The sequence below is a fragment of the Nannobrachium achirus genome, assembly GCF_963921795.1.
Source record: "Nannobrachium achirus genome assembly, chromosome: 8".
In the NCBI taxonomy this organism is placed as follows: Eukaryota; Metazoa; Chordata; class Actinopteri; order Myctophiformes; family Myctophidae; genus Nannobrachium; species Nannobrachium achirus.
The window spans coordinates 67,982,225-68,054,313 of record NC_137817.1 but is presented as its reverse complement, the minus strand read 5'-3'; the positions used below and the strand labels follow the sequence as shown (position 1 = coordinate 68,054,313).

At 42.1% G+C, this 72,089-nt stretch overlaps 3 protein-coding genes and 1 long non-coding RNA gene across 4 annotated transcripts in view; 2 read left to right on the top strand and 2 right to left on the bottom strand.

The window, feature by feature from the left end:
• The window catches only part of LOC308290293 (uncharacterized protein), a gene marked incomplete at its 5' end in the record, with an annotated part of 12,023 nt that extends 6,678 nt beyond the window's left edge, over positions 1-5,345 (top strand). The window contains 2 exons of the mRNA XM_080732078.1: positions 916-1,046; positions 1,653-5,345. Of these exons, the coding sequence (XP_080588204.1) occupies positions 916-1,046; positions 1,653-1,970 (449 nt within the window). The 3' untranslated portion in view covers positions 1,971-5,345. The remainder of the gene's footprint in view (positions 1-915; positions 1,047-1,652) is intronic.
• A 30,196-nt stretch (positions 5,346-35,541) lies between these two features.
• LOC308290506 lies at positions 35,542-37,169 on the bottom strand. Its single transcript, XR_013962291.1, has 3 exons — positions 36,934-37,169; positions 36,739-36,812; positions 35,542-36,019 (listed from the first exon to the last, which is right to left on the bottom strand). It is a non-coding gene; the product is annotated as an uncharacterized lncRNA (long non-coding RNA).
• Positions 37,170-40,088: 2,919 nt separating this feature from the next.
• Positions 40,089-46,023, bottom strand: LOC308290292 (scavenger receptor cysteine-rich type 1 protein M130-like; the record flags this gene model as incomplete). Its single annotated transcript, XM_080732077.1, has 7 exons — positions 40,089-40,182; positions 40,431-40,534; positions 40,960-41,207; positions 44,363-44,668; positions 44,941-45,237; positions 45,348-45,653; positions 46,014-46,023. 7 exons carry the CDS (start codon positions 46,021-46,023, stop codon positions 40,089-40,091), a joined length of 1,365 nt encoding a protein of 454 aa, XP_080588203.1.
• A 20,912-nt stretch (positions 46,024-66,935) lies between these two features.
• LOC308290291 (T-box protein VegT-like) lies at positions 66,936-69,739 on the top strand (the record flags this gene model as incomplete). The annotated part of the gene is made up of 6 exons (XM_080732076.1): positions 66,936-66,978; positions 67,613-67,751; positions 67,873-67,975; positions 68,360-68,524; positions 68,645-68,948; positions 69,075-69,739. 6 exons carry the CDS (start codon positions 66,936-66,938, stop codon positions 69,737-69,739), a joined length of 1,419 nt encoding a protein of 472 aa, XP_080588202.1.
• Positions 69,740-72,089: the final 2,350 nt, after the last annotated feature.

Below are 72,089 nucleotides of genomic sequence, written 5' to 3'. Positions count from 1 at the left end.
GTTAATTTATTTCTTCTAGGGATGCCCCTTCTTAGTCAATTCACATTTTTCACTTCCCAGCCAAATTCACCCATTTTTGTGTCTTAAAAGGCAGGAAGAAACACAGGTGCAAGCAACATTGATTAGGGTTTCCAACTTCCAATCCATTTAGGTGATCCAGTGCCGGGGTCCTCGTTAATGTTCTGCTCGTACCTGTTACTACTTGCCTTTGAGACACAAAACGGGGCGAATTGGGTGGCAAGTGAAAAATGCTCATTAGTTGCCCGATTGGTCTGTAGGATTTTTAAAGGAGAATTATGCCCAATTTAATAATTCATGTTATTCCTATGGTCTGACAGTCCAAAAATATACCGGCTCTTTCGCAAATCCAAAAACTAGAGTGCTAAAAGTATTGGGAAAGATGGTACCTTACCTGGTAAGGTGGTTGGTTTTTCCTCAGCGGGATCACCACAGCCGAGAATGCGCTCAACACTACCGGAGTTTTTCTTTTTTCTGTGCCACCCCCCTCCCCCAAGACCGGCGTAGAAGCTTCTATTATGATCGATTTTATCTCCGCAAAGCGTCGACGCTCTAAATATGGTATTCGGGACAGCCCTAGTGGGTTGGTTGTATTGTCGATAGACCAATAACCTTCTTAGCCCATCAGAACTCAAAATACAGGTTAACATTACCTTTACACAAACCTTTACAGCCCTATAATTTCTGTAAATGATCAGGCAAAAAATGCTGTGGTAAAAAAAGAATCCTCTTCAAACCTGTATCTCAATATGAACAAAGCCAGTAGGGGGCCGTGCTGCATTACTGACATCAGTTTGTCATAATATTCAAGGAAATCTTGGTTTAGCTAGATTTAGACAAATGGTGTTATTAAAATGTAAGATATGTGCCATTATATAAATGTTATCTCTTTTCTAGGCTGCTGGGACAGTGATTTATGTTCCATCCTCCTCGTGCTCCACCTGATTCCGCCTACGGCCCAAGGCCGTAAGAGACCCGGCAAGGTGTCCGCTGCCGCAGCCGAAAAGCATGTTGTGGTGTTCAAGAAGGTTAGTATTTTAGCCTAGTAAAACAAATGTCAAACTGCGTTTTTGTTTTTTAAGGAAAACATTATTGCAAACCTTTCAACAACATCTTCCATACATAAAATGATTCTTGGGGAAAAATACATTTCTGCAAAAGTGGTTAAACTGACATATTCACACAGAATAAAGGCAGGCCCCGTAGGAGTTGAGTAAGTTGACAGTCTATTGATATATGGGAGATAGGGGTGTGCTTCTCTCCCTACTAAGACGATCCGATATGCATCTAGATACACGGGCTACGATACGATCCTGGGATGATACACTTTATCCAGAACGAGTTCAGTGATTGGATTTAAGTTGTGGACCGGTGATGTCATTCATACCCAAATGGCATCACTGGTCCACAACTGAACTCAAATCAACTCTCAATAACTGTCAAACTAAATGATTGGTTGCAAAACTGTTTTGGATAAGTGAGATCATGTGCAAAATAAATTGGCATGGTTTACGACATGCAAAGAACATTGATGCTTTGTTCCGCCAAAATCTTGCTAGGAATTTAGCCTAGTAGCTCTGATAAGACCATTTTACTTCTAGATTTTTAAATCTATAACATCCTTTTGTCCTCAGAGTGGAACAAGCATCCAAGAACATCTTGACGCCATCAGCACCACCACTCAACCCTATCTCCTTGCCGTTGGGCCGAAGAGGAACACCATCCATGACTACTTCATCATTCTGGACAAGCAGGCCATACCATGTGCATCTACCAGTGCGCTAGGTGCTTTCGATGAACTCTTCAAGGCACACTTCGTGTTTGGAACCTCTTACAATCAGGTGCTGTACAACATGTACACCTTCATGCAGACAACTGTATACGAGATAGATATTGGGAAAGTCAAGGAGGGCGCGCGTGCTGCAGAGATCAGAGCTAGAGTGCTACACTAGTGCATGCATAGGGACACACCATGGGGATGATTTGTTTTGTTTGCAAGGCCCATTTTTTGAATACCAACTTGCTTGTGAGGCATTTGAAATTAATTCATGGTTTCTGTCCTGGTAAAACACTCCGCCTAAAATGTGCTCAGGCAGGATGTTGTTATGCCTGTGGTACCTTTTCAGGTTTTAGGAAGCATTTGAACACAAAACATGCAGAGCAAATTGAGCATGAAGTAAATGTCAGACCAGATGATGTGGCTGATGACGATGTTGCAGACGATGCAACACATTTAGAAGAAACAGCCACTAGCTCTCAGGTTTTTTCAGTATCCGAGGATACTCTTGATATCTCTGCATCCAACAAGAGTACTCTTAATATGTGTGCATCTGCTATTGCGCACCTTCAGGTTGCAGGTGTCGGGCAGTCTACTGTAAATAGTTTTGTATCGTCTATGGAAGAAGTAGTACTAGAGATGCACAGTCAAGCCAAAGATGCAGCTTTGAAATGTTTGTCTTCACAGGACACAAGTACTAAAGCCAAAATAGAAGAATGTTTTGAGAAAATTGAAAACCCTTTCACTTCATTGAATTCTGAATCGAAACGCAATGCATATTTTCAGCAGAAATCGAGAATGGTTGAACCCGTGGAAAAAGTACTTGGTGTCAGGTTTGATAGTAGAAGAAATAAAACTACTGGAACTTATGATCAGAAAGTAGTAACTGACAAATTTGTCTATGTTCCTATTCTTGAAACATTGAAGTTTATTCTCAGTAATCCAAACACCAGTGATATGTTCAGGTGCAGTCACACCCCCAAGGATGGTGTTTATGTCGATTTGAAAGATGGGTCATATATGAATAGGCATCCTCTTTTTTCTACTGAAAATGATGCATTGCAGATCCAGATTTTCTTTGATGAACTGGAGACAGCTAATCCTCTTGGCTCTAAGAAAGGTATCCACAAGCTCGGTGCTATTTATTTTACATTGAGAAATTTCCCACCCAAGTTTAATTCATCTTTAGTCAACATACATTTGTGTGCACTTTTTCATTCCCAGGACATTAAAACCTATGGGTTTAACGCAATACTTGAGCCAATTGTCAATGACCTAAAAGTGCTTGAAACTAATGGGATTGAAGTTCCCATGTTTGAACGTCCTGTTCGTGGCAGCATTGTGCAAGTCACAGGAGATAATCTGGGAATACATGGATTATTTGGGTTTGTGGAATCATTCAGTGCTCGGAATTGCTGTCGTTTTTGTCTAATTGAAAAAGCGGATATTCAAATCTTATTCTGTGAAGATGACCAACGTGTGGTATTGCGCACAAAAGAAATGCATGAACAACATTGCCAGAGTATACAAGCAAACCCAACACTACCTCATGTCTACGGCGTGAAGCGTTCATGTTTATTGAACTCTCTGCAGTATTTCAACATCTCTGATAACTTTGCGGTCGATATAATGCATGACCTTTTAGAAGGCGTAGCACAGTTTGAGGTCAAACTCATACTGCAGTATGTGCAAGATAACTTTTTGACCAGCAAAGACCTGGCTGGTAGAATACAGGCCTTTAACTACGGTTACACTGAGAGGAGAAATCGCCCTCCTGCAATAAAGTTGATTGATGGAAGTAATGATTTGGGCCTCAATGCCATACAGTCCTGGTGTTTTTTGCGCAACATGCCATTGATATTTGGTGATCTAGTACAGAGAGACGATCAGTACTGGCATCTTTTAATGTTGCTTCTACAGATTGTCAATATTGTGTTTTCTCCTATTCTAACAGAGGGTATTACCATCTATCTGAAACACATTATTGTTGAGCATCATCGGCTTTTCAAGAACTTGTTTCCTGCTAGGAATCTCTTGCCTAAACATCATTTCATGGTTCATTATCCTCGATGCATAAGAAATATTGGACCAATTCTGCATGTGTGGTGTATGCGCTATGAGGCAAAACATAACTTTTTCAAGACCCAACTAAAGAGTTTCAAAAATATCACCATGACATTGGCCAAAAAGCACCAACGACACATGGCATTGCATTGGGGATCTTTTAGCCAAGACCGATTAGGTGTTGGTCCAGGAAAGACAGTGGGACTCAGTGAACTGAAAGAAGGTCCTAAGATCGCAGCCAAACTAAAAACTCCAATAACTACCAATGTTCTCTCAGTGAAGTGGGTAAAGCACCATGGTACTGAATATCGCCGTGACTTGATTGTATGTGTTGAGGTAGCCATTGACATCCCAGTGTTTTGTCAGATCAAGACTATTGTTGTGAAAGATGAACAAGTTGTTGTTATTGCTTCAGATGTAGAAACAATTTGTTTTGATGAGCATTACCATGCATTCAAAGTTGCATTCAAGCCAGGCGGGGTGCTTAAAGTGTTTGATGTCAAAGAGTTGTTCTACTTCAAACCATTTGATGTTCTCATGGCATATGGAGCAAGTGATTCCTTCCTTTATGTAGTGCCATATTGCCATCTAATGCAGCATTGAGCAGTGTTTGTGTGGAGCGGTGGTTTTACTGCATACGGCTGTTGCCCAGGGTAGGCGATTGATCCATCTGAGGAATGACACCTAGATCTATGACGGTGTAGCCTGATGTATTCTTTCTATGGTGTTGCATCTCATGGTGGTTATATCATTGATTTGATCTTAATCACCGCTCCACACAAACACTGCTCAATGCTGCAATTCAATAGAAAGGTGAAATATTAATCTCTAAAAAGATAACTGGTTTAATAATCCTGCTTTCCAGATCACCTAAAGGTCATTTGTTCCCTTGACAATTCATCTTGCCTTTTTGTTTTTGTTTTTGTTTTTATTTATTTGATACAAAAACCTTACCATGTAAGGTCTGTCTTATAACACTTCAGAGGATAATTAGATGTTCAAGGGCTGTTTCTTCAAAAACAGTTTGAATAATTCAAAATAATTTTTAGTTTAAAATTAGATATGAAGGGTTTTCTCACCCCCTCCCACATGCAGCCAGCCCTGTATTTTCATAATTGTTAATAATGCCAAAACAGTAATTTTAACATTTCACATATTGAGAATGAAGAGTGCAGGTCAACTGTTGAGTTGGCTGCAGTTCTCCCAGCAGTCAGAAAAGAGTACACCTTGAAAAAGGTTGTTCTATACGGAGTACAGCTCAAATGGCAACATCAGGATTATCCTCAAGTGTTAAGAGAGTCGAAGTCACTTTATTTCAAGTGTTAAGAGAGTCTAAGTCACTTTATTGCAAGTGTTAAAGAGACTCCAAGTCACTTTATTGTTCTTATACTGTTAATGTATCAGATCTGTGTGTGAAATCCATGTTCTGTGCAGGCAAGAGCAATTTTATTTTTCTATTGTTTATTTTTCTATTGTTATTTTTATGTCCAACCACATTGCACTTTAAATTTGAGTTTGGATGCTCAATAAATGAAGAGATGGACATAATTAATGGTTTTATTGTTTTTTTTCCCCACATTACATGCACATTTTATAGTATAGTAGATTTGATATACACTGACAAGAGTTAATTAAAAATCAACACTTAGTGTAAGGTGGTAATAACTCCCACTAGGAGTAAATCAAATGTTTTAAAGAGTTAATTTGTATTCACACTGGTGAGAGTAAGCTTTAAATTTACACTCAGTGTTAACCCATTTTAACATTGATGGAGAGTTAAACTAAGATTAACACTCAGTGTTAACTCCATTTAACATTGATGGAGAGTTATATTAAGATTAACTCTCAAGAGTAAAATATAATTAACACTATGGGTGTTAATTGCCTCATGGTGTCAAATTTTATTAACACTATTCAGTGTTGTGCAAGGTGTTGCAGTGTTAAATTTTGACTCTTTCCAGAGTTGAATTAACACTGAAAAATCAACACTATGTCAAGTGTTAATTTAACACTCTACCGTGTGGGACCATATGTTATCCGAGCCAGTGTTAAAATTAACTCTTTAAGTGTTGATTTAACACTGCGAATTTTACTGTGTAACCAACCAGAAACCACCACACCCCCCACCCTCCCCCCAACCCCCCAACCCTCCCCCCCCCCCATCCTGTCTCACTGTCTACCCCAGGGGAAACAACTGGACCAGATGTAGAATCCAGCCCTGTACCAGCCTGGAACGCAAGAACCATCGCGACAACAGCAGAGGTTCACCTCTCCGAAGCGGATTTCCCTAACCTCACTCCGAACAGAGAGACACCTAGGCTTCAACGTCCCAGACAGAGAAGAAAGAACCAAAACAGAGCACAGGAAACCCTGGACAACCTGGATGAAGAAGGGAGCATGGAAGAACTCCAGGATGGAAGACAAACCACCCCAGACAGCCCAACATCACCAGATGGGATTGACGAAGGAATAGAGGAACTAAACGCAACAACTCCGGCCACAGAGAGTCCCCAAGCAGAGGACACAGAGGAAGAAGAGGACAGCATTTCCTGCACAGCCTACAAACCACGCAAACATGAGGGCAAAAAGAAGAATTGGAGACTACACCCCAACAAACCGATAGTCATCATGGGTGACTCCAATCTAGCAACGATTCCCACCTACTCAGATTCCAACGTACAGATAGAATCATACCCGGGCATGAACCTGGAGTGGGCAATCACAGTGTTAGAGCACACCGAAGTTAACGAGGAAACAGAACGTCTCATTCTGAGTGTAGGCCTAACGAACATGGACCAGAAGAGTACTGTGACCAGTCAGAAAAACTTAGGACGACTGATCAAGATAGCCAAAACCAAATTCCCTAACGCAAACAGACAAGTAGCGCTAATAAACTTCTCTGAGGATCTAGAAGAAAACCAAAAATGGATCCTTACCAATCTGAATAAAGAAATTAAAAAAACCAACTGTCTCCCAATGTTGGACCCAACCAAATTTAAAACACAATGGGACAACGTACACTGGACGAGAAGGACAGCTACTAGTATAGTTGACCTTTGGATGGAGTCGTTAAACTAAGAGGCCCTGAACGCCACGAAGCACTAAGGGAAAAAGAAAAGACCCAAACAAATAGTATAATCAATTTATCGCATTATTTTAGACCTAACGAACACGAAAAAACCCTATTGGAAAAAGGGCTATCATTTGTACCCACAGTAGACATTTACCGTGAACAGATGAATAATCTGAGAAAGGACGTTTCCAAATATCACCGGAGGCTAAAACTAACAACACATTTTGGAAATACGGACCAAGAGGAAATCCCCAGATTCATGCCAGCATCTTACTGGGAACCAGCAGGGGAGCAACTCCCACAGGGCCTGAAGCTACTGATCCAGCAAGATTTGACGACGATCAGAAAAATGCCGGGTCATCTGAAGGAGAAGCCGAACCTCACTGCAGACCAGGTAAGAGCACTCAGATCCCTAACTAACAACCAAGATATAATAATCAAACCCGCTGATAAGGGGTCATCGATTGTGATATTGGACAGACAGCAATATATATTGGAAGGCATGAGACAATTGAAAAATGTGAACCACTACAGGGAACTAGCCAAACCGATATTTGAACAAACAGCTTTAGAAGCTGAAAAAATTATAAACACCTTAAGGCAGAAAAAATTCATAAACAGAAAACAGGAAAGATACCTGTTAGGAGTGGACAAACCCAAGGCTAGAACTATGTATCTTTTACCAAAAATACATAAAGATCCAGCCAGTTGGACAATTCCCTACGAAATTCCAACAGGGCGTCCGATTATCTCAGACTGCGGATCTGAGACTTATGGTACGGCTGAATTCATAGAATATCACCTTAACCCCTTATCCATAAGACACAAGAGCTATATTAAGGATTCCTATCATTTTGTGGAAATTATAAAGAACATTGTCATTCCAAAGAATGCAATATTATTTTCGATAGATATTGATAGTCTATACACAAATATTGACACAAACGCAGGGCTACAAGCCATCAGGGACATTTTCCGGAAATACCCGGACAGAAAGCGACCAGACAAAGAGCTTTTAGAATTATTGGAAATGAATTTAACAAAAAATGACTTCCAATTTAATGGCAGGACGTTCCTCCAGATCAGTGGAACAGCCATGGGCAAACGATTTGCCCCGTCACTGGCCAATATCTACATTGCATCCTGGGAGGAATCAGTAATGGAAAGATGTCCACTCAAACCATCACATTATTACAGATACCTGGATGACATATGGGGCACATGGGAATACACCATGGAGGAATTCCAGGATTTTATTACAATCCTAAACACACATCACAGAACAATAACAGTCAAATATGTCACAGACATGACACAAATTGATTTTTTGGACATCACTACATACAAGGGTAAATATTTTGACACAACAGGAAAACTTGACCTGAAAGTATTCTTCAAAGCTACGGACACACACGCTTTATTACATAAGAGCTCGTTCCACCCACCACACTGCTTTTCAGGAATCGTCAAGTCACAGCTACTGCGCTTTAAACGGATTTGTACCCAAAAAAAAGACTTTGAAACAGCATGTAAAATTCTTTTCAAAGCCCTAAGAGAACGAGGCTACACAAGAACTTACCTAAGAAAGGCCTACAGCACCTTTGAGGAGGTCAAGATCAGAGACCAGAGACCCCTTTTAGCCTTAGTAACAACTTATTCCAGCCAAAGCATATTGGCCAACAAACGCCTAAAAAGCAACTTTGAAAATAGGCAGAACAATCTACTACAGGATTACAAGATAATCTCTGCCTATCGCAAAAATAAAAATTTAAAGGACTACCTGGTCCGTAGTAACTTGAAACAAAGTAACAGGGCTACAAAACCAACTCCAAGTTATTTTAGCCCACAGAAACAAATTATAAATAGATCAAAAAGAAATGTAGTTGGAATTAAACAAATTATACCCTACAACACACAAAATGTGATATACCTTATCACTTGTGACATTTGCAAACTACAGTATATTGGAGAAACGGGAAACTCCATAGCGTGTAGGCTTAACCAGCATCGCTATAATATTAATAACCATAAAGAAACACATTTACTGATTGTAAAACACTATTTAACACATGGGATCCAAGCCCTTAAGGTGTGTGGTCTAGAACACAACAGAAATTGGACTGTTGGAGAGAGGAAATTCCAAGAACAGGAATGGATTAGAAGACTAGATACTAGATACCCAGGAGGGCTAAATCTATAAAAGTTAAACACTCTACCTACACAATCCCTAACACAAAGGCCCCCAATGCTTTTGTGATTAAACAACAATGAGCCTACTTGGCCTTTGTCATGCCTAGGAGCTGGTGTGAAACACACCCGAAACCAGTAATGGCCCATCCGGCTCCCTTTGTTATGCCTAAAACAAAAGACTGGGGGATGAACACAAACTCAAACCTTGAAATTTAAATAAACTTACAGCCTCGTCCTACAACAAAGGCCAATATCAAGGTAAGATTTACAGAAATTATACTGATCATGGCGTTTATCGTGCGCTTGCCCAGGCCTTACGGCCTGGGCATAAATATAACGATTACATTCACCACGGCTTCGTAACTCGCGCGGCGCTCCGCCGGCCGCGCGGCCCTGGCCCGCTCTTCGCGGGCACTCGCGCCTGCGGCGCTCGGGCGCGAAGAGCAGGACCAAGGACCGCTGGCCTTCGCGCCGCTTGCAATGTCGTGGACAATAACTGTGACATATATTGTTTTATAAAAACATAACCCTAGAAAGGTTAGTAAACATTTGGAAAAACTAAAAAGGACTAATTATAGACATGACATTGGACTCTTTCTTAGTTTTAAAGAATGGCGCGTGCATTCATTCTCTCGGGACTGTATACATGGAAGAAACCACAAACAGTGTTCTTTATGTGACAATCCCGATTGAAATCAAAACCCCTCCCTAACCTCAGTCAAATTATTCCTAGTTCCCCGAAGGAGGCGGTGCCTGCTCCACATTGTGCACAAAAACGAGCGCTCCTGTTCTCAATCTAACTGAATCTCAAACTAACTGTGACATATATCAGGCATGCAAACTTGTAGCTTTCCGGCGAAAATCGCTGTTTTGAATCCAAATTGATCGTTTGTGTGATTCGTTCAGATTCGATGTAAAAATATTTGGGGGGGTGTCGTGTCATCTAGGCTGCGTTGAGCAGCAGTGAGAAGAGGAGCGCTTTTTTCTCTTTTTGGCTCCGTCCGTTTTGTCTAGTGGTGATGGTGGATGGGGAATATGGTCGTTTTATTTTTGAACAAATCAAGCGCTCGCTTTCTCTTGCCTGTGACGTCAACACCCATGCTTGACTCTGTCCAGAGTCTTCTAATCAGAGAGTCCTGCCACTGCGGGGTCAGAAACAGCGCTGGTCACGTGGTTCATTGTCACTTTACACCTCATAGACTTCAATGCATTTTGTAAACTTCCGGTTCGCCGTTTGTCACTATACGCCAATAGATGTGTGCGTAGAAGACCTGGCCCCATGAAGTGAACGGGAGTGACGCAATTCTTCGTAGGTAGAAGGCTCTGACTCTGTCCAGTCTGCAGCCGTGCAGCGCTGAGGGGAGCGCTCAGCAGCCAGTCAGCACACAGCCACAGACGGAGCACATAGCAAAAAAACTTGGCTAGGTTGTCGTGATACTAGTGTGGTGTAGTTGTGGATTGGACTTTTTTAATTCGCTTGCATCGGGATGCGGTCGCTATTCTGCATAGATGCGCTGATGCGGTGACGTAGAACAGTATTTACCAGCAGACATTAAACTAAAATAAAGGGCGCTTTGCTAAGTTGCGTTCCAGCAATCTCACACCAGGAGGTTCTAGGGTCATGCAGTCTGACCCTAGAAGGTTTGATACTCATGAATAGGCACATTGGTGAATGGACAAAGATTAATTTAGCTAGCATGAAATGATAGATGGCCGAAGCTGATGCTTTAATTTAGCTAGGAGAAAAGCCTGATGGCTGTCGAAAGCTGATGCTTTTGTTTAGCTAGGAGAAATGCCCGATGGCTGACAAAGCTGATGCATTAATTTAGCTAGCATGATAGCTGAGGCCAAACTGGTCAAGAATCATCAATTTGGTGCACTTGGTGAAGAGTTTTTGATTTTTGGTATGGTGTTAGGTATGGGTATAAGGTTTTCATAAACCATCGCAAACAAGTTGGGCTCGCCCCCTAGTGGTCTGTTTGCAATGAATCAAATATTAGATACGTCAGTACATGGTGCAAACCCCAAATAATTGATGAAAGAGATTTTTCAATGGATTCTGTTACTATTGGGTATGATAAACAACATACTAAAAATTCAAGAAGAAATAACTACTGGAAAGGCACCATTTTCAAGATGGCGTCCACGATGGCTGCCGGGAGCTGAAAATGCCTATAAACTGGGTTTTAATGTGTAAAAATTCATAAAAAATCTGCACTTGGTGAAGAGTTTTTGATTTTTGGTATGGTGTTAGGTATGGGTATAAGGTTTTCAAAAACCATCGCAAACAATTTGGGCTCGCCCCCTAGTGGTCTGTTTGCAATGAATTCAACAGTAGATTTGTCAGTATATGGCTGAAACCCCAAATAATTGATAAAAGAGATTTTTCAATGGATTTTGTTACTATTGGGTATGATAAACAACATACTAAAAAATCAAGAAAAAATAACTACCGGAAAAGCACCATTTTCAAGATGGCGTCCACGATGGCTGCCGGGAGCTGAAAATGCCTATAAACTGGGTTTTAATGTGTAAAAATTCATAATAAATCTGCACTTGGTGAAGAGTTTTTGATTCCTATTATTCCTATTATTATTATGTTCATGTGAGATACATTGCAGGGCTGAATGATGAACTGTATTGAAGGGCTTGAGGACAGAAGCAGCAGCATTTTTATAATAACATGGTCATAGTCCAACACAAAACATGAAGCAATCATGAATCACACTTGACCTTACCTCTTCTCTCCTCCTCCTAGGTCTCTCACTCTTTCCTGTGTGTAAAGAGGAGGTCACCCCTGAACAGGAGGAGAGGAGCTCCAGTCTGGTCCAGGTGAAACCAGAACCTCTACAGATTAAAGAAGAACAGGAGGAGGAGCGACTTCAAAGACCAGTGGAGGCTGTTGGGTCAACGTTGACGTCACACAGACATGTTCAACAAATAGAAAATGCAGGTAGATCTGTCTGAAGAGTTCATTTGCAAAAACAGATAAAAGCCATTTTGGGAAAAAATGAGATGACTATTGTAAATAATGGTTAAGTTAGAGTTTTATTAGAATATAAAATCAATTTTGTTGTTAAGGCAGATATATCCCATTCTAAACGCCCTCAAAGATCAGGTTTTGTAGCAAAAACAGACAAATGACATAGCTCTTTGTTTGCAGAAACAGATAAATCCATTGGGCAGCGTGTTTAGACCACGTGATCCAAGATGGTGCCCCATTATGCATTATGTCTCAAACATTGTTCAGGGGTCTGCCATGAGGATAGTCAAACCAGGGGCCATGTGTGGCCCCCAGGGGCCATGTGTGGCCCCCTGTGGCCTCTGGGTGCCAGAGGCGCACTGTTGCCCCATTATGCACCAAACTTCTCTCAAAGACTATTCCAGGGGTCTGTCATGAAGATAGTCACACCAGGGGCCATGTGTGGCTCCCAGGGGCCAATTGTGGCCCCCAGGGGCCTCTGGGTGCCTTAGGCGCACCGTTGCCGCATTATGCATACTGTTGCCCCATTATGCACCAAAAGTGTCTCAAACACTGTTCAGGGGTCTGCCATGAGGAAAGTCACACCAGGGGCCATGTGTGGCTCCCAGGGGCCATGTGTGGCCCCCAGGAGCCTCTGGGTGCCATAGGCGCACTGTTTCCCCATTATGCGCACTGTTGCCCCATTATGCACCAAAAGTGTCTCAAACACTGTTCAGGGGTCTGCCATGAGGAATGTCACACCAGGGGCCATGTGTGGCTCCCAGGGGCCATGTGTGGCCCCCAGGGGCCTCTGGGTGCCATAGGCACACTGTTGCCCCATTATGCACCAAACTTGTCTCAAACACTGTTCCAGGGGTCTGCCATGAAGATAGTCACACCAGGGGCCATGTGTGGCTCCCAGGGGCCATGTGTGGCCCCCAGGGGCCTCTGGGTGCCATTGGCGCACTGTTTCCCATTATGCGCACTGTTGCCCCATTATGCACACTCTTGCCCCATTATGCACCAAAAGTGTCTCAAACACTGTTCAGGGGTCTGCCATGAGGAAAGTCACACCAGGGGCCATGTGTGGCTCCCAGGGGCCATGTGTGGCCCCCAGGGGCCTCTGGGTGCCATAGACGCACTGTTGCCCCATTATGCACCAACATTTTCTCAAACAATGTTCAGGGGTCTACCATGTGGCCCCATGTGGCGTGTGGCTCCCAGTGGCCCCTGATATGGTACACTGGGGCCCCTAATGTGGCCTGTGAGGTGGCCCCTGGTGTGACTATTGTCATGGTAGACCCATGAACAGTGGTTGTGCCAAGTTTGGTGCAGATTGGATCAAACGGTGCAGATCAGAGCAGCAGTGCGCCTTTGGCCCCTGGGGGCACCAGGGGCCACTGATATGGCACACTGGGGCCCCTGGTTTAGCCCTTTGTGTGACTATTGTCATGGCAGACCCTTAAACAGTGTTCATGCTAAGTTTGATGCAGATTGGAGCAATGGTGTGCCTTTGGCACCCCTGGGCCCCCGGGGGCCCCTGATATGGTACACTGGGGCCCCTGGTTTAGCCCTTTGTGTGACTATTGTCATGGCAGACCCTTAAACAGTGTTCATGCTACGTTTGATGCAGATTGGAGCAATGGTGTGCCTTTGGCACCCCGGGGCCCCCGGGGGCCCTTGATATGGTACACTGGGGCCCCTGATGTGGCCTGTGAAGTGGCCCCTGGTGTGACTATTGCCATGGTAGACCCCTGAACAGTGGTTGTGCCAAGTTTGGTGCAGATTGGATCAAACGGTGCACCTTTAGCACCCCAGGGGCCCCTGAGTTGTCCCCTATTGTGCCCCCTGGTGGCTATATGTGGCCCCTATAAAAGTACAGACTGCTTAAGTATGTTGTCAAAACTTTGTTTTTGCTCTCCTGTAAGAGTAATGTAATTCTGGAAATCCTTTTTGCGTCCTCGATATGGCCACATTCAATGGTGAAACATCAATTGTGGAGTTATCTGTTTTTGATAAAAAACGAGTGTTGGAGTTATCTGTTTTTGCCAAAAGACAAAGTTTAAATGAAGACAAAAACTATTTTCTAATAAAGTTACATTTTTTATGATACATCTATTTTGTTAAGTCATTTTTACTTAGTCAAATCCACCCAACTTCAGTTTGATTGATATTACTTTGAGTGCACAATAAAAAAACTGGATTTGTGAACATTTATAAAAACGGAGTTATCTGTTTTTGCAAATGAACTCTTCTGTAGAGCTGATATTACATGAGCCCTTCATTCAATTTAGCGGGTCGTTGTTTAGCTTTTTGCAATTGTTAACTTGTTTTATCTTTTGTCTAGAGTTTCCACACCTCCCTGCATGTAAAGAGGAGGTTACCCCTGAACAGGTTGAGAGGAGCTCCAGTCTGGTCCAGGTGAAACCAGAACCTCTACAGATTAAAGAGGAACAAGAGGAGGAGCTACTTCAAAGACCAGAGGAGGATGCTGGGTCAACGTTGAGATCACTAGCAGTGAAATGTGAAGATGATGACGATGAAAACAGAGACACAGAGCCTCTAGCCAGCATCTCAACTGAACACATGAAAACACAAGCTTGTATAAACTACTGGGTACCATCATCACAACCGGCTAGTGACGACCAGCTCCTCTCTTCAAATTGTTCTGAATCTGACATCACTGAAGACAGTGATGACTGGGAGGAGACCAGGGAAGACCAGCCCGCTTTAAACAAACTGAACTCTCATGAGACATAAAATATGGAAGAACGACGCTTGTCTTTGAGCAACGAGCTGTCCCGGGACTCGTCATCACGACAAACTCCACCCACGAGCAGTCAGACAGGAAATAAATGCTTTAGTTGTACAGAGTGTGACAGAGTCTTTGTTAAACTGAGTAGCCTGAAACGACACATGAGGGTTCATCCACGTAACCAATGCTTAGCTTGTACAGAGTGCAGTCAAGTCTTTAGTTACAGGAGAGACCTGAAAGAACACATGAGCTCTCATATAGGTGACAAATGCTTTACCGGTATGAGGGCAGGTGAAATGCAATATCTGAGGAAACACATGCATACACACACCGGTTCAAAAACCTTGACTAGTGCAGTCAATATCTATACTTGTAGTGAGTGTGGCAGAGTCTGTCGTGGAATGGGTTTTCTGAAGCGTCACATGAATACTCATGCAGGTTCAAAAACCTTGACTAGTGCAATTGATAGCTGTACTGAAAAAGGCTTTGCTTGTACCGAGTGTGGTAAAGATTGTATTCTGGTGAGTGACCTGAAACACCACATGGTTTACCATGCAAGTAAAAACTCCAGGTGTACAGAATGTGGCAAACCCTTTGGTCACATGTCAACATGTCAACTGAAAATACACATGGGGTTTCATAGAGGTGTAAAACCCTTTAATTGTTACAAGTGTAGACAAGTCTTTGATGACAGGAGACTCCTGAAAGAACACATGAGCTCTCATATAGGGGGAAAAACCTGTACTGAGTGTGACAGAGCCTTTACTAGTATGAGTGATCTGCAGCGACACATGATTTCTCACACAGGTTCAAAAAGCTTGACCAGTGCGGTTAATAGCTATACCTGTACCGAGTGTGGTGAAGGATTTGTTTATTTCATTCACATGAAAAAACACCTGGTTACTCATGCGGGTAAAAACTCCAGGTGTACAGAATGTGGCAAACCCTTTGGTTTATGTCTCAACTGAAAATCCTTGACTAGTGCAGTTAATAGCAAAGGCTTTGGTTTGGAACCAGAACCTCTACAGATTAAAGAGGAACAGGAGGAGGAGCTACTGCAAAGACCAGAGGAGGCTGATGGGTCAACGTTGACATCGCTAGCAGTGAAACGTGAAGATGATGACGATGGAAACAGAGAGACAGAGCCTCTAGCCAGCATCTCAACTGAACACAACTATGCCGCTAAAATGTGGCACGTCCAACCGAAACGTAGGTGTTTAGATCCTCTCCTTTAAAACCGCTCTGAAAAGTCACAGGTGGCTGCCACTATCCTTATCCTTGTCTGTCATTCAATGTATGAGTTTCTTGGGCTAAAACGGCCCCCACAAAACTGTGAAAAGTGATGACTCATCACTAAACTGTCGTTTTGTGGGGCCGTTTCTAGCCCAAGGAATGTTTTTCTGTGAAAAACAAATTCTTCTAATACATTCAGAACAATTAAAAAGACTAGTTAGATACCTCATGTCAAGATTTTTTCTTTTTTTTTTAGTCTTTTTTTTTTTTTTTTTTTTTTTGAAGGGGTGAAAACCGCTTCCAAGAAGTGCCTTTGTCCGTCTCGTGCGTCCCCATGTGAGGACTGGTCAAGCTTCACATGACAATTTGGCTCTCCAGATAAAACCATTCATCCATTCAAAATTCATAAAAATATAGAACTAAAGCACATCTTTTCTCATAGCTCTAGAACACAATAGAAATTCACCGCTTCACTTCGAACCGAGGTTTGATTTTTTTCCTTTATAGTATAGTGTATAGTAAGTGAATGAGACCCAAACTTACCCTAGCTGCCAAAGATTCTCCTAGGGGGGGCTAAAAAATGATTGACCCAGGGCCCTCGCGGGGGCATGTGCTTTAACCCTCGTAGGGTCTTCGGGTCACTTTGACCCGGTTTTCAATTTTCAACATCAAGAAAAAGTATGTTAACCCTCGTAGGATCCTCGTGTTTTAGTCACACCCAGGGCCTTCGGGTCACTTTGACCCGGCTCATATTAAACCATTCTAAAGTATTTAGAAATCCCCAAAAATCATATTAAACACAATTTGATTGTCATTATTAACTACTTTACTAACAATTCAATAAATATTTTGTATTATCCCTGCCAGGCCGGGATGGCCAAAGGTGAGGGATTATGTTTTCACTCCTCTGTCTGTGGACAGCTAATCTCAGGCAAATTGGACCAATTAGTGTGAAACTACACACATACACTCCCGGGAGGCCTAGGAAGAACCTCCTCCCCTAATTCTTCACATTTGCCTCTTATAGCGCCACCATCAGGCTGTTGTGTGAACAGCTAATCTCAGGCACCACTTCAGCATCAAACTTGGCACACATACGCCCAGGAGGCCTAGAAAGAAACTCCACTAGAAATCTTTTCCATCTGTCATTTATAGCACCACCATGAGACTGATCTTTGCAAAATATCTTGTTGGTATTACAATATAGACTTTGTCCAAATCTCACACCAATTGGTACATATTATCCCTATTGTCATTTGATCAAGAACTATATGTCAAATATTTCTTGTCCCATTCTGATTTGCACAAAGTGCTACAGGTGCTCTGATGGCACAGTGTCACTGCCACAGAGGTTGTGGATTTGAATCAATCGTGGGGCATCTATGCAAACACAATTGTTGTTCGAGGGAAGGGAAGCTGGGCGGAGAGGTTGATAATTGTACATGTATTCCTACAGCCAGGCTGGGCGGCAGCTGGTTTTGGGAGGGAGGAGTAGGACGAAGGGCGAAGGCCCTACGTCCACTCGGTGGGGGGTCCTCACTGTCAGGTGATTCGGTAGGATACAACAGCAGTGACAACATAGGGGAGGAATCAATTGGCATAAGGACTGGATTGGGGAGAAAAAGAGGGTAAACCATAATTGGCTACTCAAAATAAAATAAAATAAAAAAGAAATGCTACAAATCACGTCGGAATGCTGTGGAACTTGGAATTTGTAAAGTGGCATAGGGATGAAGTTCCCATTTGGTAGCAAAATGTGCCACTCCCGCAAAAATCGTAAGCATCTTTGGAATCGTGGCCAATCTGAATAGAAAATGTGACACATACTGTAGGCCATGACATTGATCAAATGACCAGAGAAAATCGGTATTGTAAATATCCCCCAAAACTTGTTTTGCTCAATTCTGCCTCATGGTGGCGCTATAACAGGACGATTTGGGGTTGAATATCTTCCTAGGCCTCCCGGGGGAGTACATGTAAAGTTTCACGCTGACTGGTCCAGCGGTGACTGAGATTAGCTGTTCACAGACAGAAGCAACGAAAACATAATCACTCACCTTTGGCCATCCCGGCCTGGCGGAGATAATATTGAATGAATTGTTATCAATGTAATTTGTAATGGTGAGCAAATTATGTACTCAAAAATCCATATGTCCAATGTTTTTTCAGAAAGAAATGGTCTAAATATTAGCCATTTAGCATACACTTTGAATGGCCGGGTCAAAGTGACCCGAAGACCCTGGGTGTTATATGTTGATACAGGGGGGTGTTGCAAATGCATGACATGTACCATTTTCATATCACATGTTTAGTACAGTAAATAAGCCAAGCAGAAGAAGTTTCATGGATAAAAACATATTTTAACCCTCGTAGGGTCTTCGGGTCACTTTGACCCGGTTTTCAATTTTCAACATCAAGAAAAAGTATGTTAAAATATGTTTTTATCCATGACAAATTCCAAGTTCCACAGCATTCCGACGTGATTTGTAGCATTTCTTTTTTATTTTATTTTATTTTGAGTAGCCAATTATGGTTTACCCTCTTTTTCTCCCCAATCCAGTCCTTATGCCAATTGATTCCTCCCCTATGTTGTCACTGCTGTTGTATCCTACCGAATCACCTGACAGTGAGGACCCCCCACCGAGTGGACGTAGGGCCTTCGCCCTTCGTCCTACTCCTCCCTCCCAAAACCAGCTGCCGCCCAGCCTGGCTGTAGGAATACATGTACAATTATCAACCTCTCCGCCCAGCTTCCCTTCCCTCGAACAACAATTGTGTTTGCATAGATGCCCCACGATTGATTCAAATCCACAACCTCTGTGGCAGTGACACTGTGCCATCAGAGCACCTGTAGCACTTTGTGCAAATCAGAATGGGACAAGAAATATTTGACATATAGTTCTTGATCAAATGACAATAGGGATAATATGTACCAATTGGTGTGAGATTTGGACAAAGTCTATATTGTAATACCAACAAGATATTTTGCAAAGATCAGTCTCATGGTGGTGCTATAAATGACAGATGGAAAAGATTTCTAGTGGAGTTTCTTTCTAGGCCTCCTGGGCGTATGTGTGCCAAGTTTGATGCTGAAGTGGTGCCTGAGATTAGCTGTTCACACAACAGCCTGATGGTGGCGCTATAAGAGGCAAATGTGAAGAATTAGGGGAGGAGGTTCTTCCTAGGCCTCCCGGGAGTGTATGTGTGTAGTTTCACACTAATTGGTCCAATTTGCCTGAGATTAGCTGTCCACAGACAGAGGAGTGAAAACATAATCCCTCACCTTTGGCCATCCCGGCCTGGCAGGGATAATACAAAATATTTATTGAATTGTTAGTAAAGTAGTTAATAATGACAATCAAATTGTGTTTAATATGATTTTTGGGGATTTCTAAATACTTTAGAATGGTTTAATATGAGCCGGGTCAAAGTGACCCGAAGGCCCTGGGTGTGACTAAAACACGAGGATCCTACGAGGGTTAACAGTGTGACTGAGGATGATATCAACGCACTTAATGCGAAATATTCACGTGTTTTCAGACGCTTCAATGCAGAGGTATCCGTAGATACCGGATACTGGGTATCCCGGTATCTCGCAGTGGACGGTTGATAAAAAAACAATGAAACAGTGGCTTGATTAGTAGTGAAACGTCGACATCTAGTGGTCAACCTCAGAGGTACACAATAATAAAAACTGAGCTGAATTCCAGCATCGAACTAGATGCCATGGATTCCCTGTTCCCCGGTGTAACGCTCCACGCCACAGACCCCGACGGAGCGGCGCGGTATTGGGCGCCGATGACCCCGTGAGTCGCCACCGAGGCGAGCGCTAGCGAGCCGAGTTGCCGCGACGAGCGGTGGGAACGGCGACCAATCCCACTCAGCCGCGTTACCGAGATATGTGCCGTTATGGACAGAATAGTAAATATTCAGTCCCTCACTATCCACGTCTACCCCACTGCACGTCTACCCCACTATCCACGTCAAAGATAAATGCACAAAAAAGGAGTCACATCATCTGTTCATTAGCTCAGTCAGTAGAGCACGGATGCAACAAACCCACGGCTTGGGTTCGATTCCCGTGAGGGGAATATAATATTCGAGGCGACAGATATCGGCGCATGCGTACATCAAAGTGCACGGAAACAGGATACCCCGTGGATACTCCGTGGATACCCTGTGGATACTCTCTGCATTCAAACGTCTGATAAATGGTGAAAAAGTCCGATTGAATGCGAAGAGAGTCGAAGCTGGTGACTGAGGCCTCTATTGAGTCGACACTGTTTGATTGTGTCAATTGTATAAACTTGTAATTGCTTATTTTTGTTTTTGGTTTGTTTTCTCGTATTGCTTTTCTTAATGTCATGTGCTTTATAAATAAAGTTTGAGTTGAGCTGATCTACAAGCTAAAAAAAGAAAAATAGAGATCTATGTTTGGAGAAAGACTTTATTTTGGAATAAATCCTTTTTATTACTTTTAATTAGACGTTTTCTATATTCATATAATTTTCTCAGAGCTGTCAGAATATAGTGTGTTTTATCACGTGCACTAAACAAAAACCATCCACACACACAATCAATCAATGAATGGGTCTAGTGAGTTAAAATCGACTTTTATTCAAAGTTAATCTGAACTAAATTGATAAAATGTTTGTGTGATTTAAGGAAGTATCAAAATTACCCAATCAAGTGAATTTTTGAGATTTTATTTTCTAATGGCACTTAACAGCAGGTCAAGACCTATACAGTGTACATCATTCCCAACAATTACCCCACAATAAGTATCGAATTATGCATTATCAACTAAATATACTATTTAGCAACATTTAATTATGTATTGCTATCAACTTAATATATGTAGTAACATTGAATTATCTAAAAAATAAACAAAATGACAAAAATAAATAAAAATTGATTGATTGATTTAATAATTTATTAGAAGTTTGCAATAGGAAATAGTACATATCCTAGTAAGCTTTACAGCTTATTGAGCGTGCAATACCGTTGAGTGACCAGAGAGGTGCTGTTGAACAGCCTTGAAATGTGCATGCACGCATGCACACATACACACAAACACACACACACACACACACACACACACAAACACACACACACACACACACACACACACACACACACACACACACACACACACACACACACACATACACATACACACAAATGAATGGACACCACCACTTGGTTCATACTGGTGTGATTTTTTACAGAAAAAACACTTTTACAGATCCTTCTCAAAAAATTAGAATATTGTGTAAAGGTACATTTTCTTGAAATGTTCATATATTTCATGAAACTTTCATATATTCTAGATACATTGGACATTCAGTGAATTATTCCAAACCTTTTTTTTGGGGGGGGTAAAATTTAGAATTTTTATGGCATACATCTCATGAATATCAAAAGTCCATATTTCAAAATATTACAATACACTCAAAACAAGGATTTATAATAGAGAAATGTCAAACTTCTGAAGTCAGAGTGGCTTGAAGTCCAGTGGGAAGTTTCCACAGTCAGTTATGATTTGAGGTGCTATGGCACCTGCAATGCTTTTTCACACAATATTCTTATTTTTCGAGAAGGATCTGCAGGTATCTCATATAACATTGAAAGACAGACGGATGAACAGAGTAGCCTACTTTGCATAGGATAACAATCACAAACAAAAACATTCTCCATAACAAATAGAGAGATTACTCTATGAAGAAAACAAGCTTCTGTTTCATTGATAAATGATCTCTTCTCATCAAAACCAAACCAGTAGAAAGACCCAACTTCGACATTGTGGTATTTGATACCAGTGTTGCACACTCATTATCAACATGATTAATCTCATAATGTGTGGTCTACATTGGAGCAGCTGAACTGTTTGGGTTTTTAGTTTGTCTAGGTCAAGGAGTTTACACGATTAGGACTGATTAACCAAACGGAAAACATAAAACAACAGACTTGTTTTGTGCGCGGAACTCCAAATCAATCTGCGTTCCCACACGGACATATTAACGGAGTGTACCGATATGTGTGCACTCCCTTAATATGTTCGTGTCGGAACGTGGTTTTGTTTGTGTCTCATGGCCGCGGTGATCTACAAACAAGCGTGTTTTTGCTATGCTACACATTGATTATTGATTTACAGATCTGTTTTCTTCGGCATTTTCCATCTCTATCATCAGGTAGGATATTGTTTTGTTTAGTTACTGGTCGAGATTAAAGGGAGATAATCATAGAGTTATCACCAAGGCAACTAGTTAGGCACAGAGTTTGGACGCTCCGTGTACAAACAGAGGGTCCAATGGTGTGTGTGTGTGTGTGTGTGTGTGTGTGTGTGTGTGTGTGTGTGTGTGTGTGTGTGTGTGTGTGTGTGTGTGTGTGTGTGTGTGTGTGTGTGCGTGTTTAATCTAATACCAGCTAGACACTCACGGTGGGACTACACCAAGCCGTTTCGCGCGCGTCAGTGCGTATGCGTGCGTATGCGGGGCGCGCGCGCGTATGTGCGTTTTGGATAGATCCAATGTATGTCAGTTCAGCAGGCTACACCAGGCGTACGGATAGCGCGAACCACGGATACGCATTCCCTAAAAATAGGATCGGTTCTATTTTTTAAGCACGCCTATGCGTTTTGTACATAGACTATCTGGTCTTCCTCACATATACTCCCTCCTTGGTGTAGCCTGGAGCGTTTACGCATACGCGAGCCTCTTCACGGACAGTACGCGCGTATGTGCACATTTTTTGGTGTAGTCCCACCGAAAAATGCGCTCATACGCGCGTACTGTCCGTGAAGACGCTCGCGTATGCGTAAACGCTCCAGGCTACACCAAGGAGGGAGTATATGTGAGGAAGACCAGATATTCTGTGTACAAAACGCATACGCCTGCTTAAAAAATAGAACCGATCCTATTTTTAGGGAATGCGTATCCGTGGTTCGCGCTATCCGTACGCCTGGTGTAGCCGGCTGAATTAATATGTATTGGATCTATCCAAAACGCGCATACGCGCGCGCGCCCCGCATACGCACGCACACGCACTGACGCGCGCGAAACGGCTTGGTGTAGTCCCACCGTAACGGTCGGACTACACCAGAAAACGCGCGCGTATGCGTGCGCTGTCTGTGCGTGCGCTGTGCGTGTGCGAAAAGCCCCTGGCTACACCAAGGAGGGGGTAGCCTTACATTAATTCTCTCCTGTAGTAGCTTCTGCTTTGATGACGTCTATGGCTACAGGAGAGTCTTAACGCTTTGACAGACAGGTCGGGAGTATGGTCTGCAAAACTGCTACTGCGGCTCTACACATGCATACATGCGAGACATCTTCCGTACAAGTTCTGCAAGGTGTATGCGACTTGTACGGTAGCCTTGTTTAATGTATAAGTCCGTATTGTTAAATAAAATGAGTTTTTACCAAGTGTGTGTCTTTTCCAAATCGAGCAGCTCTGGTCTGGTTAAAGATGGCTGCACTTATCACGTGACGTTCATCCATTCCCCCATTCGTTCATACAAGGACATGACGTATGTGTACATACGGAATAATGCTTCCAGCCACCAAAGGGCGCTGTTGCAGCTAACATTGTAGCAAACGAGGAAAAGCTGTACACTTGTTAAAAACGAATTTTATTTAAAAATACGGACTAATACATTAAACAAGGCTACCGTACAAGTCGCATATACCGTACAAGTCGCATACACCTTGCAGAACTTGTACGGAAGATATGTCTCGCATGTATGCATGTGTAGAGCCACAGTAGCAGTTTTGCAGACCATACTCCCGACCTGTCTGTCAAAGCGTTAAGACTCTCCTGTAGCCATAGACGTCATCAAAGCAGAAGCTACTACAGGAGAGAATTAATGTAAGGCTAAAGGAGGGGGTATATGTGCGGGAGACCAGATAGTCTGTGTACAAAACGCATACGCGTATATAAAAAATAGAACCGATCCTATTTTTACAGCATGCGTATCCGTGGTTCGCGCTATCCTTACGCCTGGTGTAGCCGGCTGAATTGATATACATTGGATCTATCCAAAACGCGCATACGCGCGCACGACCCGCACACGCACGCATACGCACTGACGCGCGCGAAACGGCTTGGTGTAGTCCGGCCGTAAGTGTTTCGGGGCGCGTGTGTTGGTTGCAGATAGATAGAATAGCTACATAGATAGATGAAACAGCAGCTTCTCAGCATTGAAGTCAGACATGCAATGCCTTTGTTAATGTTTTATGATATAGGACGTTTCCATGAAAAGAACATAAAAGAACATAACAGTGGTGGGAAAAGTACTCAAATGATTTACTTAGTATCAATACTGCAATGTATAAATACTCAGTTTCAAGTAGATGTGCGGCATAGCTCAGAGGTAGAGAAACCGTTATTAGAGCATGAAGGGTTCCTGAAGTGTTCCCAGTTCGAATCCGGGCTCCTCCTGAGTTAATGTCGAAGGGTCCTTCGTCCTTGAGCAAGACTCTGAACCCCTAATTGCTCCCGGTGAGTAGGTTGGTGCCTTGCATGGTTTCCTCCGCCAGCGTGTGCGTGAACGGGTGAATGTAATGCACAATCACTGTAAAGCGCTTTGGATAAAAGCGCTATATAAATGCACCATTTACCATTTACAGAATGCAAAATCTACCTGCCACGTACGGTATGAAATAATGCTAGAAATGTTTGAAAATAGCCACGGTATGAATATTATTTATATCTGCAAAGTAACTAGTAAATAAATGTAGTGGAGTAAAAGTACAATATTTGGATCTGCGATGTTTTGGAATAGAAGTAAAAGTATTGGGAATTGGAAATACTCAAGTAAAGTACCACTGAAAACAATTATTATTTACATTCTGACAAAAAACGGGACGATTTCGTAGTGAATGTTGAAAACCTAGTCTTTAAGAGATATTTGTCGGGAGGGATCACAGGACACCAAGCTTGAAACTGGGACAATCCCGGCCAAAGTGGGTCACCCTAAGAAAAGTTGGTCACCCTAAGAAGATAGATAGACAGATAGATAGATAGATAGATAAATACTGTATTCACCATATTCCTGGCCATTTTATGGAGGCTGCCATTTTCCCATAAACATCTTTTCACTTCCTCCCAAGTAAGGAAGTGACATGGAATTGTCTGTTGCCAGATTTTGCCAAAGAAATAAGCCCAACAGAAGCAACTAGGCTATACTACTTTACATTTACGTTTGAAAATAGCAGATCAGCAAGCTCACAATGTGTCACATTGCGACACATTGTGAGCTTGTATATTTGCTATTTAAAAAATATTGAGAGAAAACAAATATTTTGAATATTTTTTAAACATTTCAACAACATAAGTCCCTGGCACCACATATTTTCAGATGGGGGTCTGCGACTGTGGACAAATATGTTAATCTGGGGTCCTTGATATGAAAAGATGTGGGAACCACTGGTTTAAAAAACATTAGAAAGTAAGCCCAATAAGCAACTGATAGGTATTTTGTTATGGTTCATATCATCTTTTTATCAATACATATTGATGACCAACTGACCACTGGACCCTAAGGCACAGCCCGTGACTGTGCCATGTCATGTACAGTACCCACAAGGCCGGCTTCTGTCTGGTAGAACTGAGGCCTTATCTGCTGCCATGGAGCCTGTACCAAAAACAATGAGAATTGTTTTGGTTTATATGGCTCAGCCTGGTGTCATGCAGACACCAGCGAAGGACTCTTTGTCTTGTCATTTGTGGACAAGAAACATCCTATGAACTGTTGAAATGTCATCCATTGACTGACGAAATGACCATACTTATATTCATGTCAAAACATAATTTGTCAGAGAGCACAAACCATTATTTCTGTTCTGTACCTGTCTTGAATTCTCTCTCTCCAGTAAACATTCCATTCTCACTCTGAATCACTCTCCTGTCTTATTTCTGTGTGATGGATTAATGTATCTCATAGGGGAATAAGAAGGTGTTGTTGTTTACAAATAATAATATATTTATCAGCAACTATACAATTTTTTTAAAGACACAAATTGCTTATTATAAGCAGACATGGCAACCCAGGTACATTCAGAGCCCAGAGCCCAGAACGCCATCTACTGACACTTTAATGAAAGGACAACAGGAAACCAAATGATGTTTTTCAGGCCAGCTTTTTCAGCCTCCGCCTCTTTCAGGATATGAACAGGAAGCCGGGGGCGGGGCCAGGAATATCGTGAATATTTAGATATCAATCTCTCTCTGATTGCTTTTTGTATTAAATAACAAACCACAGACCTAGATTAATTTAAACAAGCCATGGCTTTCTTGGGCGTTTCCTTTTAGTTGATCTTGTACCAATGAACTGTACTCTCATGAAACTGTAACTATGCAAACCTCTAATACATACTTCAATCAATCAATCAAAAACAGATGAAAACTATAGTGTGCCTATTCTAATCTCTACAGAGTCTCATCAGTCAGATCAGCAGGTGCTGAGGACGAGGTGCAGAGGAGGAGACTCCTGGTGGTGAAGCTGGAGGAAGCTGTGGAGACCAGAGAGGCTGACCAGATGTTCACAGGGACTCACATCAGCATCAGCACCAGAGGAGGAGGAGAAGGTAGTGCTGCACCGCCTCCCGGTGGCCCGGAGGATCACAGTGATGGGAAAGCAGCTGGACATCCCAGTGTAACAGAGGTCAGTGCAGGGGTTGACAGTAAGGTCTCAGAGGCACTTGCCTGTCGGGCAAGTGCAGGCCATATTCTACTTGCCCTCAGGTCTTGGCCACTTGCCCCCCCCCGCAGCGATGGAAAGTATATTTACTTAAGTACTGTACAATACGTTTACTTCTACTCCACATCTTGGATCCTAATATTGTACTTTTACTCCACTACAATTATTTGAAAACTTTAGTTGCTTACTGCAGATATACATTATAATATTATAAGACATATGTAAACCACTTTAGCACTTTTGCTTTTACTTTAGTACTTTTACTTGTAAAAGAGTATTTCTATATTACAGTATTGATACTTTTACTTAAGTAAAACCTTTGAGTACTTTTTTCTACAACTACCCCCCCCCCCCCCCCCCCCCAACACACACACACCCACACACACACACACACACACACCAAAAAAGGAAGAAGAAAATAAAATAGTCTTGCTTGTTTCTCTCTCACAAACAAAACCTGGCAACGCTGGACAGCAGACCATCAGAGTCGGAGATGTGTTTATGTTAGTTGTTAGCACAGAACGCTAACAAGCAGGCTGCCCTGCAGTGCACATGCATGCTGCTCATGATTAAATGCATTATGTAGCGCAATACAGGGAGGGAAACATCGGGAAAGCACTGTTGATAGCATGGAAAATAGACGCTTCACTAGTAAAATAGACGCTTTGCGCCGTTCGCGGACATGTCAATGTTTTAGCGACTTTTGCAGTAATAGTTCTGTCTTCTTTCACTTTCTCCCCAACGTTTGGTGACCTGTGCTTCAGCACGTAAAGTGCGTGCATTAATCTGGCCATGCTGTAGCATAATGTGAGTGTGTATGCCTTGTAGATTCGCTGTTTTTGACGGAGCTCACATAACCACTGGCTGGCGGCTGCCTGCACGCGCGTTCGTTCAGTGTGTGTGTGTGTGTGTGTGTGTGTGTGTGTGTGTGTGTGTGTGTGTGTGTGTGTGTGTGTGTGTGTGTGTGTGTGTGTGTGTGTGTGTGTGTGTGTGTGTGTGTGTGTGTGGAGGGACTTCGGAGGGAGAGAGAGACGGACAACTAGCCCTGTAGCCCCTGTTCAAGTATAGGCACACATCTCATTATTATGTTGCTCAAAATGTGCACTTGCCCGTTCGGGCAACCCAGTAGCACAATTCACCTGCCCGACCTTTTTATTTACTTGCCCCGGGCAGTCGGGCAACCGTTAGTGTCAATCCCTGCAGTGGGTCCCATGTTGACGTCCAGATAATCAGGAATCTGGGGAAATCTCACCCTTTCGATGGGTCATTCTTTCGACAACCAGCGTCGGCAGGTTAGATACTCACCCGCGTCAGGGTTACTGAGGTTAGGGTTAGGGTTAGGTTTATGCATAGTGGTTAACATTCACCCGCGTCGGCAGGTTAGCTACTCGCCATTAATATTCATCCGCATCGAAAGAATGGACTGTCGAACAGATGCTATGTCATCATTTTCACTCCCAGCACCTTATATTTATAGCATATTTTAGCGAGGAAAACGTTGGGATTAGGCCTAACAAAAAATGTGTTGGTTTCCAGTTGGCGACCGACCCTATTAAATACGCGCGACCCAGATGATTTTATTGGCATTTGGAGTGAAAATAAAAAAATAGCAGCCCATCCACCAGTACAGCTGAGCCCTGCACAGCCACAGAGAGACGTGAGATGGAGTCGAAACATTTATGACAGCGTGGCATTCATCTGAAAGACTGTACGGCAACAGCAACAGTGCTTGCGGACCCCCGCGTGTCTCTCTGGGTTATGGTGCGACTGCGGGCTCACGGCTCAGCTCTCTGTCGCTCGCTCGCCGAGCTGTGTTATTTTGTCAAATCTAAGCTGGAAAATCTAACACTTCCGGTAGCCGATCTTTTCAGAATAAGATATGTTGCGCTAGCCGCAATATGACTTCCAGGCGGTGGTCATTTTCGTAATGCAATAATACTTCCAGACGGTGGTCGACTTCTTAATCTCTTCAGAATAAGAGTATCGCTGAAGACATTGAAATATGATTTAATTTGTCATAATTCATTAAAACTGTAATTAAACATTCAAATTCAATTACAAAATTATGTTTTAAATGATTCATTAAAACTGTAAATTAAACATTAAAATAAAAAATAAATAAAAGAAAACTACCTACCCATCCTTCCCATGAGGAAATAAAATTAAATTCCTTGCTACCCATCATGCCCACAAAAAAATAAAATAAAATAAATTCCCTACCTACTCAGCCCTAAAATGACAGCCAACCGGAAACCAAAGTTTTTTTTTTAGGCCTTATAGCCATTTTGGTTAGAACGGACTGAAAATAACTTTGTACTTCAATTTTTAAATTACAGTAAATATTTTTAAGCGTCCAAATAAATTCCAAATATTATCAAATTATCTCATGGCACCCCAGGGTGCCCCGTCACCCAAGTTGAAACCCCCTAATCTACTTTACACGGGGTTCCCACGGGATGAAATTAGAAAAATATTTTTCCAGTACTGGAAAAGTTTTGGAATTCACCGTTTGTCAGCCTTCTGATTGGTCCCTGAGACTCCCTGACTGGCCAACCAGAAAAATACATTCACTTTTTGCAAGCGGGGGTGGAGTTCTGCAGTCGGAGAAAGTGGGAGCCGTCTTTCACCGGCTGTCCGCAGTGCGGAGCACGGCCAGGCCGCTCGCGACCATAGCGTTTGCGATCATTGTAATGAATGAGCTTCAACAGACTAGTTCACATGGACCTTATCAATGGTCTAACTTGTTACGTTTGGGTACATATATTTTAAATGGGCAGAATTACGAAAAGCCAGCCTATTATGTGAGGAGAACATGGAGGAGAACAGATTATAGTTCTCCTCTTCCTACCCAAGATGCAATGCGCGATTTCTATACTCTCTCTGATCCAGAGGATTAAACTAATTAAAACATATATTTTCGGGGGAAAATTACTGTTTTGCTATGTAATTACTGTACCTTTTTCTTCCCTTTTTATTAATATCACGTAGATGTGTTTTTTTTTTTGGTACTTTATATAGCTGTAATGAGGCTATGAAGGGAAAAAAAATCCCATCCACTTCCACTATAAAAGAATCTGCAATAGTGATTCTGTCCCACTGGGATTAAACAAATTAAAACATATATTTTCGGTGAAACCCCCTGTTTTGCAATGTAACTACTGTACCTTTGTCTTCCCTTTTTATTAATATCACCTAGATGTTTTTCCTTTGGTACTTTAAATGGCAATAATGAGGCTATGAAAGAAGAAAAAAATCCCATTCACTGCCACTATAAAAACAATCTGCCCAGGGTTAATGTCCCATCATAGTAACAGGGCAGAATGGGGCGGGATTTGCAAAAGCCTGAATTGATCAAGGTTCCTGGAAGTTCCTGGAAAGAATAGCTATGCATTGTTTTTGGTTATTGATTTTGTTTACTGCCACCATAAATCGACTTTGAGGGTGCCACAGTTTTTGTACCTTTTGACGTGGGTACGTGCGTGTCCATCGTGCACGATCCGCATGCACGCCACGGTCCGTTCCAAGTGTGCAAGCTTTAATTTTGCTGCACTGCCTGTCTTTGGGCATTGCACAGAGGAGTAAGTGACTAGTTATTGCGCTGAATTGTTATATAGTCCTGGAAATTGGGTTAAATATTCTGGAAAAGTTTTGGAAATTCATTGGTAAAAATGTGTAGGAGGATCCCAGTACACAACATTCCAATACATGTAGAATTGCCTTTGAAGCCCTCAATGATCCCTGAAACTGAGCCTGTGAGCCAATCAGATCTCAGTAAAAACATGGATTACAGTGTTTCTCAACAACATAGATGTTGTTTTCATATAGGCTGACTGTTGTTCTTAAAGAGGTGGTGCCATAGTTTTGTACTTTTTCTGTTTTTCATGTGTCTAGGAGGTTGAAAGTACCTCATTAGACCCCCTGGTGTGGTTTTTATGAGCAATTATTTATTCACTTGGTATTTGTTTGTTTTCTCTTGGAGGCTGCCACCTCTGGTCAAAAGTCTCAGTTAAAAAACACAGATAAGATGACATCACAGAATCAACTCCTCCCCTAATTGCCATTCACCCAACACTGTGGGGTGTGGCTAACTCAGCTAGGTCACCACCCACCATTACATCCATGCATACTTAATGAACTGGGGGTGTGGCCACATAAAAACCCAATTTTAACTCTTTCTGTATACTTTTTTGGAAAAAATCTTCCTCCTAGTATAATCATAATACCTGATAATCATGTTTTAGAGGGGGGAAATATCATGGCACCACCTCTTTAAAGACAGTATAGTGTTGACATGGTCCAGGTTGTGGCCGTCTAAAAGCATTGTTTCTATTATAAGTTCTAAGGATGCTAATGATTATCATGCACTCGCACAAATGTGATCGCTGACGTGTTTAACTGCCACACAAGGGTAGGCAGTTTTGAAAAGGTTAAAGTCTTTTTTTCTTTGTTTTTCTTTGTTTTTCAAACAGGGCCATATTAGATGACCGGAAATTCTCTAACCCTGGCCTGTAGGTATTTTTGAGCTGGCAAATAGGCTTTTTTAATTATTGTATTTTTTAAAGGTGTGTGTGTGTGTGTGTGTGTGTGTGTGTGTGTGTGTGTGTGTGTGTGTGTGTGTGTGTGTGTGTGTGTGTGTGTGTGTGTGTGTGTGTGTGTGTGTGTGTGTGTGTGTGTGCGCGCGCGCGCGCGTGTGAGTGTCAGATGTCCAACAGTGATGACTGTGTGTCCAGTCACAGCATGTCCCCTCAGTGCCACATGCATTCCTCCCTGAGCTCTGCTGCCCCCTGGAGGACTGATGGCTGCATGGCTCCCATCTTCACCATGGAGGACAAGAGCACTGAGACTGAGGCAGGCTGTGAGTGACCACACACACACACACACACACACACACACACACACACACACACACACACACACACTCTATCATACAGGATGCAGTGATGAGTCCTATTATGTTCACCCGATATACAGTACATTGCCGGGCAGAATGATGATCTCTATCGAGGGGCTTGAGGAAAAAAGCAGCAGCAAAACATGGTCATAGTCCAACACATAAAAAATGAAGCAATCATAAAACACACTTGACCTTACCGCTTCTCTCCTCCTCCTAGGTCTCTCGCTCTTTCCTGTGTGTAAAGAGGAGGTCACCCCTGAACAGGAGGAGAGGAGCTCCAGTCTGGTCCAGGTGAAACCAGAACCTCTACAGATTAAAGAGGAACAGGAGGAGGAGCTACTTCAAAGACCAGTTGAGGCTGTTAGGTCAACGTTGACGTCACATAGACTTGTTCAACAAATGGAAAATGGAGGTAGATCTCTCTTTCTGTATATGTAGAGCTGATATTACACAAGCCTTTCATTCTATTAAGCAGGTCGTTGTTTAGCTTTTTTCAATAGTTAACTTGCTTTATCTTTTGTCTAGAGTTTCCACAACTCCCTGCATGTAAAGAGGAGGTCACGCCTGAACAGGAGGAGAGGAGCTCCAGTCTGGTCCAGGTGAAACCAGAACCTCTACAGATTAAAGAGGAACAGGAAGAGGAATTACTTCAAAGACCAGAGGAGGCTGCTGGGTCAACGTTGACATTACTAGCAGTGAAACGTGAAGACGAGCCTCTAGCCTCCACTGAACACATGGAAACACAAGCTTATATAAACTACTTTGTACCAGCTAGTGAAGACCAGGTCCTCTCTTCAAATTGTTCTGAATCTGACATCACTGAAGACAGTGACGACTGGGAGGAGACCATGGAAGACCAGTCCGATTTAAACAAACTAAACTCAAAGCTGTTCCAGGACCTGAAATCATCAAAGCAAGCTCCATCCATGAGGACACACACTGGGAAGAAAAGCTGTAGGTGCACAGAGTGTGGCAAAGGATTTAGTTACATGAGTAATCTGAAGGAACACATGAGGACTCATACAGGTGAAAAACCCTTTAGCTGTACTTTGTGTGGCAAAGGATTTTATCAGATACATAACCTGAGACAACACCTGCCTACTCATGCAAGAGGAAACCCCATGAGTTGTACAGAATGTGGCCAACCCTACAGTTCCATGAATGATCTGAAAAAACACACCAAGAAACATACATGTGAAAAACCCTTTAGTTGTTACGAGTGCAGCCAACTCTTTGATGACAGGAGCCTCCTGAAAGAACACATGAGCTCTCATAGAGAGAAACTCTTTAGCTGTACTGACAGTGAGAAAGTATTTGTTCGTATTGGTGCCCTGAAAATACACATGCTTACTCATACAGGTCAAAAACACTTTACCTGTAATGAGTGCGGCAGAGGCTTTGTTTACATGGGTTCTATGACGAGACACCTGCTTAATCATGTAGGTTCAACAACCTTGACTGGTACGGTTAATAGCAAAGGCTTTGGTTCGAAACAACAGGAGGCTGCTGGGTCAACGTTGACATCGCTAGCGGTGAATCGTGAAAATGGTGGCAATGAAAACAGAGACACAGAGCCTCTGGCCAGCACCTCAACTGAACACATGAAAACACAAGCTGATATAAACTACTGTTTACCATCATCACAACCAGCTAGTGACGACCAGCTCCTCTCTCCAAATTGTTCTGAATCTGACATCACTGAAGACGGTGACCTGAAACGACACAAGAGGGTTCGTCCACGTAAAAAAGGCTTTGCTTGTACTGAGTGTAGCCAAGTGTTTAGTTACAGGAGCCATCTGGACGAACACATGATGAGCACTCATACACGTGAAAAACTCTTTAACTGTACGGAGTGTGGTAAAGGTTGCAATTCAATTGGTCATTTGAATGCACACATGAGGATCTGTGATAAACTGTTTGGCTGCACTGAGTGTCCTAGAGTATTTATTAAAGTGAGTCAGCTGAGAGAACACCTGGTTAGTCATGCAGGTGGAAACCCCTTGAATTGTACAGACTGTGGCAAACGCTTTAATAAACCGATTAATCTGAAACGACACATGAGGGTTCATACATGTGAAAAACCCTTTATATGTGACAAGTGCAGACAAGTCTTTGATGACAGGAGCCTCCTGAAAGAACACGTGAGCTCTCATATAGATGACAAATGCATTCCATGCCCTGAGTGTGGTAGAGTCGTTAGAGGAATGGCTGCTCTGAAGCGACACATGAATACTCATGCAGGTTCAACAACCTTGACTAGTACAGTTAATAGCTATACGTGTTCTGAGTGTGGGAAAGTATTTAATTACCTGAGAAACATGAAACAACACATGGTTACTCATGCAGGTGAAAGCCCCATTCGCTGTACAGACTGTGGCAAACCCTTTGTTAGAATAAGTGATCTGAGAAGACACATGATGTTTCATAAATGTGTAAAGCCCTTTACTTGTTACGAGTGTGGCGATGTATTTGATGACAGAAGCCTCCTGAAAGAACACATGAGCTCTCATTAGGGGAAAAATGCAGTGAGGGCAAGTGCTAAAGGCCGATTGTAAATTCAGACGGCCGGTAAGGTCGGTTCATGAGATATAGAGTCCTTAACCTTAATCGGTGCTTACTTCGCCAAACAGGAAGTGCCCTTCGCCAAACAGGAAGTGCCTCTATATCTCATGAACCGTTTGTCGTACAGACGCGGGGGTGGTGTCATATGACTTGATTAAGAGTCGTTAACCTTAATTGGTGTTTCCTGCACCTAACAGGAAGTGCCCTTCGCCAAACAGGAAGTGCCTCTATATCTCATGAACCGTTTGTCGTACAGACGCATGGGTGGTGTCATATGACTTGATTAAGAGTCCTTTACCTCAATCGCCAAACAGGAAGTGCCTTAATCAAGTCATATGACACCACCCACGCGTCTATACGACAAACGGTTCATGAGATATAGAGGCACTTCCTGTTTGGCGAAGGGCACTTCCTGTTTGGCAAAGGAAGCACCAATTAAGGTTAAGGACCCTTAATCAAGTCTTATGACACAACCCTCATGTCTGTACGACAAACGGTTCATGAGATATAGAGGCACTTCCTGTTTGGCAAAGGACACTTCCTGTTTGGCGATTAAGGTCAAGGACTCTTAATCAAGTCATATGACGCCACCCACGCGTGTGTACGACAAACGGTTCATGAGATATAGAGGCACTTCCTCTTTGGCGAAAGGCACTTCCTGTTTGGCAAAGGAAGCACCAATTAAGGTTAACGACTCTTAATCAAGTAAGGCTTTTTTTGTGGTGTTTATCCTTTTAGTTCCCATATTGTGTACCAGTGAACTTTACTGTCTTGCAAACTTCTAATAAAATCTTCTCTCTATCAATCAAAGAAAGAATTTTATGTAATCTCATTCAAATCATCATTCACTGACTCACTGTCCTATATGACAGTGCAGATCAGTTCACGGGGTCCTGCAGGGTGAAGATGCCATGTAACCTCCAGGGGGCAGCAGAGCATTACCCAACAGCAGATATTGTACTGTTTGCAGCTTCCACAGGACATATCAAGATAGTGCACAGCCCTCTGCACTCCTTTAAATTATGTTCGTCAGGGAACACGGATTTGGAGTTCTGCACACAGAAAAATCTGTTGTTTTCGCCATCTTGCTATTAAAACAATGAATTGCCACCCTATGTAGTACAGTTTTCAGGGCAAATTTTAAACATGGCTGCCAGGTGAATATGAACTAAGTTGATAAAATGTTTCTGTGTGATTTAAGGAATTATCGAAATGACTCAATCAAGTGAATTTTATAGATTTTATTTTTCGAATGGCACTTAACAGCAGGTCAAGACCTATACAGTGTACACCATTCCCAACAATTACCCCACAAGCAACTAAATATACTATATTGTAGTGACATTGAATTATGCATTACTATCATCTTAATGTAGTAACATTGAATTATGTGTTACTATCAACTTAATATCTGTAGTAACAGTGAATTATGCTTTACTATCGTCTTAATATATGTAGTAACATTGAATTATGCATTACTATCATCTATATATCTGTAGTAACAACTATCAGGTGAACTTTAACCTGTCTTAAAACATGCTTGCTTATCACCGATCACCCAATGGAGGTCTGGTTCTCATCATTAGTGAAGTCATGATCAACACGATCATTAGACGTGGAGGCGGTGTAGTCGTCATAATTGTAATCGTATTCAACAAATAATGATAATTAATCCAGTCCACAAATCTGTGGACACCTGGCTTGTTGCTCTTAGTACAGGAGGCCCCCAGCTCACCAAACCAGCCACGTAGTGAATCCCATCCTGTTCACACATCAGAGGACCACCTGAATCACCCTGTAGAAACAACCAGTTGAATACAGAGTAATTATGAAGACTTTAATACAACCAGCATTGATAGATAGAATATGTATTGCAGTTTATTGATGTTTGAAGGCCATTAACACGTTGCAAGCCGCGGCAGAACCCTCTGAACAGAGGTAGCGCCGAAGAAATAAGCCATTTATTTACAAACATGTTTTAAAAAAACAAAGCCCACATGATAACAACACGTACTGGAGTGCTCGACACAGCGTACATATTCATCCTGCAGAGGTCGGCGATCTTACTTTGGCGAGGCGGAGGGGAGATCAATTCCATTCGTTTACGTGCGGCGAAGCAGGGAAAGGAGCGATAGAGAAGCGGCGCCCGAACGTGATTGAAACCGCGATCCACGAACAGAGACAAAGACCAGCCATCTTGTTTGAGCTTCTTGCTGAGTTTCAACACTGGGGAGAGGATGAGGCTCCTCCTGGCCAGCCATCCATCCAGAATGTGAGTCAACGGCGTGGCCTGCTGGATATTAGGAGTATCACACCCAGCACCAGAAAATGACTGTCAGAGCATATTAACCCTTTCAGATCGCTCCAAAAAGACACAGAGAAGAATTTCCGATGTTTTTTTTTTTTTTATTATAATTTATATCAAAAGTCCGGGAATAGACGGCGTGGCTGATGGGACCCAGTAGGAAGTCCGAGGGAGTACGGCCAGGCTTAGAAGGTGTTAACACAGCATACATTTTATTTCCTTTCCTTCCTTCCTTTAACATCTCCTGGTGGACCTTCTGCCAAAAGCATGTTCTTAGGATCATCTGTTGGAGAAACATTTGTGTCACTTTAAAAGCCCTCTTTATGACTCAAAAACTAAACACGCTTCAACAAATGATGCTGTTGTGTTACTGAACAAGAACCTAAGAAGTCTATTCCGCTTACACTGAACATTTAGAGAGAGTGGTGGTGATCTCTGTGATCCATGTCTGTGTGTCCGCTGGCAGACGTACTCTCCAGAATCAGCAGCAGTCACATTGTCCTTCACCAGCTGAGGACCAGTGGAGATATATCTGGTGTCTCTGTACCAGGTGTAGATGTCTCCTCGTCGGTTGGCATCACTGCTGCAGGTCAGAGTCACGTTGCTGCCCTCAACAACTTCTCCTGGTGGATCCACTGATACTGAAGGCTTTTCTGGAGGTTCTGTGGAGGAATAAAGATTGATGCTGTAGTGTACAATAAATCAAGGGTCTTCAACAGGGGGTCCGGTCCTCAGAGTTACTACAGGGGGTCCTCCAAATCTTTGTGTGATATAAAAATGTATTAGCCAGTTGAACCCTAGTGTCCATATTTAGAGAACTTTAGAGGAAAGCCGATCTACAAGCTCACAACGCCTCACAGCGCGAGGCGTTGTGAGCTTGTAGATCTGCTATTTTCAATAGAGGGGAAAAAGAGCAGACTAAGTACAGAGTGAAAGATCAAGCTTATTAAGTATTGACGGTTCAGTGGGTTAAATATCTGAAACCACATTTGTCATGAATCCAAAATACACTGATGATTGTGCTATCAAACAGTGAAACGGAATCTAATAATCTATGAACATGTTGTGGGGGACCCTGCTTCATCTCTCATTCACCTAAGGGGTCCTTGGCCTGAAAACATTGAAGACCCCTGCACTACATTTACTGCAGTATTTATAAGGAATAGGTGACCGTATTACTCTCTAGGAATGAACAATAACAATTCATTAATTTTAGGGTTTTGATTGCTTTAAGTATTCATTAGAAGTTTTGCATAGGAAAGGGTACAGTGTCATGACAGTATAGGTCACTTTACTGTCTTGCAGCTTATTAGTGGGCTCGCCTGAAAGGCGAGCACACTCTAGATATTGTCATTATTAGTGGGCTCGCCTGAAAGGTTACTTTGGCGACGTGTGCTATTATTTTTTACAGCAATCGGCCAAATGGTGGCGCTGTAGGAAGCCTTCGAAAGTGCGGACTTTGAACAGGCAGAGCTCATGCTCTGTTTGAGGTACAGCCATGAAACCTGTATACACGTATGCGTCTCCTCATGCCGAACAACTTTGCTCTGACTTTTAACCTCTGACCTTTAGATCCCCCAAAATTTGGAATGATATGAAAAACAGTAAAAATCTATCTCCTCCTGGGATTTTTGCGTGACGCACATGAAACATTTTTCACATGAACTTTGGACCAATACGGTCAAACTGTGTGGTCGGATTTCTTTTAAAGTGAAACATTATTTTTTAATAATTCAATAGATATTGCGGTTTTATGCAAATTATTCTTCTGCCTCTAAATCATGCATGCAAAGTTACACGTTCATGGCATTTGGCAAAGATGTAGAGGGTTAGTCAAAGTATCACTGAAACCAATTTTATTCCAATCGGCCAAAGGGGGGCGCTATACGAAGCGTTTGAAAATTCAAACTTCAAACGGGCATAAGTCATGACTCGTTTCGTTTGAAGACATGCAACTTGCTTACACGCGTGCTTTGACTCAAGTGGAAGACATCTGTGTCTTTGTTAAGTAAGCTCCGCCCTTAGATTTTCCGCCATTTTGAGCAGTTTGTAAAACGCTTAAACACGCTTTTATTCTGGAATTTTCGCGTCACATGCTCACAACTTTTTTTACATGAACTTTGGACCAATATCTAAAGATCTGTCAGATCGGAGTTTTTTTTAATTGAAACATGCTTTTTTAATAATTCAATGAATATTGCAGTTTTATGCAAATTATTCTTCTGCCTCTAAATCATACATGCAAAGTAACATGTTCATGGCATTTGGCAAAGATGTAGAGTGTTAGTCCAAATATCACTAAAACCAATCTTACTCCAATTGGCCAAAGGGGGGCGCTATATCATTTTGAGCAGTTAGTGAAACGCTTAAACCTGTTAGGATTTTTTTTTTAGCAATTTGCATGAAACATTCTACACACAATCTAAGGACCTTTATCTAATATGCCTATGAAGTGCGCACACACACAGAAAAATAAATATATATATATATATATAGCTGCAAGCAGCGATAAAGTGGCCAAAGCCAAAAACACCTCAAATCATGAACACAGCCTGCAATGTGCGTGAAATCTTGCAAGCACATTCCCAATAGGTCAAGGAACAGATACCACCCTTCTTACATTGGCCTGTTATAGCGCCACCAGCAGGTCAACTTTTGCATAACACATTTTTGGAACAATATGCCTCAAATCATGCATGCAGCGTCCGATTGCGTCAGTAACGTCAAAGAGAGCACTGCTTGCGATCTTGACATTTTGTCCTTTTATAGCCATTGTTTTCTGGCTTGAAGCGAGCCCACAATTGTTTCGAAGGAACAATATTTTCTAGTTTCTATAGAGATGGATAGAACAGAGTACTACGCAGTAGATATCTGTCACGTCCGCACAGCGGACTTGGGACATTGACTGTCCGCTTTATGTTTTGTATTATATGATATTTCTGACAACTGTCCGTATTGGTTTTGGAATTATTAGGACTGTATCTCTGTTCACCACGTTATGTATAGTCTGATATTCTGTACACTGTTGTGAAATGTTTCTGCCTTTAAGTAAAATCCGTATTTGTCTAGATTACCGTTCTGTTTGGTTTTCTGTTACTCCTTAGTGCCCTGTATCTTATTTTGTTGTATTGTTCTGTGTCTTCCTGTCAGTCCCTGTAGTTCTGTTTACCAGCCTTGTCTGACCTCCCTTTGATTAGTTATGTTCTCCGCCTGTGTCCTGTTTTGCCCCAGCCAATCCTGGGGATGCCAGCACTCCTCTCTTAGTATACGACAGCTTTTTCATATGTAAATAATTGATCATTTCAGGAGCAATACACGTGTGCACAAACACACACACACACACACACACACACACACACACACACACACACACACACACACACACACACACACACACACACACACACAGGGTAGAGAGAGAGAGAGAGAGAGAGAGAGAGAGAGAGAGAGAGAGAGAGAGAGAGAGACAGAGACAGACAGTATAGATTAGTGTCATTGTTGAAGTCATTGTTTGTTACCTGAACAGATCAGCTCCAGACTGAAGATGGAAGGCCAAGGCTCAGTTATTCCACACTCCTTTAATGAAGATGCAGAGCCAACACAGTTCGATGTAATCGTCCATGCAGGTTGTTCTGTGGAACCAGATCTCTGTACTGTAGAAACATGAGAGCCACAGCCCAGCTGTCTACACACTACAGATGATTTCATCTGGTTCCAGTCATCAGTTCTCCATTCCACTGTTCTCCATTCTCCCAGGTATTCATATTAAGGCTAATATCAATAAAGTGTAGGTTGTCTTTTACCTGAGCAGGTGAGTCGAACAGTCTTGTTAGGTGAGCAGGTGTTTCTAGTTGGGTCTGAGGTTATACAGTCCAGGAGAACAGACTTGTTGCCTTCACACTGGAACTCTTTGGTCGACATGGGAGCCTTCAATTCTCCATAGAGCGCCCCCTGGAGGACTGAAGGAGCCCCACAGCCCAGCTCCCTACACACCACCTCTGCATCCTGCTGGTCAAAGTCACCTTCACACACTGAGAGCCACGACTGATCAGACTTCACCTCTACTATGCCTGAACACCAACCAGACCCATTCACCAACCTCACTGACTCTGGAGAGAGAGGGAGAGAGAGAGACACACAGAGAGAGAGACTAGTGAAAATGACAATTTAATTACTTTTTAATACCTTTTTTAATAAAAGACTATTAATGGCTAGTAGACTAGACTGGTTGTGGACCCCCATCTCAAAATATGTTGTTCCAGGGACCCCCAGAAGCAAAGATCTTAGTTAAAATTGTTCATTATACTTTTGGGTCTATTTTGCATCTAGCTTAAGACAGACAACCAGTATAGATTAGTGTCATTGTTGAAGTCATTGTTACCTGAACAGATCAGCTCCAGACTGGAGTAGGAATTTTGAGACACCATTACTCCACAATCCCTTAATGAAGATTCGGATCCAACACAGTCAAATATAATCAACCATGCAGGTTGAGCGGTAGAACCATGTCTCCTCTCTGTAGGACCAACAGAGCCACAGCCCAGCTGTCTACACACTACAGATGATGACTGCTGGTTCCAGTTTTCATGATCCACTGTTCTCCATTCTCCCAGGTGTTTCATCTCCAGTCTACCAGTACAGTGACTGGTTCCTCCCACCAACCTGACATCATCAGGCTCTGTATACAGACAATAGAATAAACATTAAAGGAGTAGTTCACCCCCAAAATTACTTTTTTCTATTGATTAAACTAATACTCAACAAAGTAAAGTTTAGGTTGTCTTTTACCTGAGCAGGTGAGTCGAACAATCTTGTCAGGTGAGCAGGTGTTTCTAGTTGAGTCTGAGGTTCTACAGTCCAGGAGAACAGACTTGTTGCCTTCACACTGGAACTCTTTGGTCCACATGGGAGTCTTCACTTCTCCATAGAGCGCCCCCTGGAGGACTGAAGGAGCCCCACAGCCCAGCTCCCTACACACCACCTCTGCATCCTGCTGGTCAAAGTCACCTTCACACACTGAGAGCCACGACTGATCAGACTTCACCTCCACTATGCCTGAACACCAACCAGACCCATTCACCAACCTCACTGACTCTGGAGAGAGAGGGAGAGAGAGAGATTTTTCAATTTTATTTAAAAAATACCTTTATTTGGGGCACCTGGAGACCCCTGCACTACATTTACTGCAGTATTTATAAGGAATAGGTGACCGTATTACTCTCTAGGAATGAACAATAACAATTCATTAATTTTAGGGTTTTGATTGCTTTAAGTATTCATTAGAAGTTTTGCATAGGAAAGGGTACAGTGTCATGACAGTATAGGTCACTTTACTGTCTTGCAGCTTATTAGTGGGCTCGCCTGAAAGGCGAGCACACTCTAGATATTGTCTTTATTAGTGGGCTCGCCTGAAAGGTTACTTTGGCGACGTGTGCTATTATTTTTTACAGCAATCGGCCAAATGGTGGCGCTGTAGGAAGCCTTCGAAAGTGCGGACTTTGAACAGGCAGAGCTCATGCTCTGTTTGAGGTACAGCCATGAAACCTGTATACACGTATGCGTCTCCTCATGCCGAACAACTTTGCTCTGACTTTTAACCTCTGACCTTTAGATCCCCCAAAATTTGGAATGATATGAAAAACAGTAAAAATCTATCTCCTCCTGGGATTTTTGCGTGACGCACATGAAACATTTTTCACATGAACTTTGGACCAATACGGTCAAACTGTGTGGTCGGATTTCTTTTAAAGTGAAACATTATTTTTTAATAATTCAATAGATATTGCGGTTTTATGCAAATTATTCTTCTGCCTCTAAATCATGCATGCAAAGTTACACATTCATGGCATTTGGCAAAGATGTAGAGGGTTAGTCAAAGTATCACTGAAACTTATTTTATTCCAATCGGCCAAAGGGGGGCGCTATACGAAGCGTTTGAAAATTCAAACTTCAAACGGGCATAAGTCATGACTCGTTTCGTTTGAAGACATGCAACTTGCTTACACGCGTGCTTTGACTCAAGTGGAAGACATCTGTGTCTTTGTTAAGTAAGCTCCGCCCTTAGATTTTCCGCCATTTTGAGCAGTTTGTAAAACGCTTAAACACGCTTTTATTCTGGAATTTTCGCGTCACGTGCACACAACTTTTTTTACATGAACTTTGGACCAATATCTAAAGATCTGTCAGATCGGAGTTTTTTTTAATTGAAACATGCTTTTTTAATAATTCAATGAATATTGCAGTTTTATGCAAATTATTCTTCTGCCTCTAAATCATACATGCAAAGTAACATGTTCATGGCATTTGGCAAAGATGTAGAGTGTTAGTCCAAATATCACTAAAACCAATCTTACTCCAATTGGCCAAAGGGGGGCGCTATATCATTTTGAGCAGTTAGTGAAACGCTTAAACCCGTTAGGATTTTTTTTAGCAATTTGCATGAAACATTCTACACACAATCTAAGGACCTTTATCTAATATGCCTATGAAGTGCGCACACACACAGAAAAATAAATATATATATATAGCTGCAAGCAGCGATAAAGTGGCCAAAGCCAAAAACACCTCAAATCATGAACACAGCCTGCAATGTGCGTGAAATCTTGCAAGCACATTCCCAATAGGTCAAGGAACAGATACCACCCTTCTTACATTGGCCTGTTATAGCGCCACCAGCAGGTCAACTTTTGCATAACACATTTTTGGAACAAAATGCCTCAAATCATGCATGCAGCGTCCGATTGCGTCAGTAACGTCAAAGAGAGCACTGCTTGCGATCTTGACATTTTGTCCTTTTATAGCCATTGTTTTCTGGCTTGAAGCGAGCCCACAATTGTTTCGAAGGAACAATATTTTCTAGTTTCTATAGAGATGGATAGAACAGAGTACTACGCAGTAGATATCTGTCACGTCCGCACAGCGGACTTGGGACATTGACTGTCCGCTTTATGTTTTGTATTATATGATATTTCTGACAACTGTCCGTATTGGTTTTGGAATTATTAGGACTGTATCTCTGTTCACCACGTTATGTATAGTCTGATATTCTGTACACTGTTGTGAAATGTTTCTGCCTTTAAGTAAAATCCGTATTTGTCTAGATTACCGTTCTGTTTGGTTTTCTGTTACTCCTTAGTGCCCTGTATCTTATTTTGTTGTATTGTTCTGTGTCTTCCTGTCAGTCCCTGTAGTTCTGTTTACCAGCCTTGTCTGACCTCCCTTTGATTAGTTATGTTCTCCGCCTGTGTCCTGTTTTGCCCCAGCCAATCCTGGGGATGCCAGCACTCCTCTCTTAGTATACGACAGCTTTTTCATATGTAAATAATTGATCATTTCAGGAGCAATACACGTGTGCACAAACACACACACACACACACACACACACACACACACACACACACACACACACACACACACACACACACACACACACACACACACACAAACACACACAGGGTAGAGAGAGAGAGAGAGAGAGAGAGAGACAGAGACAGAGACAGAGACAGAGACAGACAGTATAGATTAGTGTCATTGTTGAAGTCATTGTTTGTTACCTGAACAGATCAGCTCCAGACTGAAGATGGAAGGCCAAGGCTCCGTTATTCCACACTCCTTTAATGAAGATGCAGAGCCAACACAGTTCGATCGTCCATGCAGGTTGTTCTGTGGAACCAGATCTCTGTACTGTAGAAACATGAGAGCCACAGCCCAGCTGTCTACACACTACAGATGATTTCATCTGGTTCCAGTCATCAGTTCTCCATTCCACTGTTCTCCATTCTCCCAGGTATTCATATTAAGGCTAATATCAATAAAGTGTAGGTTGTCTTTTACCTGAGCAGGTGAGTCGAACAGTCTTGTTAGGTGAGCAGGTGTTTCTAGTTGGGTCTGAGGTTATACAGTCCAGGAGAACAGACTTGTTGCCTTCACACTGGAACTCTTTGGTCGACATGGGAGCCTTCAATTCTCCATAGAGCGCCCCCTGGAGGACTGAAGGAGCCCCACAGCCCAGCTCCCTACACACCACCTCTGCATCCTGCTGGTCAAAGTCACCTTCACACACTGAGAGCCACGACTGATCAGACTTCACCTCCACTATGCCTGAACACCAACCAGACCCATTCACCAACCTCACTGACTCTGGAGAGAGAGGGAGAGAGAGAGACACACAGAGAGAGAGACTAGTGAAAATGACAATTTAATTACTTTTTAATACCTTTTTTAATAAAAGACTATTAATGGCTAGTAGACTAGACTGGTTGTGGACCCCCATCTCAAAATATGTTGTTCCAGGGACCCCCAGAAGCAAAGATCTTAGTTAAAATTGTTCATTATACTTTTGGGTCTATTTTGCATCTAGCTTAAGACAGACAACCAGTATAGATTAGTGTCATTGTTGAAGTCATTGTTACCTGAACAGATCAGCTCCAGACTGGAGTAGGAATTTTGAGACACCATTACTCCACAATCCCTTAATGAAGATTCGGATCCAACACAGTCAAATATAATCAACCATGCAGGTTGAGCGGTAGAACCATGTCTCCTCTCTGTAGGACCAACAGAGCCACAGCCCAGCTGTCTACACACTACAGATGATGACTGCTGGTTCCAGTTTTCATGATCCACTGTTCTCCATTCTCCCAGGTGTTTCATCTCCAGTCTACCAGTACAGTGACTGGTTCCTCCCACCAACCTGACATCATCAGGCTCTGTATACAGACAATAGAATAAACATTAAAGGAGTAGTTCAACCCCAAAATTACTTTTTTCTATTGATTAAACTAATACTCAACAAAGTAAAGTTTAGGTTGTCTTTTACCTGAGCAGGTGAGTCGAACAATCTTGTCAGGTGAGCAGGTGTTTCTAGTTGAGTCTGAGGTTCTACAGTCCAGGAGAACAGACTCGTTGCCTTCACACTGGAACTCTTTGGTCCACATGGGAGTCTTCACTTCTCCATAGAGTGCCCCCTGGAGGACTGAAGGAGCCCCACAGCCCAGCTCCCTACACACCACCTCTGCATCCTGCTGGTCAAAGTCACCTTCACACACTGAGAGCCACGACTGATCAGACTTCACCTCCACTATGCCTGAACACCAACCAGACCCATTCACCAACCTCACTGACTCTGGAGAGAGAGGGAGAGAGAGAGATTTTTCAATTTTATTTAAAAAATACCTTTATTTGGGGCACCTGGAGGCCTAGTGGACTAGGCGCATAACATATAGGCATTGCCATTTCGTCATCAATGCCAGTCGGCATCGCCGGTTCGATTCCCGATCCGGGCAACCTTTGCCACATGTCACTCCCTGTCTCTCCCCCATTTCCTGTCAGTCTAAGGCAAAAAGCCCCCCCAAAAATATATTTTTTTACTTATTGCACGATTTACATCAACAGTAACCAAACAAATATGCTAAGAACAGACTGTTCTTAGCATACTTAGAGTATTTTGGACCAAATACAAAGAATTCTGAAGAAAAATACTCACCCAACCCCATCCCACGCCCTGACTAGGATCAATGTGTGCTATGTGTCTGTTTGTAGCTATCGCTCCATGTACTATCCTCCACTGGAGGTCAGCTGCTGCTGTTTTTCATCAGGCAGCTTGTACAGGACCCGCCAGCATCCTTTTGGGGACGTATCTGTCCAAACAACAGAGCCACAGCCCAGCTCTCTACACGCTACAGATGATTTCTTCTGGTTCCAGCGAAGATACACTGTTCTCCATTGTCCCTGGTGTTTCACCTCCAGTCTAACAGTAGAGTGACCGCAGTGACTCCAGTCTACCGCAGTGCGGGTGCGCACTGCGCTGTGACAGTGGCAATCAAAGCTCCTATTAGGTCTATCTAGAAACGCTCGGGAAGCTGTCGGCGAGCGCTGGAATCGCGCACGGACCTGCCTCGCAGAGTCTTTCATACACAGCGAGCAAAACGATCTGCGAGCAACGTCCGATCTCGAATCAGAACGCCGTTTATGTCGGCGAGCGCCAAAAATGGTCGGCGACAGCACAATCGGCTCAAAAATTCGGGCAGTGTGTTTGAGCCTTTAGACGTAAATAAAACCTTCGCGCTTCACACAGAACACAGATCAGAGAAACAGGGCTTCAAAGATGTGAGTTATTATTGGATTCGGCGGCGCGATGCGGCCGCATTGCCCGATTACAGGCCGGGGGAAAGGGCTTTCGGTCGGCCGCCTAGATTTTAAATTAAGAGCCAGGCTTGGTGCGGCCTCAGATTATTTTATTCATTTGTGACTAGGTCTGGTACTTTGTTCCTTATGTCTGCATTGGTCATTTTTCTTTTTTGTACAGATTATCCAAGTACAGAATCTAAGCTTTCATATGATGTATCATTTGTTGAAATTGGAGCATATTTGAAGAAGTTATGGACATTTTAATCTTGTTGCACCATAAAACCCAAAGTGCTTAAAAAGCCATTTGAATGCAAGGAAAAAAGAATTGACACCTCTAGGTAGCCAGAAGTGGGTGTGACAATGGGAGGGACAATAGGTACTTACCTACACCCCTAAATCACTCCCCCCAAGTCAAACCACACCCACAGTGGTATAGCTGTCAACTTCAAATGTACTTTTATTCCACTACAATTATTTAAAACTACTATTTAGTAGTAGACCTGTGGTAATATATTGTGCTATAGTGCTTGCAGCCATAGTGGCCAGTGGTCTTTTCTACCTCCTCCCCTCCTTATATGCTCATCCTGTCATTTTCTTCTTTTTGTAGTTTTTATTTTTCACTAAAATAGTGTATTACAAAAGTACCTACATTTTATAATTAAGTAAAAGTATCAATACTGCAATGTAGAATCACTCTGTTACAAGTAAAAGTCCAGAATTAAAAATGTGCTTGAGTAAAAGTACAAAAGTATTCGTATCCAAATGTACTTAAAGTACCAAAAGTAAAAGTACAAAAATGTTTGAAAATAGCAGATCTACAAGCTCACAACGCGTCGCACCGCAATGCGTTGTGAGCTTGTAGATCGGCTATTTTCAAATAGCCTTGGTATAACATAGGGCTAAAGTGGTTTATGTATGTTTTAAACTTTAGTTATTGCTTTGTAGATTTTGATTTTAATAGTCCAAAACCACTTCATTTAATACCGGACTTCTACTTGTAACAGAGTATATCTAATTTGCAGTGCTACTGCCTACTGATACTTTTACTTAAGTAAATGAGAAAAGGAAAGTATTTCTTCCTATAGTGACACAAAGTTCTATGGGGCACCAGTTTTCGTCAGTCCACGTTGCTCTACGGGAATGCACGTGCGCAACACCGTAACTCGTGACCTATCGAAATTGGTCGTCTAACTGTGCTAACTGCTTCATGTAACACATCATCAGTGTTTGTGTAACTTCAGTCAGAAGGATAATCTGACAGTTCTGACAGGCTTAACCGCCTCGCGTTGTGAGCTTGTAGAAGAGCAACAATAGAGCAACAATTCCAGTTGTGTATACGATGCCTGCGTTAGCCTGCAGCTAGCGCTAGCTAGCGTTAGCCGTTAGCCACCGCTTCGCTAGCGTGAAGCTAACGCTATAGCGTATCTCGCAGCTCGGCCAGTGGCCGACGGCCACTAGTCTGTAGTATAACATAAAGCCCCGCCGTTCTCGAACGCTTCTTGCCTTTTGTGAACATTATATCCAAAAAGTAAAGGTCCTATGCCGGTCTCTCATCTGTTTACTTCATAAGCGTGGAAGAAAATCGAAGCAGGAGGAGACGTTTGACGCTATGTCACCAATGAGCCCTTACGAGGCAGGAACGGCTGCGCACCCTCTCGTCTGCATGTAATAAACATAAAATACGGTTCGTTACTCAACAAAACAAAGACGGCGTAAGGGTGATGGAAGCCTACTTTACTTAGTGGGAATACACTTTTTTACCAGAGAATAAACTTTTTCACCTGAGGTTTTAGTTACTCCACACCGCCCTCTACAGATCTTGGCAATAGAAATGTCCATTGACCACATTTTGCCTTCCGGTGAAATATTCTGTTATCTGGATAAAAAAGTGTATTTTAGACGCGATGTTGGGAACTCTGAGTGTTCCCACTAAGTAAAGTAGGCTTTCAACTCCCCAAATCCGTCTTTGTTTTGGTGAGTAGCGAAACTGTATCTTTTATTTTCACTACAGACGAGTGAGCGTGCCGCCTGTAATGCCAGCACAAGGACTCATAGTGACATAGCGTTTTCAACACGCTGCGTTGATTTTCTCCACGTTTTCTTTGTGCGTCCGAGAGCGACTGAGATAACGATTTATACATAAAAAAAATACATCCTTCCAGAATACTGTCTTCAGCAAACCGTTAACATTAGCGAGATGAACTTAATTACTGTGTGTAGACTGTTTACAAGCAGATAGCACGCTGTATGGGCGTGCTGAAATACGAGACAATGCATTCCTTAAACCAATCGTGCTCCTGTGAAATCGCTATGCAAATCTAAAGAGCTCCATTCTCCGCCTCCTAAAACAGCAGTAAAACTCTCCCAAAGCAAGGCAACTTTGCTACACTAATGTTGCCATTTAGCGACCTTAACAAAGATATCTTATGGAATGAAAACCCTCTTCTATATTCAAACTGTTAATTATATACAAAAACGAAAAACAAAGAAAATTTTAAATCAATCTTATTTTCGCATTTTCTGACTTTTAAAATTGCCGACATTTGGACGGTTCCTCCAGCATCAGTCACATTTTATTAAAACAGCCGGACTAGTTCGGGATAGGCACACTGGAATACGTCGCGCCGCCGACAGTGAACATTCGGTGAACATTGGAGGGGGGTCTAAACTTTATTTTAAACCATTTTCAATGGAATAAATCGTCGGACCATCTAAAATGGCTCGTTGGGAAACGCTGGACGAGCCAGGACCACCCACGTTGGTCCAAGCAGCTCAGGGTGCGTAAAAAAAAAAAAAAAAGAAAATTGTTCGGGATAGGCACTAGATGAGTTAAAAAGACATATTTAGCCACTTGCATGCATGCCCCCAACCACTGAAATCAAGCTTGTATTGCTAAAATGGATGAAAAGATAAAAAGCATTAAATGAAATAATTTTCACAATCATCTTTTCTTTTCTCTAATTACATTATTACAATCTAAAATAGCTTGTTCAGTCTCTCAGTTGAACCCACGTAATAAAACGTTTATTTTTGTATCATTTAAAAACTTTCAAAAACATTCCCCTCTAAAAAGAAAAACATTTAATGATTTAAAATACATAAATAAATGTTTTTTTTTTCTAATTTCATCAATAAATACAAATCTATGAAATTATATTAGAAAACACAGGCCTATTTAAGAAGTACTGAAAATAGACGATCTACAAGCTCACAGCGTGCATTGTGTCTCTGTCTATGCCTGTCTATTAAAGAAAAGTCCCTAATTATTATAACTAGAAGTCGGGCGGCCCAGCGTCTAGTCGGCGACCTGGCCAACTCGGGAACGATGTAAATAGGGAATGAATGCCCCGCCCTTTAATGCAAACCCCATTATACCTGTTGTCATAGGACCCGTTTTGACCATCTGTTTGCCTGTGTCCATTTATGCCCATATATGGAGATATCTGTATCTGTCTGTCTGTCGGCGTCCATTTTATGTCCATATATGGAGATCACTGCAGATATAGTTCTGGGTCCATTTTATGCCCATATGCCCATATATGGAGATATCTGTCTATTTGCGTCCATTTTATGCCCATATATGGAGATCTCTGTATCTGTCTGTCTGTGTCCCTTTATGCCCGTATATGGAGATATCTGTTTATCTGCGTCCATTTTATGCCCATATATGAGATCTCTGTCGCTTTTTGTTTGTTTCTTCTTTAAGCAGAATACACAGCCTGCTTATTTATGCCCATATATGGAGATCTCTGTATCTGTCTGTCTGTGTCCCTTTATGCCCGTATATGGAGATATCTGTTTATCTGCGTCCATTTTATGCCCATATATGAGATCTCTGTCGCTTTTTGTTTGTTTCTTCTTTAAGCAGAATACACAGCCTGCTTAAATCTGCATCATTCAAGTCATCCTCCCAGTCCCACGCTTTGTCGCTTGTCTTATGTTTGTCTTTGTCTCTTTTATTTTATTTTTTGGAGCGGACCCCATGAATGCCCCACCCTTTAATGCAAACCCCAATATACCTGTTGTCATAGGACCCGTTTTGACCATCTGTTAGCCTTTGTCCCCACCCTTTAATGCAAACCCCAATATACCTGTTGTCATAGGACCCGTTTTGACCATCTGTTTGCCTTTGTCCCCTTATGCCCATATATGGAGATCTCTGCACACACAGTACCGGTTGCGGAAAACTCTGATGTCAGACATCAGCTCCCCATTCGGGGATTCATGTTATGCCCATATCTGGAGAACACGCGTGCCGGTGGGAAGAACGGTTCTCGAGATTCACATACATACATACACATTCACAGAGATTTTTTGTTGACTCATGCGGCGTACGTGATGTCAGAGCCTTTTATGAAGTGATGTCACAATGAGTCAGCGATTGTGCCGATTTCCTCAGGAACAGCCTGATGTCAACAATCAGCTCCGCGTAAGGAGATTCCGAACGTTTCGCGCCGCTTCGGGAAAACCGCATGCCGAGTCGGGCCGAGGCCCGGCACTGCACTCCGCGCCGCGGCGGGGAACGCGCGTGCCGAATCTGAAGCCGGTGGGACGAACGGTTCTCGAGATACGCGGATTACATACACACAGAGATTTGTCGCATTTATAGATAGATAATAGGATATTCCTATAACTATATCTGTAGGCTATATTATATTTTTATTATAATTTTTTCATTATATCGGTAACAATCGGTGGTAGGCCAATTTTGCTGCATTATTGTATATGAGTAAGTCACTGTTTTACCCAGTTAGAATCGTGCAAATTCACCCGACCCGACCCGAAAAAAGGTCAAAAATGTCTGTCTCTGGAAAAGTTGTCACCTTTTTCACTTTGGGCCTGTTAGCATGTCTGATATATATATAGGCCTATACACTGTATGACCAACTAATTTGCATGTATTCCCTTTAGTATGATAAGTATAGTGAGCATAAAGCCCCCAACAGTGTTGTGTGAATGGTGTGGAACATAGGATTAGAATTCATTTGTATTCAAATTGCTTATAGGCCTACTGGAAAATACTTAGCATTCTGCAACATTGGAAAGGTGACACACATTCAGCTGCGTTTCATCCATATATTTGGCTTTTAAATGAGCACAGAGCACTGTATAGATCAGACAGCCACATCATCTTAAAAGGGTTTATTCTACCAATTAGGGGTGCAGGTTGTACAGGTTGAAAGAGTCAAAAGTGGCACTTGGGCAATTAAGTCACAGGACAATGCTATACCATTGTATTATAACAAGACAATTCGACTTAGGCTTAAAGTGGGGACCTGAAAGATTGCAAATTAATTTAGTCATTTTTCATCCATATGTTTTGCCTTTGCAAGGTTAAACGTTCATATGAGCACTGTACAGATTGCACACATCAATGCACAAACATTATGTGATTCTGTCATTATGGTCAAATAGCAAATGTACACATTGTCACCTTCCTAAAAGAATGACATGCTGTTTTGAGTATCATTTTGATTATGCTGACAACCTCTCTGAGGTCTCTTCTCAATAAGGATAAAGGCTATTTAAGCAGAGGTTACCTCTGGTTACATTTCTGGAAAAAGACAACGCTTCTGATAAATAATGTACAATTGCATGGCTTTCCCCACTAACTAAACACCCATGTGCTGCTTCAAATTAAATTAGACCAAAGCTGAAACAACGTGTGTTTGTTGTGTAAAGCTAGAGCTTTAACCCTGTATCTGCAAGTGCATCTTCAGACCTGTTTGCTTAAAGCTGCTTCCCCGTGTATGAATCCTTATGTGCTGCATCACCACGTTTTCGTCTAAAGCTGTTACCACAAATGTCACAGCTAAAGGGGTTTTCAACTGTATGAATAAGCATGTTGCTGCTTCTGACCATTTGCTTGACTAAAGCAACTGCCACAATATTTACAACTGAAGGGTTTTTAACCCTGTATGAATCCTCATGTACTGCTTCAGAGTACTATACACACTAAAGCTGTTTCCACAAATCGTACAGATATAGGGTTTTTCCCCTGTATGAATCCAATGAAGCAGGATGTGCTTTTTCAGATAACTGGTACCACTAAGAATGTTAAATGTCACAGCTATAGGGCTTTCCCTGTATGAACCCCCATGTGCTGCATCAGATTATTTATTTTTTTTACTAAAGCTGCTGCCACAAACTTTGCAGCTGAACAATTTTTACCCTGTGTGAATCAGCATGTACCGCTTGCTATGACTACTTTTACTAAATCTGCTGCCACAAACTCTGCAGCTGAAACAATTTGAATACAAATGAATCATAATCCTATGTTCTACACAATACTGTTGGGGGCTGTGTGGGTAAAACAAGTTGTGAGAATGGGTCAGAGTGTACTGTTGCTGAATGGATGGATCAACTCTTTTGCATGTATTCCATTTAGTATGATACTAGTGAGCATAAAGCCCCCAACAGTATTGTGTGAATTGTGTGGAACATAGGATTAGGATTCATTTGTATTCAAATTGTTTATACTGGAAAATACAACATCTGAAAGGTGACTCACACACAGAACTTTGCATCCATATATTTGGCTTTTATAGGTATATGAGCATAGAGCACTGTATAGATTACGACGTATACAAGCATTAGGCAGTTAGTTCTCACATAATGGTCAAATATCAATTTTACAAATTCTCACCTTCCTGCCACAAACAAGCTCATAACCAGTGGTGGAAAATGTAATTAAGTAACATATGCCATTTTATTTTCACACTTTTGCAACAATCTGTACAGATGAAAGGTTTTCCAATGTATGAACCCTCATGTGCAGCTTCAGACTATTTGAATGATTAAAGCTGCTGCCACAAACGGTGCAGCTAAAGGGCCTTTCCCCTGTATGAAACCTCATGTGCCGCTTGAGATTACTAGTATCACTAAAGCTGCTGCCACAATCTGTACAGCCGAAGGGTTTTTCCCCTGTATGAATCCTCAAATGCTTCTTCAGATTACTATAACCAATAAAGCTGTTGCCAGAAAATTCACAGCTATAAGGTTTTTCCCCGTATGAATCCTCATGTGCTGCTTCAGACTACTTTTAACACTAAAGCTGCTGCCACAAACATTACAGCTAAAGGGTTTTTCCCCTGTATGGGTTCTCATGTGCAGCTTCAGACTTTTTGCCAGACTAAAGCTGCTGCCACAATCTGTACAGTTAAAGGGTTTTTCCCCTGTATGAATTCTCATGTGCAGCTTCAGATTATTTGCCTGACTAAAGCTGCTGCCACAATCTGTACAGCTAAAGGGTTTCTCCCCTGTATGAATACTCATGTGTCGCTTCAAATTATCCTTTCTGCTAAATTGGTTGCCACAAATAGTACATCTAAATGGCTTTCCCCTCTAATAGTCTTCACGGATGACTTCTCTTTTGATGATTTCACATCATGTACCAGTTTGCAGCTCATAGACAAGCTTTGTCCGTTCACATGTTGAGTCTTGTGTGATTGCTGTTTGTTTAAAACTGACTGGGCTTCCCTGGTCTCCTCCCACTCATCACTGTCTTCAGTATCAGATTCAGAACAGTGTGAAGACAGGAGCTGAGCATCACTGGTTGGTTGTGATGTTCCACAGTCCTCTATACGTGCATAGGAGGTGCTGCTGGCTGGAGGGTCTGTTTCTCTGTTTTCAACATCTTCACTTTTCACTGTTATAGTCAGGTCCGCTATGTTAATAAAGGTTTATTCGTTGGATTTTTTTGGAGATTTGTAAAACTATACATTTTTGGAATCTTCAGAGCATGGGGAATCCAAAAATCTTTGTTTGCATTTGCACAGACACCTGCAAAGCCTCCATTTTGGACGTTCAAAATGGCCGACATAAAATACACAATTTGTGCTATCTTGGCTTCTAGACAACCTAGAAACGTAATTAAACATGCTAATCCTATGTTTTCTGGGTCAAGGAATCGAATGAATGAATGATGGATGTAAAATTTTCTGGACCCCCACCCCCTTTCTGGGGGTTATCTATTTTGGGACCTCCCAGAACAGTACGCTAGCCAGTTAATGTCCGATTTTCATAATATTAGAGTTGTTTTGTAGGTTTTAAAACATCCCAAGTTCATTTATTAGACTTTTAAAGCAGCCAGAATAACCTTTCTGACTTTTGGTTGGGGTCTTTCCTCACCTGGGACCCCCTAGACAGACCCCTGTCTAGGGGTCTGTCTCAGTAATCGCTCTGCTACTGCTCCAGAACAATGTTAAATTAGATCATAATTGAAGCATAAAAGTTGTTGTAGCTGGGCTCTGAAAACAAAAATGAGTAGTAGCAAATACCAGGGGTCTTCCACAGGGGGTCCGGGACCCCTGCTGGGTCCTCAGAGTTACTACAGGGGGCCTGCCAATCTTGATGGGATTTTTTTTTTTTTTACATTTGAAACTGAAACTTTGAATGTTTTTATGTATCCTGGGTTTATTGCGGCCATAGGTCGCAGTTTGCGACCATAGGTCACAGTTTACTATCAGAACCGTCACATCTTGACCGTATCTATCTGTCTGTCTGGACGGGTAACGCTTTTTTGTTGATTGACTCTCACACTCTGGCATCCCGCTCTGACATCACTGTGATGTCAGGGAACCAAATCCCCTTTATGCCCATATATGGAGATCCCTGTGATGCCAGGGGAACCATAAAAGGACAACTAGGTAGTCATCCGGCAACAGCTCACAGCTGTGAAGCCGGGAGGAGTTCAGATTGACAATCAGGTTCACAGGAGGGGAGGGTGCGAGCAAAGTGTGGTAGAACAGGGGAAGGGCAAGGGCCAGACCCAGAATTTGACATAATGAAAGTATTGCAACTTCTCACTTGTGCAGACTAACGTGTCCATTTATTGCACTGCACTCACACTGACAACACAACACACACACACACACACACACACACACACACACACACACACACACACACACACACACACACACACACACATACACACCTCTTTGTTATTGTCACCCCAAAACCCTCACCCTATCCTCTTAAAGAGCCCATGGTCAGCGCCGGCACCAGCGCTACTGCCATCTTAGCCTGAATGACACATCTCTGATTAACCGTGTCCCTGATTGGCTGTCACGGCTCTTTGCCATTGTCCCATTGGCCACAAAGAAAAAGGAGACCACATTTCTTGACTCTGGAAATCTTTGGGAGTTTCCGCCCCGCCCCCCTTTCAGAGTCTAGTGTTTGTTACTTTCGCTTTGACAATGCACGTTTATCTTTCTGGATATGAGAGAAAGAAAAAGCGTCAAACGGAACTGCAGCAACAGCGATCAGGTAAACAGAAACACACATTCAAATTGCACTGTCAGTTGTAACTTGTGTTGTACGACGGAGCCACGTTGCTGCTGCTGTTCTGGCTTCTCCGCCTCTGTGTAAGGCTGGTCATAAAGTAATTAAGTCATAAAAAGCGCAGTTTTCAAAGCGGAGAATCGGTTTATGACCGCAGGGTTCTGCACGTTCTCACTCTCAATAGTATCGCGTCCCTCTCCCGTGTCCCATGTAGACTACTAGTAATGGAAAAAGTACTCACATGTTTTACTTAGTAAAAGTATCAATACTGCAATGCAGAAATACTCTGTTACAAGTAAAAGTCCAGAGTAAAAGTACAATATTTGCCGCTGAGATGTGGAAATACACCAGTATAAGTAAAATAACCTGAAAATGAATTGTGCTTAAATACAGTACTTGAGTAAGTGTAGCCTACTTAGTTACTTTACAGCACTGCCCGTGCACTAGACACACAGTAACCATGGTAACCACTCCAATTTAACCCTTTCATTTTAAGCAAAATCTTTTACTGTGTGTAAAAAAAAATAGCCGATCTACAAGCTCACAGCATGCATTGTCTCCGTCTATGCCTGTGGCCTATATATTAAAGACAAGTCCCTAAATATTATTATATTCATATAACTATATCTATAGGATATATTATATTTTTATTGTAGATTTAATTTTCTTCATTATATCTAGAACATCGGTGCCGTGGTAGGCAACAAGTCCAATTTTGCTGCATGTATTGTATGTGTAAGTCACTGTTTAACCAAGTTAACTCATTGAGTGCCAATCCCGAACTAGTTCGGCTTTATTATCGTATCGCAGAGTGCCGATCCCGAACAAGTTCGGCTTTAAAAAAAAAAAAAAAAAAAAAAAAAATTTAAAACATTTTTTTTGAAATTTTTTTTTTTTTTTTGGACCTCATCAAATCTGGTGAACATGATTTCAATCGCGATTTTGCATGTTCCACCCCCATACAACCCCATCTAACATACAGGGCAGCCATGTTTGTTTACATAACATGTAAAACATAATGGCGATTATCTCAAGAATGCCTGAACGGATTTCCAATCGGATTTTTTTGTTTGAAAGCTGTGAACAAACTGCACAAATCCACTCCAATGCAATCCAGGATTGCATTGGATTTTTTAGAGCTCATTCTTCTCTGTTTTTTTCCCATGCATGAGGTGTGCAAGGTTTAATCATGGCTAAGTTGACGAAAATAAGGCTTCTAAAATGCTTGGTAGCCAATAGCTAACTTCAAGCTAACTTCATCCTCTTCCTGTACATGCACAAAGGAAAGTGTTCAGGCAAGTCATGGCTGCAGGGCTTCTGCATATACCAGCATATCTCTATGGGATTTTCTATGGCCACTGGGCGCCCTCTAGTGGTGAAAGGGGTGGCACTAAATGAGTAACTTAGAATGACGATTCTGCAATTTGGCCTATTTATATACAAAACCCAGAATTAAACCCATTATAAAATTGATTAAAAAACAATAAAAAATTATATTATTTTTTCGAGGGGCTCTCGCTACGCTCGCGCCCGCAGGAAGGCCCCATAGCAAAATCATGCTTAGGGCCCCCGTGGGCCCAGAATCGGCTCTGCCCATGGTCAATTATGCCCAAAAAGATTCACTACAATGCAGTCATTTCAGACATGCAGGATCTATTGTCTTCATCATTGTCATCTTCAATGTCCAACCTAATAGTGTTCACACAGTCTCCACCATGGAGTGAAAGGCAGGTTACTTGAGCAGCTGCAGCCATATTTGATGAGCTCAAGTACTGCCTTTGGAGCAGGGAGGGCAAGACACCTGACTGGAAAATACCCTCCACTCTCTGAATTCCATCTATTTTCTTCGATTGGTCAGGGCAATTTGTCAGGTATGATTTATCCTGCATTGTGACATAGTTGGCACAGATGTGGTAGCAGTGCAGCACGAGTTGGAGGTAGCATCTCACCCTCAGTTCTTTGACAGAAATAGTTCCCATCTGAGTAATCGCAGGGTTGTTGGACCTTTTGAACTGTAAACATGGCATGCAAAATGCTCCAATGATTGCAATGTTGATGGAAGCTCACCAATAATAAGCTCAGGAGGAATGGAACCCTTTAAGGTCCTTGAAGTGGTTAATGACTTGGTCATCATCACCAGGCTTCAAGTAGGCATTGACCCATGTCTTTTTGGAGATTCCAACAAAATTCTCTTCCCCAGCCAGCACCAGAAAAATCATGTAGGCCAAGGAACCCTTGACATTTGTGACATCCAATAACTTGAACTTGCTTGAATATGTGTGTGCACTTCCACAAAATCGTGTCCCTTGATGAAGGTATCGTATTATGATGCCTACTTTGTCATACCTGACAAATTGCCCCAAGCTTCGATCAATCGAAGAAAATAGATGGCATTTAGAGAGTGGAGGGAATGTTCCAGTCAGGTGTCTTGCCCTCCCTGCTCCAAAGGCAGTACTTGAGCCCATCAAATTTGGCTGCAAAGCAGGTTGCACTCCTCCCTGCAAATGCTATGGTGGAGACTGTCAACACATATGTCTTGCAAATTAGGGAGGACATGTACAGTATTTTAGTGAATCTCTTTGGGCATAATTGACCATGAGCTCTTTAAGAGGATAGGGTGAGGGTTTTGGGGTGACGATTAACAAAGAGGTGTGCGTACGTGCGTGCGTGCGTGCATGCGTGTGTATGCGTGCGTGCGTGCGTGCGTGTAGGGATGTCCCGATACCACTTTTTTGCTGACCGAGTACAAGTACGAGTACTTCATTTTGAGTACTCGCCGATACCGAGTACCGATACGAGTACAATTAAATAATAATACAAAATGTCTTTAAATTACGTTTTTTTTTAATTATTATTATTTTTTTTTATCAGATGTTCCTCACTTTCTGGCTGTATATAACACATTAAATTGCATTGCTTTCCCAGAACATGGCACAACTGCCACACATTTCATTTCCTGTACTGTGCATGATCTTCTAGATCTGCTATGCTCAAACATTTTGTATTTTTACTTTTGATACTTTAAGAGAGAGAGAGAAAGGCGAAGTGGCGGAACACACAGGGTACTCAGGCGCTTTGTGAGCAGTATCTGACGAGTACCGATACCGCAAAATAGGCCGGTATCGGGGCGAGTACCGATACCACGAGTACCGATACCGCATCCCTACGTGCGTGCGTGTGTTTTGTCAGTGTGAGTGCAGTGCAATAAATGGACACGTTAGTCTGCACACCCAAAGTGAGAAGTAATACCTTAATCCGTGCAATAACACCTGTCAACCATAACTGTCTAACACAAAAATTGTATAAATAATACTGAGAATACTAATAAATCATCGAAGTACAATACATAAACCCAGGATACATAAAAACATACATAAAAAAGAAAATCCTTTCCCATTAAGATTTGGTGGGCCCCCTGTAGTAACTATGAGGACCCCCCAAGGGTCCCGGACCCCCTGAGGAAGACCTCTGGTATTTTGCTTACTCATTTTTGTTTTCAGAGCCCAGCTACAACAACTTTTATGCTTCAATTATGATCTAATTTAACATTGTTCTGGAGCAGGAGCAGAGCGATTACTGTGATAGGCTCATGGGTCTGTCTAGGGGGTCCCAGGTGAGGAAAGACCCCAACCAAAAGTCAGAACGGTTATTCTGGCTGCTTTAAAAGTCTAATGAATCAACTCAGGATGTTTTAAAACCTACAAAACTCTAATATTATGAAAAAGACATTAACTGGCTAGCGTACTGTTCTGGGAGGTCCCAAAATAGATAACCCCAAGAAAGGGGGTGGGGGTCCGGAACATTTTACACCCATCATTTACTCAGTCGATTCCTTGACCCAGAAAACATAGGATTGGCATGTTTAATTAAGTTTCTAGGTTGTCTAGAAGCCAAGATAGCACAAATTATGTATTTTATGTCGGCCATTTTGAACGTCCAAAATGGCGGCTTTGCAGGTGTCTGTGCAAATGCAAACAAAGATATTTGGATTCCCCATGGTCTGAAGATTCCAGAAATGTATAGTTTTACTAATCTCCAAAAAATCCAACAAAAATACGTAGTGGACCTGACTAGTAATGTCAACATTGTCCCATTAGCCTCTAACGGAACAGTCTCTTGTATTTGGAACAGCTCCGCCCCTTCCTCTTTAATCTGTTGAGATGCTGGTTCCTCCAATCTGTGGCCCCTCTCCTTCTGTTTAGGTGAATACGCTTCTTTACACACAGGGACAACGTCTAGGGGGAGGATAAAAACATGAGAATGAAGTCATTACACTCATTGAGGTTGAACCCACGTATTCCAACAACTAAGTATGTGTCAATTAACCTGTGATTCATATTTCATTGAATGCACACAGGCATGAATGGCTAGTGTTTGTCCTCTGCATACACTGCTGAATGCATCCAAATGAACGAATGAATCCAAAGAATGTTTAGTACCCTAAGCATCCTATGGAGTGATGTGCCGAGTGAGAGGTTGGTCGGGTCAGCTGTACAGAAATGTCATGGAGCACACTGGAGCAATCATGTTTTATCACAGCTTTAGAATCATCATCACTCTTACCTTTTGTGTATCTTGTGCACGGTACACAAATACCCTCTTCCTTTAAGACCAGTTTCACATCCCTGTCCGGTGATGGCTTTGAGGACACTGGCACAACACAGTGTGTTGCCTCCACCTACACAAAACAAAAAAAATATCCTAGATAGTTAACTTAAAAAACCCTGCTGCATAGTCTCCTCATGATCTTCTAGATTTGGTTTCTAACATTTTAGGCCATAACATACTAAGCCACTTAACCCTTAAGTGCTGTTCGGGTCATTTTGACCCGTTTTACATTTTCATTTGGAAAAAAAAGGTAGAAGTTTATTTTTTTCCACCTGAAACTCACTGGCCTTAAAGATTCTTCTGAGATGAACATGTAAAAAAATATATTTTTGCACTTCACCCATGCTACACCCCCCTCATATTTTTTGAACCTTTAGTGCTGTTCGGGTCATTTTGACCCGGAAGCACAGATGCACAGAAATACACAGTATTATGCCAAAACACAGACACACAGTCACCCCCACTTCTAACACCCCCCTTCCAAAGCCCCATTCCGAACCCTCCCCTGATGCACAGAAATACAAGGAATCATGTGCAAACACAGATACACAATCACCCCCTAACCCCTTCCGCCCCTCCCCCCTCCAACCCCCCTCACCTCACCCTTACCCCCTCCCCTCTAAACCCCCCAACCCAACCCCACCTCCCTCCCACCGCCCCCCCCCCCCCCCCCCGCCGCCACCCCAGATGCACAGAAATAAAAGATAGCATGTATACTAACACAAACACACAGTCACGTCCTTCCCCCCCCTCCCTCCTATCCCCCCCCCCCCCTCACACACACACCCTACACCCCCTCACCCTCACCCTCACCCCTCACTTATCTGAAGTTTTCCTTGTGACTGTACTGTATCTTAGGGGAAATTTTACATTATTTTACATAAACATAAGGTAAAGTAACACTGTAATTCAGGGGTGCTAAGGATGAAATTGTTGTTTACAGGGGTGCCCTGAGACCAAAGTGTTTGAAAACCTCTGTCCTAGTGTATACGTTCAAGTGTATATTCATATGTGACGTTCATGTGTGTTCACATGTGTGTTCAGCTCTATGTGAGAATGATGTCCTGTTCTTGAACCACAAGTATTCAATTAATGGGCATATTGGGGGGGGGGGAAAAGTTCTTAAAAACATTGATTTACATTTTTCCTATAAGCATGAGCAATATTGCCCAGTATTAAATAAAGTAGTTTTTTTACCTGAATTTCAGCTAAATCAGTAAAAACGCCTAGCTCTTTCAGTGTTTAATGTGATATAGCAAAGCAGAAATGCAAACATTTACCATATATATCATATGAATTGTTTGGTATTGAGTCAAAGTCAATGTATCATGATGATTTGTTAAGTTAAAATTTATATTAGTGTTGTTGTTTTTTAAACCAAATATCCCCCGGGTCAAAATGACCCGAACAGAACGAAGGTGTAGTGAATCTGAACAGAACTTAAGGGTTAAACACAAGCAAATGCTGTACACTTGATTTGATCAAACTACCATGGCCCTCTCCTTTTATAAACAACACTTAAAATCTATGGAGCAAAAATAATTGATCTACAGGCTCAAGCCATGTTGGCAATGCATTGAAAATGCATTGACACTGTAGTATTTAATGCTAGTGTTCAATGTCCTGCAACAAGGCCTCATCCAACAGATGTAATTTATAATCAACTCACCATTTTACTTTGTGAAACAGCTGTGTATTCCATGGTGTTAGAAAGATCCAGTGTAATTATTTCATCCTTCACATCCAACAGGCCACTGTTAAACCTTGCACATGATAGAGGGACGAAACAAGCCTTCAACACTACTGCTGTTGCATTCACCTGTAAAATGAAATGCAGAAAATACAATTCATGAAAACATGTCTTGTGAAAAGCAGATGTTTGAATGTTATATCATTGTAATAGATATGCATTAACAAGGGGCGGGATGGAACACCTCATCAACCGTAGGATATTATGTTTTGTGACGGATACTCCACATAGCTACCCGATAATTGCGACCGCAGGTCGCAGTTATGAAGAACGTCATATCTTGTCCTTATCTCTGAATCATTTCTGTGACGCCTCAATGTCTATACCAGCTGACCTGTCTATTGTATGCCCATATATGGAGATCCCCAATGTCATCAATATTAAGCCCATAGCTTGCAATGCCCATAAATGGACATATTGTGTGAGTCTCATGTGGTCTATAACATAAGACATCTATGATGTCAGACGTCAGCCATATCCATATTTGGAAAAAAACAAACCGCAACTCAAATCACTTGCAAATTAATTCTGTATTTGTTAGGTCACTTTTCGCCATTATGCGTCTTACTGGTAGATAATGCAATAACACAAACATAACAAACCTGGTTCTAAATCTTCCTCCTTTTGGTTTCTCTACAGGACTGTTCAACTTCCCCAGGTCGGTTCATCTGTAATGATAAATGTCTTGGTATTAAACAAAGGGGGGAAAATACTTAGCATTCTGCAACATTAGAAAGGTGACACACATGTTTCATCCATATATTTGGGTTTTACAGGGTTAAACATGTAAATGAGCACAGAGCACAGAGATCATACAGCCACATCATCTTAAAAGCTTTATTCTACCAATTAGGGGTGTAGGTTGTACAGGTTGAAAGAGTCAATAGTGGCACTTGGGCAATTAAGTCACAGGACAATGTTATACCATTGTAACAAGACAATTTTACTTAGGCTTAAAGTGGGGAGCTGAAAGATTGCAAATGAATTTAGTAAATTTTCATCCATATGTTTTGCCTTTGCAAGGTTAAACGTTCATATGAGCACTGTACAGATTGCACACATCAATGTACAAACATTATGTGATTCTGTCATTATGGTCAAATAGCAAATGTACACAGTGTCACCTTCCTAAAACAATTACATGCTGTTTTGAGTATCATTTTGATTAGGCTGACAACATCCATATAGAGAAGTTGGTGCTGTTCTCACCCCAGTAGTGGTCTCTGTAAAGAGCTACTATGCCATTTTATTTTCACGATACAATGTGACTATTTAGCACAAGGCACAAGACAATGTGTCCTTTAAAACATTTACACACTAATTCAGATGTTTAGTTTAGTTAGGCCTGGCTGAAATGGTTGAACAAAGAATACTTTCATTACTTTCACTTACTACACACTATAAACATTGCTTAAGTGTACATATTTCTTTGGTTTGTTACATTATACAAATTGGAAAACATTTACATTAATATCTAGTCAGTTTAAAACATAAGAAAGGAAGGTCTGCCTGCAGGTTAATTCACAGTGGCTCTATGCCTATACCTATAGGCTATGCATGGAAGCAAAGGAACCAAAAGTTATGCTTGTTGTGAGGCAGACTGTAGCATCTGTGGCTTGCCATACTGTGATTAGAATGAATGTTCCTCATGCACATTTACAGACTTCGGAAAAAGTCAAATAATGTACAACTGTAAGGCTTCCCCCCCATGTGTTGTTTCAAAGTTTAAATTAGACCAAAGCTGAGAAGTATGCAGCTAGAGCGTTCCCCCTGTATCAATCTGCATGTGCATCTTTTACTTAAAGGTGTTGCCACAATCTGTGCAGCTAAAGGGATTTCCTGTGAATTCATTATCATGTGTTTCTTCAAAGTTGTAAAACTACTAAAGCCGCTGCCACAACCCGTACAGCTAAAGGGCTTTCCCCTGTATGAATCCTCATGTGCTGCTTCAGATTACTACTTTTATTAAAGCTGATGCCACACACTGTACAGTTGAAGGGTTTCCCCCCTGTATGTATCATTGTGTGCAGCTTCAGAATACTATTAAGACTAAAGCAGCAGCCACAAACTGTGCTGCAAAAGGTATTTTTTTCCCTGTATGAATCCCTATGTACTACCAAACACTCGAACTCAGACATATTGGATTGTAGAGCTTTGTAACTTATTTCTACAAAACATATCCATCACACCACATTTACATGCATCTGTGCCAGTTTACACAAATCAAACCATTATTTATGGTTGTAGGGTTTGAATACTCAATCTTTATTTAATCTGTTGGAGGCCACAGGTTGGGAATGCTGTGGACTGTTTTCTTTAGAGGATGCTTGTCCCTTTGTTAATGGGTTAGGGTGTGTAGCCCTGTTGCTGAATGGATGGACCAACTCATCTGCATGTATTCCCTTTAGTATGATAAGTATAGTGAGTATAAAGCCCCCAACAGTGTTGTGTGAATGGTGTGAATGGTCTGGAACATAGGATTAGGATTTTTTTTTGTATTCAAATTGCTTATAGGACTACTGGAACATCATGACGGTGACACATATTCAGCCGTGTTTCATCCATATATTTGGCTTTTACAGGGTTAAACATGTAAACGAGCACAGAGCACTCTATAGATCAGACAGCCACATCATCTTAAAAGGGTTTATTCTACCAATTAGGGGCACAGGTTGTACAGGTTGAAAGAGTCAATAGTGGCACTCGGGCAATTAACCCATTTAGTCCTAACCTGTAGTTAGGCCCAAATCAGAAATTAGCCTACAAAAACAAATATGTTGATAGATACTGTACATGTACTGTAAGCCCCTCCCATACACTAAAATGTGTACACGACAATGTAATACCATTGTATTATAACATTTATTTTCAAAAGTGTATATGAATACAATGATGGTATCATTATTCCAAACTAAAACAACGCACAAAAGAAAACCTTTCTCTTACTACACACTATAATAAACATTACAAAAGTGTACACATTTATTGGGTTTGTTACATTATAACAAAATGTAAAACATTGACATTGTTATCTTGTCAGAAAGGAAGCACTGCCTGGGTTCATTCAAAGTGGCTCAAAATCTGCAATAGGTAAATGCATGGAAGCAAAGGAACCAACAGTTATGCTTGTGGTGAGGCAGACTGAAGCTTCTGTGATTAGAATAAATGTTCCTCGTTCAAATTTCCAGACTTCCCCCTAACTGAACCCTCATGCTGCTTCAATGCTGAGTGAACTGTACCGTCATGAAACTGTACCCTTTCATATGCAAACTTCTAATAAACTAAGTCTTCAATCAATCAATCAATCAATGCTCATGTGCTTCTTCAAACTATCAATCTGGCTAATGTTGTTGCCTCAAACATTACAGCTAAAGGGGTGTTCACCTGTATGAACCCTTGTGTGTTTCTCCAAATTACACAATCTGTACAGCTAAAGGGTTTTTCCCCTGTATGAATCGTCACATGCTGCTTCAGAGTACTATCATCACTAAAGCTGTTATGGTTATGCTTTTCCCCTGTTGGAACGAACCATTATGTGCTTCTTCAAACTAACAATATGACTAAAGCTGTTGCCACAAACGTTACAACTGAGTGTTTTTTTTTTAATAAATCACCTTTTTCATTTCATAGTTACACAACTTTTATGATATTAGATTATACAAAAGTCCTGACCTGAGTCACCTGACCCAAATTCTCAAAAATATGTGAACATTTTGGTCCGGCGGGGGTCAGGTCAAGCTGACGGGCTCGGTCTGAAAGCTTAAAGCTCTACTCCACGAGGAACCAACAAAATGATTTATTATAGCATAAAGATAATTTAACCCAGTTTAATCCTATCATCGGTATTGAAAATAGATGATCAACAAGCTTAACATGCTGTTGTGAGCTTGTATATTATGTCAAATAGCAAAATGTACCTTCCAAAAAAGAGTTATTGAGAAATAATTGATCATGCTGTTCCCACCCCAGTAATAATAGCCTGTGTCAAGAGTGTAACCTATGACCTTTTATTTTCACGCTTTTGCAACAAACTGTACAGATGAAGGGTTTTCCCTGTATGAATCCTCATGTGCAGCTTCAGAGTACTACTTGTATTAAAGCTGCTTCAGACTATTTGATTCACAGCTTCAAAGATTCAGAAAAGTTCCTCACTGTAAACACTCACCGTGGGCTACATGTTTACCACAGGCTCTTGTATGGTGTTTCAAGTGCACCATCCATTTTCAGGGAGTGATGGATCAGATAATGCAGGGTCTTGACCTCTTCATAGAGTTTAATAGAGTTGAACATTAAATGAATCTAATTGACAAATTGAGGCAGCGGAAGGAAACAGGGCTAATGAAAAAGGGTTAGAAAAACATTAACAGTCAAAACTATATTTCTCTGTCCAACTCCTTGCAACCACATGAAATGTCCCTATTCTGGGTGCATACTAGCCTGACACTCAGCCTGAATTGATATTTTGTTTCACTCATATTGCTGAAACATATTTTCCATATACATTTGGGGGTCCTTGACCTTAAAATGTTTGAGAACCATTGACTTTGAGACACAGACAAGCATAGTGTACTTTGCAAGCATGTGTATCCACTGGAACAAAAGGCCACCAACAACTCTAGTAGATCTATATGCATAATGTCACAGTGTGAGCACTCCCCTGATGAGCCCACTTCAAAGGGTTAGACACCAGATAATGAGCCTGCCTACCCCCTCACTCTATCCTGAGCACTCTACCTACCTTGGCCCCTCCCCTTCTGGGAGGACCAATCAAGTTCAAGGGTCAGGCCTTCAGTCCAAAACATGAGGGGAGAGGATCATTTAAAAGGTCTTCACTCCATGGATGAACAGCACAAGCAACTTGAACTAAAGCTCTTGGAACTCCTGCACTTCACTGCTTTGTCTCACAAGAACCTTTGCATCAAGGTTCCACCAGCTGCCCACTACTACCACTAGTTCTACTACTGCTGCTAGTGGTGAAGATCTTAAGAAGATAGAATGCAGCAAATCTGTGGTAAGTCTCACTTTTAATTATCTTTGGGATCTAACTTTACACAGCAAGCTCCTCTGTGTTATTTTAACTTGCAAGAGTTACTTAAAATAGGCCCATTCTGTTCAGAGTTAAATTAATGATCCTGAAGTGTGCATTTTTGTTTTACTTTTCATCAAAGTTAAATTAACATTAATGATTTCACTGTATTATTATTATTAGAGCATGCAACTTGTGTGCCATGCAGCTAAAACACAATGAAACTGTCTACTTGCAAGCATGATGATACAATGATTTTAATTCTATATTCTATTTGCTTTTGTAGACACCAAGCCCTTCAGCATGGCACAGTACCCTCCTGCAGATGAACCCTACCAGCAGACAAAGTTGACGTTGGAGAACTCTGATCTGTGGAAGACCTTCCATGGCTTTGAAACAGAGATGATTATCACCAAGCATGGAAGGTAAATACTTTCACCCAAGAGTCTTACAGAAACTGTAATAATCACAGGCATTCCTATAGCTTCAACTAACTGGTAGTTGAACAGTAAGCTCATCAGTGTTGTTGTTTCTGTGTCTTTTCAGGAGAATGTTTCCACACTGTAACATCAGCCTCTCTGGACTCCAGCCCTATGCCAATTACGTTGTTATGGTGGACATGGTTCCTGTGGATAACTTCAGATACAAGGTAAGGATAATGTTCTGCAGAGATAAACAATATTTGCAGGCTCCAGGTTATCCAATTATCACTGTTTGTTTAACCCTCACATGAAAAAAGAGAGGTGAAGTGAATTCGCTTGGATTTGGTGATAGGATTCTTTTATTATATACTATATTGTACAATTTTTGCAGTGAAAATTGCCATTTGTCGTAATGTTAAATGTAGCATAGAATCAGATTTCCGTTATCACCACACCAATAACGACTTCATTCCATATGGATTGACGTATATTTGTTTTACTCAACAAGATGTTCTTGTGCAGAGAAAATGATGTAAAACCCAGACATGCTTGACATTAGACTTGCCCCATGGTTTCACACCTAACCCCCCTTCTTCTCCCATCTTCTGTAGTGGAATAATGAGAAGTGGGAAGTAGCAGGCAAGGCAGAGCCCCAGCCACCGTGTAGAACCTACGTCCATCCTGACTCCCCCGCCACGGGAACCCACTGGATGAAGCAGTCCGTGTCCTTCCTCAAGATGAAACTCACCAACAACACCTTGGATCAGTTTGGACATGTAAGGATAGCAACTACAACTTGCAGTGTTATGAAAGCACATTACTACAACTACTACTGTTAATAGCAGTACTTATGCATTATGTCTCATGCTGTTTTTTGCCCTCTCTTTGATTATTAGATCATCATGCACTCGCTGCACCGCTACCAGCCCAGGTTCCATGTGATCCAGGCAGACAGCCTCTACACAGTCTGCTGGGGACATGTCCAGACCTTCACCTTCCCAGAGACTGCTTTCACGGCAGTCACTGCTTACCAGAACACCAAGATCACCAAACTGAAGATTGACCACAACCCCTTTGCCAAAGGATTCAGAGAGGACGGCACTCGCCCTCAAAGCAAGAGGTGCCGCTCAAACAACAGTCCCAAGAGTGCTGCAAAGAAAGCCAAGATGGATATGAAGGCCATACACAATAGTCCTCCAGGTAATACGCCCTTCCAAAAAAGATATATTTACATCTTAAACTAAACCAGGATGGAATTCTAAATGTATTAATAATGCATAACTATGAAAACAATTCTCAAATTAAACTGTGTGATTTTCCCCTCAGGCATCCAGAGGTCACCCCATGCCACTCAATCAATGAAGAGTCCCAAGGAGGAAGAGCAACTTTCACCCTGGGCTGTGGAGTCCTTGGAGTTGCAAGGACAAGACTACAGCAGCGAAGAGCAAATGGTCCCAGCATCCATTGCATACCAGCACTACCCCTCCAGATCCGGTGAGCATTCAGGACTCCCATCCCCTGTCTCTGTGGTGGGAGAAAGTGACGGACGGCGCAGCTACGAATCCCACGTCCCAGACGTGGCCACCGTTCCCGAGCACAACCAGGGCTTCAGGTTGGACCTCTGCAGGGAGATCGATCATCTGAACCAGCAGCGATCCCCGGTCCAGAGCCAGGCTGCCATGCCTGTCAGCCAAGACTACCGTCCCGCCCCGGCCGTTGGCATGCACGTGCCATTCAAAACCAACGCTGCCATCCGGGGTTACCCACTCTACGGGCACGGGTACTACCCAGCTGAGCAGGGTATGAGTCACAGAGGAGAGGCCGAGGCAGCAGGACAGTACGTGGTGCACCCGCTCACACACCCCTCTCTCCATTCGCACGCCGCCACCGTCCCCGAGCACAGCAGCCACCAACAACGCAGCTACCATCACCATGGTGGGAACACAGCAGAGTGGAGCCAGCACCCACTCTTCTCCTACCCCTGTTGGTGAATTGTGAAATGCCCTTTTATTTTGAGAGAACATGTAACGGAGGTGATGCAAACCGCCCCACCCGGGCTTCGAACCAGGCCTCCTGTGTGAAAGTCCAATATCTTAACCATTACAATGGGATATCCCTATGGACTGAGGGAAATACTAGCCTTTTTAGAGGCTTCAGGCTAGGGCTGCGACTTTCTCTGCCACCAACCCACTTAGTTTCTTGGGGTAAAATGTAAAAAGCATTGTATGAAAATGAAGAACTTGTTTATATTGTCAAAAGTGTTAGAGTTAGATTTTAGAGAGTAAGACTCTCTGGCTTGTACAGTGTAAATTAACAGACTACGCATTCTATTCTTTTTTGCAATATGTACATTATGCAACACTATATGAAATGTAAAAAAGAAAATCTGTATCACTGTGTGATGGACAATAAAGGTTTATTTTTTATTTTAACCATGTGTCATGTATGTTTATAATATAGCACAATCAAATAGTTTTTCTTCCTGATACGAGAAACACGATAGGTTTCAGATGTTGGATACCTTCCTACTCAAATGTTAGAATAAACATACATTCTTACTCAATTATTAGAATAAACAGTCTAAAACGACTAATCCTCAGCAAGAGTATAAAATCAGCAGTATTTATCATTACTGCGTTTGTGTTACCCCGGCCACATGAAAAAAAAACAGGAGTTTTACATCTGCCAGTTTACACAAATTAAACCATTATTTCTGGTTGTAGGGTTTGAATACTCAATCTTTATTTAATCCGTTAGAGGTCACAGGTTGTGAATATTGTGGACTGTTTTCTTTAGAGGATGCTTCTCCCTTTGTTAATGGGTTAGGGCGTGTAGCCCTGTTCCTGCTGTCGGGGGGATGAGTTATACAGTATGTGACTATGCGTGCAATGTATATCCAAGCAAATGTAAGGGCTGTAATATGACATGTTAACCTATGACTAATCATGTTGTCTTACAGACAAGGAGGGCAGAAGTTAAAATGGCTGCAACTCTTTTTCTCCATAATGTACCACTGGCTGTAACTGACCATCTGGGGCCTCTCACGAAGGAATGTTTCAAGGATTCAAAGACAGCCCAGGAATACAGGTGTGTTACAGTTTATTGTTTAACTGTCACTGTCTCTCTGCATTCTTTGTATGCAATTACCTTATTGTAAGTCGCTCTGGACAAGAGCATCTGATGAATGTCTAAATTGCTATCTGTAGGTGTGCTAGGACTAAGATGACAAGCATCATAAATGGGGCATTGGCAGCCCATTCCTGAACTCTGGCCAACCATCGCTAGAAAGTTCCTCCGGTACACCAAAGGAGCCATGAAAGAACGAACGAACAGAGGTGGCGAACATCATTTCTGGTTGTAGGGTTTGAAACTGCATGTGCATCTTTTACTTAAAGCTGTTGCCACAATCTGTGCAGCTAAGAGGATTTCCTGTGAATGAATTCTCATCTGTTATTTCAAAGTTGAAAGAAAAAAAAACTACTAAAGCTGCTGTCACACACAGTAGGCTACAGCTAAATGGCTTTCCCCTGTATGAATCCTCATGGGCTGCATCAAACCATGTTTTTCCTCTAAAGCGGCAGCCACACATGTTACAGCTAAAGGGGTTTTCTCCCGTATGAATCCTCATGTGCAGCTTCAGACTATCTGCCTGACTAAAGCTGCTGCCTCAACCTGTACAGCTAAAGGGCTTTTCCCTGTATGAATCCTCATGTGCTGCTTCAAATTACTACTTTTATTAAAGCTGATGCCACACACTGTAAAGTTGAAGGGGTTTCCCCCTGTATGTAAGGGCCAATTGAGTTCGCATTGTGTGCATGTATCTTTAAGTATCTTCTGGAGATTCTGATTTCCATTGAATGGTGCTATGCTGGTTGACATTTGTTCGTACTCTTGCCTCTTGCCCTGGCCTCATGTAAATGATCAATGTCCTAAGTCAACTCCTGTGTTTCGTGAAACTCCTGTGAATGAATTCTCATGTGTTTCTTCAAAGTTGTAAAACTACTAAAGCATGCATGCCAACGGCCGGGGCGGGCCGGTAGTCTTGGCTGACGGGCATGGCAGCCTGGCTCTGGACAGGGGATCTCTGCTGGTTCAGATGATCCATCTCCCTGCAGAGGTCCAACCTGAAGCCCTGGTTGTGCTCGGGAACGGTGGCCACGTCTGGGATGTGGGATTCGTAGCTGCGCCGTCCGTCACTAACATTAGAAAGGTGACACACATGTTTCATCCATATATTTGGGTTTTACAGGGTTAAACATGTAAATGAGCACAGAGCACAGTATAGATCATACAGCCACATCATCTTAAAAGGGTTTATTCTACCAATTAGGTGTGTAGGTT